This window comes from Castanea sativa, chromosome 5, assembly GCF_040712315.1.
Source record: "Castanea sativa cultivar Marrone di Chiusa Pesio chromosome 5, ASM4071231v1".
Lineage (NCBI taxonomy): Eukaryota > Viridiplantae > Streptophyta > Magnoliopsida > Fagales > Fagaceae > Castanea > Castanea sativa.
In genome coordinates, this window is record NC_134017.1 from 20,981,547 (window position 1) to 21,053,635 (window position 72,089).

Consider the following 72,089-nt stretch of genomic DNA (forward strand, 5'->3'; position numbering starts at 1 on the left):
AATGTTTTCATTTGTAAACAGTAACCAAAAATTATTTTTTTAATTGTTTTCAGTTTTCAGCAAAATAAGCAGTATCCAAACGCACCCTAAATCTAATATTTTGTATTTCAAAAGTTTTCAATTAGATTCTAAATTTTCATATTGTTATATATATTAAAAATGGAATGGTTGCAAATTAAACCTATAATTTGGTTTAGCTTGAAATTGAACTTTAAACTTTTAAAGAAATATTAAGAAGGCACTCATTCTCACACTTAAATTCACACTTTGCTTATATGTCAACTTTTGATTGATTTTTATCATTTTCAAGTACATGCAATGAACAATGTGAAAATGTTGATATCCAATTAGAAGTTGACATATAAGTAGAGTGTGGATTTGGACATGAAAATGTGTGTCCTTAGCATTTCTTAAATTTCTAAATATTTTTTAGGGGGTTAAATTCTTATTTTTTTAAGATCAATCTCCAAGTTAAATTTAAAATTTTCAGAATTTAAATTAGTATAATAATCTAAACGATTTAGGAATTGATTTGAGACTAACAAAACAATCTCAATTAGTAAATAAGTTTTAATCTGAAATCAAATTTAAAAGATAAGATAAGATTTAAATGTGATTTGTTTTTGAATGTGATTTAAAATTTTAAACTGTACTTTATCTAAATAATAAAAAGAGACCTCCAATATATATATATATATATATATAGGAAATTTATTTATTTATTTTTTCCTTTCTTTTTTTTTCTTGTGCTCATGTGATTTCGTACGGGCTTCTGTAATTTGTAGCTCTACGCATGGTTTTCCAACAACAAACGAAACTCATCAACGAGAAAGAAAACAACTCTTTCTCTCTCTCACTCCGAACTCCAGAAAGCTCTATTCTTTGTTCTCTCTCACTCTCTCAACGCATCTCAAACGGTCAGCTTTTTACTTCTTCTTCTTTGTTTAGTCTTAAGGAATTGGATTGTAATTCAAATCTGATTTTCATTACAATCTGTAAGAAAAACTAGGATTTGCTTCAGCAACTGATATTATATTTTTTTCTGGGAAAAAGTTTTCAGATTTATATAGGCTAGTTTCAGATCCGAATCCGTAAGACACATGGGTTTGAATATAGGTGGAAGATTGAGAACGTTATTGGAATTAGATTGATTTGGGTGTTGAATCTTGTTATTGAAGAACTGGGTTTTCTTTGGAAAGTAGTTTGGAGTTCAGAATTATGAGTTTAAAGTGTATGTCTTTGGTTATTTTGGGTTTTTGAGAATTGGGTTTCAAGCAATTGGGTTAAAAGAAGCAAAATTTTGTGACTTTGGAGATTTGGAGGGTGGTTTTGGGTGTCTGAGAAGAGGTTGTTGTAGTCATGTTCTATGGTACAGCACCATGGGACCCTTGGCTTATTGTTGCCCAAATTCTTTGCCTTCAATGCTTATACTATCTCTCTCTAGGAGTATTCTTGACATTTCTAGTCGGGACTCGAGTGTCTCGGATGAGCCTTGTGTATTTCTTTGATTATGCTGCTGTCACTACCTCTACCGTGACCGGTTGGTGTGTCATTACTTCGTTTTTGCTGAGCTCTCTTGCAGGGTGAGAATTCCATTTCACTTTTTTTTTTAATTGTAATTTCATTTCTTAGATTGTTTGTTTTTGATGTATGTGGCTTAAATGTGAATCGAAGTTCATATTTATATTCAGCACTACATTTCTGAATTATGAGAAATTAGAAATATTTGTAGAGTTCTATGATCTATCTCCTGCCTTTTGCTGTCCAACTCAAGTTTGTGTGAATTTTAATTCATGGTATGATATGGATACGATGATGTTGTTACTAAACCTTTGTTAATTGTGGTGAAGTATATGATTCCACTTTGGTTATTCCTCTTAATTAAGCACCAAGTTGTCCTTCTCGTATTTTCCTAATTATTTATTTTTTGTTTTTGTTTTTTTTTTTTTTGGTTTTTTTTTTTTGAGAAGATTTTTTTTTTGGTTTCTGTTTTGTCTTGTATCCAGTAACCTCCCAGTTAAACATCCTCACGTAGGTGTATTTATTTTAGAAACGTATCTTTCAATTACTTTAACAGAGAATATGACTTTAGATAAAATAACTTATCAAAAAAAAGAAAAAAAAAAGACTTCAAATAGAATAGAATCAAAGAAAGAATACATGTGGCTGACCTTAATTAATTTGTTGAGGATACATAGCTGACCCTGAAATTTGGGATTAAGGCTTGTTGTTTTCTTTCAATTACTTTAGCGTGCAAAAGGTTGGTTATAGGGTTGTTTGTTGTTGTCATTTAAAGTCTATTGTTAAGCATTCATCTACTGCACGTATACCAATGACAAATATATGATTTTATACATTGCACTTTTGAAGTCTTTGGGCGATATCCTCTTAATTTTTACAAGATACATATGAGATGCCTAGTGTGGTGACTATGGGTTTTCATGGTCAGCTGTTTTTACCATTCCTCCTTTTTCATATCTCATTTTAACAATTAGTTTCTCTTGCCCTCAAACCTTTGATTTTGACCTTTAACGTTTGTGCTTCCTTCTTTTGAGTTCAACTGTTTAACTATTGATTACATACTTTTTAAGTTGGGCTAGTAATGTTACTTTTGTGTATTATTAATGCAAGATGGCAATGTGATCATTTGTAATCTTGTTTCCAATTTGGGCTTGTCTTGTTTAATACTGGACATCCTCAAACTTGAAGCTAATCTAGGGCTCTCCTTAATGTAGTCACTCTAAGATTTGAGCATGGGTAATTTTTCTTCCTCTTTATATGTGTAGTTCAAGGCATCGTAATGATTTTCCCTTTTGGTTGATGTGACTTGTGCTACCCTTCTCAGAAAAGATGGTGGCTACTTCTGTTCTGGGCTGAAAGATGTTGGCCATTTTTAGTCTATTTGAACAAAGAGTCCTTTCCCCCCCCTTCTTTCATATTAGTGCTAGAAGCACAGGTTTTCACTTTAATCTCATAATGTCTCCAAAATTTGGTGGGCATACTATTAGCTGGTTTCTAGTTGCTTGTTGTTAATAAAAATGGGTTATTCATGAGGATAAATAAAGACTATATTTGTATTGCCAACATAGAGAATGTATGGTCTAGGTCGCTTTCTATCTGTTGACTGTTGCATGCTTTTACAGGTGGTATTTATGCGATTGTTAGACTTGTTTTTCTGCTTTGTGAAGATGCCCCATACTTTTAAACTTTATTTATGCTGGTGTTTCCACAACATGTCTTTTATGCAGTTTATTACTTGAGATCATTTTAATTTGAATTAGATAATGGAACCCTTGTAAAATGTAACCGTTCATATGAATGGTAAGTCTAGAGGCTATTCCTAATAATGTTTCTAGATATGTATTAACTTTTTTTTTTTTTGGGGGGGGGGGGGGGGGGGTTCAAACGAAGTGGCTTCTCTTGTTAATGAGCAAATGTTTCTTGTTTATGCAGAGCTGGCATTATGCTTTATTTGATTGAGAGGGCCAAAAAGTGCTTAGACTTTTCAGCCACAGTGTACATCATCCATCTCTTTATATGCATCATATATGGAGGTTGGCCTTCTTCAATAACATGGTGGGTTCTGAATGGCACTGGAGTTGCAGTGATGGCTTTGCTAGGTGAATATCTGTGCATTAAACGTGAACTGCGAGAGATTCCCATTACACGATTACGTTCAAGTAAGAAATTTTCTTCTGCATGTTCTTATCAAGATAAATTTTCTTCACCGCTATATAATATATTGCTGAAAGAGTTTTATGTTAAATCTGTACCTGTTTATTAGTTCACTATCAAACAGTAGTTATCCCCCAAAAGAAAAGTTCCCTTTCAACTATGAAGCACGGGTGCGTTTCCGGATTTGGGTGCGGGTGCGGGTGCGGGACTTGACAATTTTTGAAAAAGTAGGGTGCGGGTGTGGTGGGATGCAGTGATTATAAAATTATTAAAAATTTTATTATTTATATTTTCTATATATTTTTACTATTAAAATATTTTTAAAAAACACATTAGATTCACAAAACGAAGAAAGAAGGCAAGAAACACAAAACAAAACACAAAAAAAAAAAGAAAACACAATAGAAGCAACAAATTAATATTCAGAATAAAATTGATTCAAGGCCGATTTCCTTCTAATCAAGCCATTGGCTGCCCCAACGAAGGCTCTTTTGAAACAAAAGAATGTAGTTTAAAATTGGCATGAATTTTTCTAGGCCTTCCTCTTCTCATAACCTTTGTCTATGATAGCCTCACAGCTGACAAGTCAAGACCCTACTCTTTCTTAACTCATACTCCTATGTATTAAGTTACATAATAAAATGAAAATCCTTAACTCTTTTTTTATTTATTATTTTTTAGAAAAAGATAAAATCCTAAACATAAAGCAACGCCTTTTTGTTTTTCCAATTATGCCTTTCACATGTGCCTAACTACCTCACTATCTTCCATTCCTTCACTTCACACCAAGTGTCCTACACTCTCACCTAATCATGCCACGTATCGACAATATCAGATCATGCACTGAGAATCTGCCACATGTACCCATCTCAACTATAACATGTCACATCAAGGTAAAATGACCAAAACTGCTACATGACTTTGGGTGCAACTAGGGGGTCTAATAGAATACAAAGCAAGGGGAATTTTGGGGTAATCAAAGTCTTTTTATATTGCAACTCACTTTGTCACAGGCCAACAGCGTAGCAGTTGTGTTGATGAATATGGCTCTTTGAATTCAGTCGTGGATTTCAACTCAATGGTAAGGCTTAGGTTTCAGTTTTTTGCTAGTGCAATGCATGATTCAAGGCCGATTTCGGCCGCTGGCCGATACGATCTGATTTGGCCGATATGACCCGATTCTGGCCAAATTGGCCCGGTTTGGCGCGAATCAAAGCTGAATTGGAGTGAATTGGAGTGAAAGAAGAGATGGTCAATCGATTCACCATTACTCTTGCACATGTAGCACCAATCCAAAATCCACAACTTCCTTTTTTGTAAATTATCAATTGTCACGCATTTTCCTAAGGCAGCAGTCCATACAAAGAAAGCTACTCTAGAGAGAATCTTCTGCTTCCAAATACTTCTCCAAGGAAAACCGAAGATAGTAGGACCAGCTAAAATTCTATATTGATGAAAGCAATATCTTCTGGGGTTTTTTTTTTTTTTTGGTTGGAAAATGATGAAAGCAATGCTTTATATTGATTTTATTTATCATTACATAATCCAATACATTTGTAGTGAGTTCTAGCTCAAATGACACCTCCTCTCCTGAAAAGAGCATGGTGAAGGGTAAAGTTGATTGTTTAAAACCCACTAGGTGTGTGTGTAATTACCAATTAAAGGGAAAAAAAATCCATAATCCAGGAGCACCGGCACTAATGCTTGTTAGACGGAATGGAACATTAAACTTCCACATCTCCCCCCTGCTCTCTTGATGCTCAACCCTTTGGGTCAACCTTCTCTTTTATGGAGATTTTCAATTGTTGACCCCTTGTGGGTTGATCATAGCTTGTATTCATGATCTCAAGCAGCCATCAAATTTTTTATTATTCATTGTTGAGGTGCATTGTTATATTTCTTTCCAGCACTTGTTGAATGTGTAAAGGTTCACTTGCTTTGCATTTTCATTATTGATTTTGATATGGTATAATATGGTTTGATAGTGTGATATTCTTTTAAATCTCTTCACGTGCACTGAAGAAGTTGCTGGTTGATATTTGTTTATTTATCTACTTAATGATGTGAAGAAATTTTGACCTTTTCTATCTGATTGAATCCATGAGTGAGTTGTGGGCAAGTTAATCTTTGGTTATTTATCTCCCATTAGAAATTAGTCCATCCCTGTGTTTTGCACAGGACTTCTTTTAACCCATTGCACCTTGGAAGCTTCTAAAAATGTCTATTTTGTATTCTCAAATACACATTTAAAAAAAAATTGGAAACTCATATATCTTCCTTAAACAGATTAATCAATCATTTTGGGAGTAAGCCCCTGTAATTAACTTGAGACAGACTTTCATTTAACCAAATTAGTTGTAAGTAGCAGTTTTCAATTAGTTCTCATTAAGGAATAAGATTCCTGGAAAATGAAGTTGTTTTGTGGTTTTTAATGGGGATGCTGGTGCTTCACTTTTGAAAGGGGAAAAAAAAATGAATCCACTCATGTTGTTTATGTACCTAATTATTCTAGATGGTCCCTTACACTTAAATAAAAAGATTCATTATTTCAAATCCACTTGCTTTGAAATAAAACAGGTTTGTTGCTTTATAGATAGATTTCATTGTTAATTTGAAAAATTATTTTTTTTGATTCGCTATAAAAATATATTAAAAAGTAGGGTGTCACCTGAGTATACATGAAGTATACATCAAGGACAAAAACAAATTAAGTGCATAAAGTACAAAAGTCCATGAAACCATGAAACCATAGACCGAAGAAAAAGAACGAAAGCCTAACATTGCAATTCAATCCAGAAGAGTCTTAAGGAAGAAGAGTTTGAGATTTGAAACTGATCTCTCTAAATCCTCAAGATGCCGGTTATTCCTTTCCCTCCAAATGCACCACATCAAACAATGGGGCACAACCATCCAAATAGCAGCATTCCGATGCCTCCCAAACTTTCCTTGCCAACAAGCCAATAGCTCCACCACTGTTTTTGGCATAACCCAGTAAATGCCAAACAAAGTAAACACCATAGACCACAAATCAAAAGCGATAAGGCAATGGATAAGGTATTGGTCTACTAATTCCCCGTTTCTTTTACAAATACAACACTAATCCAAAATCAAATTATCCATTTCCTAAGATTATCGATAGTCAAAATATTCCCTAAAGCTGCAGTCCAAACAAAAAAAAAAAAACTCTAGAAGGGACCTAAGACTTTCAAACAGTCTTCCAAGGGAAAGACTGATCGAAACTTTTTGTCAGACTGGTAATAAGAATGAACAACAAAACCTCTTCCCATACACGTCTTATCATCCCCAACTCCTCTCAAAGAAGCTCCATTGGGTAACCAATCAGATTAAGGCTTTTAGGAAATTTGTGGGGACTTCATTGGAGGGTTTTGAGGAGCAAATCATGGGGTTGTTTTTAGCACTAGAGGCCAGAAAGAGAAATAAACATGTGGTGGGTGATTAGAAGAAGCTAGTAAAATTAGGGCAGAAAGGTCAGCGAGAGTTGAAAAACTTAAGGAGTTGTTTGAATGTTGAGTATAGTTCAACTGCACGAAGGATAGTTCAACTACACGAAGGAGCGTAAGTAGTGAGTGGGCTGTTGTGGTTCATAAATGAATTTAAAGATTATTTCTTGGAATGTTAGAGGGTTGAATAAGCAGGATAAAAGGCTCCGGGCTAGAAATTTGATTAGGAATTGGAGCCTGATGTTGTCTGTCTTCAAGAAACTAAAATGGAGTTGATAACCAGAGCTGTGATTCGCAGTTTGTGGGGTGGCCAACATGTTGATTGGTCATATGTAGGCTCTTGTGGAGTTTTTGGAGGGGTGTTGCTGATGTGGGACACGCAGGTTGTAGATAAAGTGGAGGTAGCAGTGGGAAGCTTTTCTGTGTCTTGTAAATTTAACAGTGTGTGTGACCAATTCGTTTGGGCATTTACTGGAGTATATGGTCCTAACTCAGTTAGTGACAAAAGACTTTTATGGGAGGAGTTGTTTGGATTAAGTAGTTGGTGGAATGTTCCTTGGTGTGTGGGAGGTGACTTTAATGTAGTAAGATTTCCTTCCGAACGTGTTGGTTCTAATATTTTTATAGCTACTATGCGTGAGTTCTTTGATTTTATTTCTGCGCAAGGTCTGATCGATATCCCCTCGGAAGGAGGAAATTTTACCTGGTCTAATTCTAGGGAAGTTGAGTCGAAGGCATGGTTGGATAGATTCTTGTTCTTTACAGATTGGGAGGCTAAGTTTCCTGCTGTGTGCCAGAGAAGAATGTCTAGGCTTTTATCAGATCACTTTCTGATTGTTCTAGAGGGTGGTTCCTTCTAGTATAGGGCTAGGAGACCATTTAGATTTGAGAACATGTGGCTTAAGGATGAAGAATTTGTGGAAAGGGTGTGTTCTTGGTGGGACTCTTGTCATGTTCAAGGTGCTCTGAGTTATGTGTTGGCAAATAAATTGAAGTTGTTCAAAAATGATTTAAAAAAATGGAATGTGGAGGTGTTTGGAAATGTAGAAGAACGGGGTAAATAGTTGTGGAAGGACCTTAGTAAGTTTAATACTATTGAGGAGAGTCGTGGTCTAATGGCAGAGGAAAATCTAGATTTGGAAAGAATTCGGGGGGAACTTGAAAAAGCTACTCTGCTAGAAGAAATTAGTTTGAGGCAAAAATCTAGAGTAGTGTGTATTAGAGAAGGAGATAGGAACACTAAATTCTTCCATCGTATAGCCAATTCTCACAAAAGATTTAAGTCCATAGATAGGATTATGGTGGATGGAGAGCTGTCTTCAGATCCGGAGGATATAGCAGAGTGTATTTCTTGCTTCTATAGGCAGCTCTATTTTGAAGATGTGGTTAATAGACTTGTCCTTGATGACGTGGAATTCTCTAGAATTTATGAGGAGGATGCTATTTGTTTAGATAGGCCGTTTGATGAGGATGAGGTGTATAGGGTGATCCATGGCTTTAATGGCGATAAGGCTCCTATGGCCCAGATGGTTTTTCCATGGCTTTCTTCCACTCTTGCTGGAGTGTGTTGAAAGGAGAGAATATGGAAGTTTTTCAGAATTTTCATAATCAAGCTGTTTTTGAGAAGAGTCTTAATATTGTTTTTCTTGCCCTTATTCCTAAAAAGATAGATGCTGTGGAGATTAAGGATTTTAGGCCAATCAATTTAGTCGGTGGGATGTACAAGATTATCTCGAAGGTGTGGCTAAGCAGTTCCAAAGGTTGGTACATAGGCTTATCTCAGATTCTCAGAATGCTTTTGTAAAAGGTAGACAAATCTGAATTTTGTGTTAATTGCTTCTGAATGTATTGATAGTAGATTGAAGACAGGAATTTCAAGGGTGTTGTGTAAGTTGGATGTGGAGAAGGCATATGATCATGTAAATTGGGGTTTTCTAATTTATATGTTGCAATGTTGTGGGTTTTCTTAAAAGTGGAGAAAATGGATTATGCGTTGTATTTCTGTGGTTAAATTTTCTGTTTTGATTAATGGGAGTCCTACGGATTTTTTGGAAGCTCTAGAGGGATTAGGCATGGAGATCCTTTATCTCCGTTGCTCTTTGATGTTGTTATGGAGGCCTTGAGTTGTAAGTTGGATGCAGCAGCAGCTGCTGTACAGTTTTCGGGCTTTTTCGTAGGCTTTACACCTAGTACTTCAATGATGGTGCCTCACCTTTTATTTGCGGATGACACCCTTATTTTTTGTGATGCTGACCCCTATTAGTTGGTTATTTTGAGGGAGATTCTGAATCGATCTGAGGAGGCTTCAAGATTAAGAATTAATTTGGGGAAATTAGAGTTGGTACCAGTTGGTGAAGTTCGTAATTTGGATGTGTTGGTGGAATTGTTGGGTTGTAGGCATTCTTCCCTTCCTTTGACATATTTGGGACTTTCTTTGGGGGCTAGATTCAAGGACATGTCAATCTGGAATCCAATATTAGAAAAGATGGATCAAAGACTAGCAGGGTGGAAGAGGCTTTATTTATCTAAGGGGAGTAAGGTAACTCTTATTAAAAGTACTCTGTCATCCTTACCTACTTATTTCCTTTCCATTCTTTCTTTACCTGAGAAGGTCTGCTATGTATGGAGAAATTACAAAGAGATTTTCTTTGGAGTGGTGTTAGTGGTGATTCTAGGTCACACCTGGTGATATGGGCTAAGGTTAAGCCTATATAGGTTGGAGGGCTAGGAAGAAGACGTCTGAGAACATTTAATTCTACTTTGTTGGGCAAGTGGTTGTGGAGGTATGGGTTAGAAACAGATGCACTATGGAGGAGGGTTATAGAGGCAAAATATGGGAATGCTTGGGGTGGTTGGTGCACGAAAAAGGTGACAAGTGCGTATGGTGTTAGCCTCTGGAGATTTATTAGAAGTGGTTGGCTGAACTTCTCTAAACTCCTACAGTATAATGTAGGTGATGGTAGTAGAGTAAAGTTTTGGTACCATGTGTGGTGTGGGGATTGTACCCTTAAAGAGGTTTTTTAAGATCTTTACTGCCTTAGTAGGGCAAGGGATTCTTCTATGGCGGAGGTTATGTGTTAGATTGGTGGGAGGGTTCATTGGAACTTTCAATTTTGTTGTTCATCACAGTATTGGGAGGAAGACTCTTTTGATCTGTTTATGGCAATTGTTTACTCTTCGAAAGTGCGGGGGGTTGGCCTTGACAAGGTTTGTTGGAAGCTTGCAAAGAGTAGAGGTTTTGAGGTTAGAGGTTTCTATTTTTCTTTCTACACTACTACTATTTCCTTCCCTTGGAGGTTGGTGTGGCAATCAAAGGTCCCTCCAAGGCTGGCTTTCTTTTCATGGTCAGCTGCTCTAGATAAGATTCTTTCTATTGATAACTTGCGCAGTAGTATCATTGTCCTTGATTGGTGCTATATGTGTAAGATGTGTGGGGAGTCGGTAGATCATCTTTTGCTTCATTGCCCAATAGCTTCTAAGCTGTGGTCCTTGGTGTTTTGCTTGTTTGGAATTCATTGGGTTATGCCATTAAAGGTGTTTGAGTTCTTTGAGTGTTGGTAAGGTAAATTCAAGCGACATCGCAATATAGATATTTGGAGACTAGTGCCGCATTGATTGATGTGATGTATTTGGAGGGAAAGGAATGCTAGATGCTTTGAGGGATGTGAGAAGTCTTTGCTAGAGATCGTCTTTTTTCTTGCATACTCTCCTTGTTTGGAGTGTGGATTTGTCGCCATTTTCTTGTTTTTCCCTTCCTGCTTTACTTGATCATTGTAATTTTGGTTCTTGTTTTTTGCGCCCATAGTACATCCCTAATGTACTCAGGTTGGCTACTTTTTTTTTAATTAATAAAATTGTTTTGTTACCTATATATATAAAAAAAAAAAAAAAACTGTAAAAGGATTCCAATTCCCAATCTTCGCTGTATCTTCTAAAATTTAGATCCTATAAAAGAACACCATTTGGGAACTTCCATCAAATCAGCCACATAGGCTTCCTTATTTCGACTTAAAGATAAAAGTCTCGGATAGCACACACACAAAGAAGTGTCCCCACACCAAATGTCCTGCCAAAATCTAACAGTAAAACCGGCCCCAACCTCAAATTGGATGTGATGAACAAAGGATGGCCAACCATGGCTAATAGGTTTCCACAAACTCACTCCATGAGAGCCAGTAATGGGAAGAGAGCACCAACATCCCCCTTCACAACCATACTTTGCCCCTATCACTCTCCTCCATAAGGCCTGTTGCTCATTCCCAAATCTCCATAACCATTTTTCAAATCAGGCTTTATTAAAACTTCTCAAACTTCTAATAGCTAAACCTCCGGAATGAAGAGGAGCGCAAACCGTAGCCCATTTCACTAGGTGAGTTTTTTAAACTTCCCTTTGAAAACTTAACACCTTGGGAAGTCGATTCTGATTGAAAAACTTAACACCTTAGATAAGATTCAATTTGGACGGACATATTTGGGTCTTGTAATGTGAATCTTTCTTTTCTGTTGCTCTTTAGTCTTAAGTGTCAAATCATGAAACCCCCTTTTTTTTTTTGGGTTTTTGTTTTTCCTGTGAATGATGATTGTTGGATTGGCTGTTGAGGTATCATTATTTTTCATTACCATGTTGTTGCAAACTGCAATAGAAGTTACATTTTGACTGCATTATCAGTTTGGTTGGTTTACATTTTATTTTATAATTTTTCTTGGGTTGCAAAACTCACGGCCTGAAATAGAATTCTTCACTGGTTTAAGTTACAGTTTTCTACAAGAATTGGATGAGTGTCCTTTTTCCCCTTGCTGTAGGATCAGCAGAGTTAATTTGAGACTATTTACATGCAGATGTTTGACTAATACGGGAAACTGGACAGGCAAGCACAAATTTTCAGTAATGGCTGTTTCTTCAGTACCTTGGAGGATCTCCTGGATGAAGCTCATGAAGTACCAAATTTAATCTGTGCTGAGAAAAAAAAAAAAAAAAAAAACCTTTACCATTGGATTCTTTCCTTTGCTGATGCCTATGACAGAAGATGACCAATGAAATTTGAGATGACGTTGAAATGATGGGAAGAATGAGAATATGAGACTAGGTATGCATAGCATCACGAAATGTTTAATGTATAATTTTTAGGTAGTTTTGGAAAATGTGATGATTATTGTGTGTCTGATATCATTCCTGGTTTAATGTAATATGCTTAGGTTATTTTGTTCTTATTCTTTAAGATGATCAGTTGGATGAGTTTCCAGATCACAGCTATGAAATTAGTTAAGTTTTTGATAATTGTGCCTAAACTACCTATCAAAAAAAATAATTGTGCCTAAATGTTTTTATAGGGTTAGTTCACTAGATTGCTGGATCTCTTATTTATTTTTGCCAAACGACCATTGGATCTTTATTTCTTATAAGATGCATGTTTCTCACCTACTTCACAAATTACATCTAAAGCTGGACCAATAATTGGTTTTGAACACATCCATCTTATTAGACAACATTGGGCTTGGTCTAGGAGGCTAGTGAACTGTCCTAGGTGTCTTACCTTGAGTAAGTAGCTTGTTTCTTGGTTCTTGCTTAAGCTTAGTAGAGGGTTTATTTAATAAACTTATCATTAGTGCTCTCTCTTTCTCTCTCTCTCTCTCTCACACGCTCGCGCACACACACACACACATGCACCCACACACCCACCACTTGCGCACATACTTTCAAACTCAAGATCTGAATGCATGCAAAAGTAAACACCATATTGCTCTCACCTCATCTTGGAAATCCACTCTACTTTCCTAAGTGAACTCAATTTAGTCCTTATTTAGAATTTTTTGGTTGCATATATAATTCCTTTCCCTTTGTTCAGCTGTCTAATGGATCATCTGCTTGAACTTGTGTCTTCCTCGCTATCTTGATGCATTTTCAACGTGGCTTCCCTCTTGTTTTCCTGATGTCTTTAACCCAAACTAATAAACTTTTCAATGGTGCATACTTTGATATTTGTTGCTTATGAGCAAAGCAGATTAGAAGGCTCCGAATAATTGTGTTAACAGTTGTTGCCATGTTTGTCATCCATGCTTTTGTTTCTTATCATATCTGCTTGGATCTATCTTGTCTCCTTTTAATCTACCGTCAAGCTAAGAAACAGAAGGGTGTGGATAAGATGTTTAAGATGACCGAGCTAAAGAAGAAAATAGAAAGAAAAAAGAAAAACATGGAAAAACTGACCAAGTTTTAGGTTTATTGATGCATCGTTGTTGGTCTTATATATTCTACTTGACATATATTATGATATGTCAAGCAGTGAATATTGTCAATTCAGAGTCATATTTTAAGGTAGGACGTCTTCAAATTAATATCTATGGGCTTTTATCTCTGGGGATACTCTACTCCTAAAAAAATTAGATTACTAAGAATGATACGAAGGGTGAGGTTGTGCATTGCAAACTTCTTGAATCAGTGTTGTTAAAAGTACATTTAGGTGTGTTTAAAGCTCAAAACTCAAAACTCAAAACCATAAAGTTCTAAGTCCTTGGCCAAAGCAAAGCTTGCTTAATGAAGCATGTCTTAAGCACACTTTCTTGTTACTTTTGCAAGAAGCAAAAAGCATGCCTAATGACTGTTTTTGCTAAAAAAAATATGAATCATTAAAATTAAGAGCTTGATCTTGAAGGAAATGATATGAACATTGATTTATTATTTTACAAACACTTTCTTAAGGTGTTGTATATTACATAAATTATACTGTATTTTGTCTACATATAAAAAAAGATATGAACAAAGATAATTTACCATTCATGTGCCTTTTAGTCTCTATCTTTTGGATATAGTTTGATTGAACCATTTGTTGAATTTAATTTTAGCTATCGTGATTATTATTATTTTTATAAAGGACAAGAGTATCCTATAAAATGATATGTTTGAATTTTCAAAGACCAGATTATTATCATATTGTTCACTAATAACTGTTTTCAAATTTACTATATAATTTAAGAAAAATGAAATAACTTGTGTAAAATTTGAATTAATAAATTTTGTGTAATTGGACTGTCCATTTCAGCTAATAGACAAATATATTATTATTTTGAGTTTATTAACTTATTTTTATTATATATTATGTATCTTTAGAGGCTATATATTATATATAATATATGAAGAATATGCTCATTACTTCAATCAGGTCTAATGCCTCATCCTTCATCCATTAGACCACAATATTATTATATATCACTATTTTGAGTAATTTCTTCTGGCTATTGTTAAGAATCATGAATATGCAAAATGCATCATCCATTAGTCCAGAATATATAGCTTGGTGAAGGAACAATCAAAGAAGATAAAACTACAGTGCAATTCAAGTCTATCCTTAAGCACGCTAATATAATGAATTTGTTCATTGAACTTACATTAGTCACTTTTATTTTTTAGGTACGAAAGAATTCGAAATCTATGATGTATATTATATGATGGTTCTTCTTTGCCTTCATGCCAAAACAACATTGGGTTTATTTTTTGTAGACAAGATTTGAATTGAGATTTTTTATTCGAAAATAAATTACTTTATCAGTTGAACTAATTGAAACTTACTAGATCTTAGACTATAGGATACAGTAATAGTTTGGAATGCCAAATAGGATTGATCTTCCAAATTGCAGTCATGTTAATTTTTGTTGGGTCAAGAGCTTTGTAGCTCAATCATTTAGACCTCCCAAAGACATTCAATGGTTCAAATCCCCTCCCCAAGTATCAAATTATCAATATATATATATATATATATATATATATATATATATATATATATATATATATATATATATATAATGTTTAGTACTTAAAAGAATTTTTTTTTTGTCGAGAAGATTGTAATTTGATTAATGAGAAATGTCATTCTCTAAAAATAAACAATAAAATGCATATATGAAAATCAGCGGTTAGGATGAAATTTAACTACCAGGATCCTCAACCTGGTGAGCTGCACTAATTTAAACATCAAAATCTCTTCTTAGAAGAGCATAAATTTCATCTTGTCCACTGAAAAAAGGGAAGAAAAAAAAAAGGAGAAAAATCTCATAGCCTTAAAAACTCTTCTATAAGGAAAAACAAAAGAAATTCCTCTCTTGAGTCCTGACTTTAGAACTCTTCCTAGGCTGCCACGGTCTTCGAGTGTTAAGTCATCTCTTCATGTCTTTCCATTGTTCTGCAGAAGCTCATTTAGTAAATCATGGCTGAGCTCTCCACAAAGATGAAATGTGAGCCACAGCTTCTCCAACAGAGAGATAGATACCATGTGGCCCAAAGGACTCTGTGATTTCTGATTGATCTAGCTTTTCCGTCACACTTCCGACAGGATTTGCCAACACAAGCTACATAACAAGCAGATAATGAACAAGTTAGCAATATGCTTTCCTTAATCACAGATTTTTTAACTTGGTATTATCACTATTTTTACCTTAAGTGATCTTTTCTCCAACATCTTTTTGATTTCACATACTGTGTCAATGCCGCTTGTGTCTATTGCAGTCACAGCTGAGAAAATAATAAAATTGTAAGCCAAAATGTACCAGAACACTTGCAACTTGCAAGTTAAATGATACTTCACAACTTCAAGTTTGTGATCAAGTTGGATAACTGAAGGTACCTGTCATGTCTAAAATTAAACATTTCAGTGCACTCCCATTATTTTCTTTTACCCACTCTTCCTCCTCTCGAACCCATCTTAATATCCTGCGCCAAGAATTTTTACTCAGTAAGAGATCCATAAGTCTAGGAGATGCTTAAAAGTATCATTACAGTTGGCTAGTGCTATATGCTGTAATTTAAATAACATAATGGTACTGACCTTTCTTGCAAGTAAGTTGAGTTTGCAAAGTAGATGGGAGACTCAACAGCAAGAATGAGAAACGAGGGGATCCTTGAAGCTTCTCTATACCGGTTGAGGTTTTGGTATATTTGAGTGCCCCGGATATTTCCTAAGATTAGAGTGTTTGGCCTGGTGACATGCAAGAGAATCTTGAAAACTGAAACTGCAACCTGAAATTTGCAATTAAGGTGTCAGATATATCCACCATGTGATGAAATCATTTATGCATAAAAGAGAACAAGAAAAGCTCTAGTCTTTTCTTTCCTTCATTCTTTTTTGCTCTTGCTTTTTCTAATGCTCTGAAAAATAACGAATAATGAAGAATGAGACTTCAGCTTACCGCAATGGCGAGACCTAGTGGCACTGAAATAAAAAGAACACCGACAAAGGAGCAGAAACAAGCCATGAAATCAAGTTTGTCAACTTTCCACAATTTGAGTGCTGCCTGATAATCTATTAGGCCAATCACTGCTGTTATGATGATGGCTGCTAAGATGACATTGGGAGTGTAATAAAACAGTGGCATGAGAAACAGCAGTGTCACAAGCACAGCTGAAGCCATGACTATATTTGACACTGCTGTTTGTGCTCCAGCGTTGTAGCTTACGGCAGATCGAGAAAATGATCCTGAAAGATTAATTACAAATATTTGTGTTGTTAGAAACTTTCGTGATTATTACATTGCAGCATAAGTTGTAAAGAGGGCCAAATGAGAAGGTATCATATTTACCTGTAGTAACATAGCATGAAGAGCATGTACCAGCAATGTTCATAACACCAATTGCCATCATTTCTTTGTTTCCATCCACTTGGTAATTTTTAAGAGCAGCAAATGTCCTCCCCACAGCAATTCCTTCCTATAACCATACAAAAAGGCCAAAATTTAGAGAGTGGTAACATTTATATAGCATATAAATCTTAATTATAATTAATTAGTTGCAAACCCACGCGATGCGTGGGGAAGCTTGGGCCGAAAGTGTCCACTCAGTACATATGGTTAAGTGGTTCAATGGTGTCCATAATGAGGAGAGTCAGTGGTAACATGGTAGGAAAGCTATTGTCTATTAAGTGCTACTTGAAAAGACCACAGATGGATAATCTACTCAGAAGAAATGTAAGGCTTGTATTGGACAACTTACAGTGAGAGATAAGATTCCAGTTACAATGCCAGTTTTGATAGCTACAGCTAGATGAGGGCCACTGAGGTATAGCATGTTTAGTGAAGGAGGATTAAGGCCCTTTGGTAAGTGACCAATCTGTTCCACATAAAAAACAGAGAGATCAATATAGTAGTAAGTAGTAGGGAAAAAAATCATAAAACCTGTTAATAATTTTTTATGTAAAAGTACCAAAGAGAATTCTAGCACTTACAATTGGAATTCCATGAACCTTGGACTTGAGGAGGAAAACTATGAGGGTTGAGAGGATAACTGATGTTAATGGGGCAGCTGCTGAGACCCAAAAAAGCTTTGGATTCCTATTGCTCTGTGTTGTTTGATAACAAAGTTACAATCAAAAGAACATAATATTTTGATGATTGAGTAATAAGTGAAATATGATTTTCAGCAACAAAGAAACACTTACAATATGCCTTGCAGTCAACAGAAAGAAGAGGAAACCAAAACCCATAACAATGGTTTGCCAAGACCACTGCAAACATCAATTGTAACAAAATTAGTGAAAATATTATTGATGATTGCAATTGTGTGATACCAGTATATTACATCATTTTTTTAGCAGTTTGTCTAATTTCATAAGGTTCCATCTCTTTCAACTTGGAAAAAAGAACTCTTATAATATCTACAAATATTGTAGACAGTAAAAATTTGTCACAAAGAAACAAACATTTTTTTTGTTGTTGTGGAAATTGTTGAATATATTTAAAATAAATCCAATCTAAACCATGAACTTATTTGCAATGTCCACCATAAACTACAAAATTCCCATCTATGCCCTAATTTGAGATTAATTTGCAAAGTATTTCATATTATCCAAAATTATTGTTAAAATTAAAAAATTAGTGGGCTACTTAAGTTTGAAATTGTAAATTAATGAGCACTAATATGTTAATCTGGACATATTAATGTACACTATCATCCTCTTACTAATATTAGGGTGCACATCACAAACTAATATTGATTTGGGGTGTTGATTGCAATGATTTAAAATTTAGGGTGAATAATTGAACATTGAAAATTATCCCCCTATAATTGAATCTCCCCTTCCCCCTTAGAAAAGAAAATGACCATGTAACTTAGGGTGGATAGCTACAATTTGTCTTAAAAAATACATATAATCATTCTCCATGGAGAACATAGGCACCGGCCATTGTGTCTTTCTAATAATTAACTAAGGTTGGGTTTCTTGGATTTATTTAAAGAAAGCATAACTTTCTCCTATAGCTTGGTTGCCTTTACAAAGACATTTCTAAAAGCTACTTTTGTGTAAAAAATACAAAGATATCTTTGCTTAAAAAAAATTCAGAACTAATTCCCAAATGATACCTAGTCTTCTTTTTTTTTTTTTTTGAAGATCAAATTGTACCTACTCAATAGTCAATACCTTACTTTTATTACTATTTTTTTTTTTTTTACATAAAAAAAAGGACATCACTTTTTCTTTGTTAAGAAAAAAAACTTAAATAGTACATGAGTTCACATTCTTCAATTTCCTACCGCTAGTCCTACTTTAGTTTTGATTAAATTGCTTTCTCTTTAGAGATGCCTCATACCTCATCTTTGGTGCTTATAACAGAGGAAACAACAGGAATAATTTGCATTTTGCTGGTGAAGTGAACAATCCCAAGCAATCCTTTAAGCTGTTGCAATGACACAATAACTGCTGCGCCAGCCATAAACCCAACTAGAGTTGCCTTCGAGAGGAAATCAATTATAAAGCCTAATCTGTGAGTCACAAGACAAAATCAATTTCATAAAGTCAGGAATAGAGAGAATTGATTATGTTCTCTTTATTAATATCCGTGCACAAATTCTTTTATTTTTGTAACAGAAAAAAGATATGAAGGTGAAACATTCTTTAAGGTTGTTAATGAATGCCTTAATTATAAGAACTATTTTTTTTAAAAACCTTTTCTCTTTTTAATGTGCCATATTTACCTAATATTGACTGTTCATCTACTATTATAAAATAATATTAAATAAGAAAGTATCATTCATATGTAAACAATTTTGGGAATCAAATTTCTCATAAAAAGAGTCTGACGGATATCAATTATCTTCTAATTCTACAAAAGTAGGAGTTTTGTGCACAACTTTTTTAGTTTTTTATTTTTTAATCCTATGTCAATGGTTAAGAATCCTATGTCAATGGTTAAGATAGGTATGTATAGTATACAAAAAAATTTTCCGTTGTAATCAAACCACAGAGACAGTCTAGGATGGGCACAATTTGATACCTTAGAAGACCTAGAGAAGCCTGAAATAAGCCAGCAAAGAAGGTGGCAGTGAAGGCCAATCTAAGATAGAGAATTTGATCTTCAGTAGGAGAAACTGCCTCACTTAACATGGACCCCATGACCAAAGATGCTATTGATACAGGGCCAACAGCAAGATGTCTAGAACTTCCAAGGATTGAGTATATCAATGGGGGCACAAAGCTCGAGTCTGCATGAAACAGAGTTTAACTTAAATTAACTTATCATTTAAAAAGAACTAATTGATTACCTTATTTATTAACCAATAAGTTAAAATATGACGTAAAAGGAGTGGTATTGATACTAACATAGTCCGACTATTGGTGGCAAATTGGCAAGCTTTGCATAGCTGATTCCCTGCAACATTACAAACTAATTTAGATTAGCAGAAAAACAACAAGAAGATCTTGCTTTAAAAAAAAAAAAAAAAAACTTTTTGGTTGCTTACAGAAGAAGTTCCAAATTATCAGAGTGCAATTAATTAGTTTCAAAGAATATTTCTATTATTGTTTTTTTGACAGAAGAATATTTCTATTATGGTACAAATAAAATGTGCTAGTAACATTGACTCCTTATGATTGTGACCACTTGGGTCTTACACGTGGGGTTTTCAACACAAAATGAGAGGTCTCAAGTGCCGATAAATAAGCACCAAATACCTGAACTGACTCAAGTGGTTAAACTAGCAAGATGTGAGAATTTCTTGAAGCTACTTATTTTAACAAGTATTATAATGTAGTAAACTTCCAAAAACATATATGGAAGGACATTAAAAATATACTCGATGATGATTAAAGACAAAATTCATGTTCAAAGCCATGTTATAATTTTATACAATATTGATTATATCAACAAAAACAAATCCACTTAAAAGAACCCAATTCATGTAGTCCACTCCTCGATTAAATTAAAAACGACCATCATTCCCGACAAAGATGGAGCATGTGCAGAGCACAAGATTTCTTTGGTAAATTTATTAGATACTGCTTCGGGCTCTCACATTAGGAGGGTTGGGCCCCACATATGAAACGCCTCATGTGAGAATACGGAGCATACTACTCTGGAGGTATTTAATAATTTTTTAAGTGTTTTGTCGACTAATCTTTTTTCATGAAATGACAAACACAAAAAAAAAGCAAACTCGCACACAAAAGCTTTTCAATCTTCAATGCATTATTGTAACTAGTCTCACCTGTGGGATAGCCAGGCTAGCAATGGTAAGACCAGCGATGACATCAGACTTCAGAAGAGTAACATTGTACTCAGAGCCCCATTGAAATATAGGAAAGAAAAACTGAAGACAGATGATCAACTTCTTGAACCATGTTTGATTCTTGCATCTATAAAGTGGGTCATCAGGGAAGAAGATCTCAATGAGCCTGTGCTTGAGTTTCTGCAAAGTGGTTAGCTTTGGTGGCAAGCAAACCTTGTGAATTTGCATTGGTGGTGGCATTACTCCTACTTCTGCCGATGAAATTGTCACAGTGGTTTCTAAACATGCAACGTGTTCCACTCTGTTGGAGTTAACACCCATTTCTATGCCAAAAAAAGAAGTACAAGTACCAGTGTGTACCACCAAGATGTTGAAGAAAAGTTTGAGAAAACACTATGAGTATTACACGATGAAACACTGAAAAAGAAATACCCAGAATGTTTTGGTAAAAAAACAGGAAGACGGTATGATGGTTTTATAGCAGAAGCAAGGAGGAGAGAGAGAGAGAGAGAGAGGGAGCAAGTGCCACGAAGGGTGGTAGTTATTCAGCAGTTTGCCATTTGCTTGATCGGGGGTACTTTGGTCATTTAGATGGATTTGAAGTATATAATCAAATCTCTTAATTTTTTTTTTTTTTTTTCTGGTAATAAATTTTTACAACTACAGGTGTCAATCTACGACATAATCTTCAGTGTGTCTTTGTCACCCCTATTAGAAATGATCACTTTTATTACTTTAACTTAGGAGACCTTTTCCTTCCTCAAAAAAAAAAAAATCTAAGAGACCTCCTTCCATTTCAAAAAAGAAGTAAACTCAGGAGACTTTCCTTTCAAAAAGACAGAAAAAAAAAAAAAGGAGACCTGTTGTAATAATAATAATAATAATAATAATAATAATAATAATAATAAAACTTAGGAGAACTTGGTAAAAAAAAAATGTAGGTGACCTTTTACTTAACACCTTTAAAATACTCACACTCCTTACCTTTTAGTAACTTTTTTTTTTTTTTTTGGTGCTCAAAGTTAATTTTTATGCTCTATTTGTTTTGTTATAAAATATTTTTAATGAATACGTTACATTTGAGTGTTTAGTGTATTAAAGTAGAAACCACTACCTTTTCAAAAAAAATAAAGTATAAACCACTAAAACTAGTAACACAACTATTGAAGAGTTGGTGGTTTGGCAATCAGATTGCTAGCACTGACTACAGGCCGTTGGTTCCAATTGTTAGACCACTGGCTTCAGCAATCAGACCAGCGGCTTTGGTGACTTGACCGGTGGCCTAGACCATAAGATTGGTGATCTAGCCACTATAGGGTGGGTGTGGGGGTGGGCGTGGGGGTGAGCTATTGTATGTTTTCGTACAGTATTTTACAAAGTTTTTTAAGCAAAGTGTTTTATAACATTTTTAAAAGGATTTTATGGTCAATGAAAAATATATTCAAATTTGACCAAATCTTACTATGAAACAAATATGGTGAAATGCTGAAAATATAATTATGATACCCATATACCTGTATCTGCTTCAAAGCCTTCATCTCTTGTTATCCCGTTGAAGTTGAAGTTAGGCAAATTTTTGTCATTAGGGAGCTCGATTTTTGGCACCATGAAGCATATAGATAGTCTAGGTACTAACGACAATATAGAATAACATCATATAATAATGATAAGATGGATGTATTAGATATTGGTTCGGACATGAGAAAGAGGATTATAGACATATATTGTACACATGTCACTTTTATTATCATCCTTTTTCACCTAATATATTTCTTTCTTTTTTTTACTTTTGGAAAGAGAGTCTATTTTGATTCTTTTTGAAGGTTTCTATGACTGTTTTCTTTTTATGTGATTTCCTTTTTTATAATAAGTATCACATCTTCCAAGGTTGGAAATATTTGTTCTTAAACTTAAATGTCTTCACTCACGTGTTTCGATAAAAAACCTTATGTAAAAGTAGTTTTTTTTTTTATTTATTTTCTAGTATTTAATAGTATGAGAATAAAAAAAGTCCAAGAAAAATTATTTTTAGTTAATAGAAAAAGCATGATTTATTTTTAGAAATTTTTTTTTATTAAATTTTTTTTTTTGGAAAACAATACTATCTCACATCAAGCTAAATAAAGGAAATTATGTGATTATTTTTCAACTCATTTAAGGTTGTTATCAAATATAGGAAAATAAGATAGTTCTAAAGAAAATACATTTTGAAAAATTACTCATTTTTTAAAAAACATCATCATTGAAACAAACAGAGTGGGACCAAATGAAAAAATAGCTAGTTTTGTTTAGATAAAAAAAATTCCATTGACCTCCCCTGAGTTTTTTAGTTATTACAATTATTACCTCTCTAGTTTGGAATAATACACTAACTTCCTTTAAAATGAAAACTATTTACACTAACCCTCATTGGATGACTGAAAAACATGGCTTTAAAAAATCTTAAGATTTCTATTTCATCCTCCATTTAAACTGTTAACCACACCTTTTCCAATAGGAAATTAGGGATTTTTAAAGTGTATTTAGGAATAAGAAATTTGGGGTTTAATCTCCGCGTATACTAGAAACTGATTGGTGTCTTGGTCTGATGATAAAAAATTATTATCAGAAGCGGACGCCAGAGGTTGAAACTCTCTTTCAAAAAAAAAAAAAAGAGGAGAGAAAAGTGTAAATAATTTGCATTTAAGAGATTTGAGTTTCTTTTTTAAAAATTTTAAATTCAGATTAGTTGAATGCAATTTTCACATTTAGATAAGATATAAATTATAAGGCTGAATAATTTTGTGTACTCAATATTTGAAAAAAAAAGTAATAAACGAGATATATAAAGAGCACGAAAGTAATTTCAACTCATAACCTTTAGTTTTAGAGTTTTAGTTTCATGCTTTGATTTTCATGAACGAACTCCTTATATTTTCACATCTAGAATTTACATATACAACATTTATCACTATCAAGAGTTAATTTCTTATTATTTAGATATTCCAATGGGGGGTGGGGGTAAGAGATTAGAAACTGGAGAAAACAAGAATTGGGTTGCGCCATACATATGAAAGAGTATACAATAATGGTGTATTAAAGCTAGCATTTTCAGTTTGCTGTTTGCTTTGGTCAAGTAACTTTCTTCCTTCGCTTTTGAATGAAACCAGCAGTAAGAGTAATCAAAAATCTTTTTTTTTTTTGGATATAGGAAAATGGTATTCTTGTCTTTGGCCAGGTTATTCCAATAGACCAATAGTGTGATGGATTGAATTTGAGATTTTTAGATTCACATGCCCTAAACCAATGAGCTCAACACCTGAGTATCTTACAAGAGATAAAAATATCTTTCCATTCGTTTCGAACAAACACAAGAATGTGGACTCGGGCAAAATCCTATACACGCATGTCATTGGTATCTCTCTTTTGTTTTTGGTTTTGGTTGTTTTTACCCTTGTGCCAAACAAAAATTGTAACAATTGACTTAATAAAAAAAAAGGGAACAAAGCCTTCTTCTACCCGTTTCCTTCGTGATATATCTCGTCTCATATTTCTTTCAAATCAAACAAAGTGTTAGAAGTTAGAACAATGACACTAGTTTGCTAAAAAAAAAAAAAGAACAATGACACTAGTAGTAATAAATTATTATAAAGTCATGGGACTTTTAACCTATATTATTTTAAAAAGATGCCTTTTAAATGGTTAAGAGAATTTTTCCCCTAATGAGATACTCTATTTCAATTTTTCTACAATACATAAAGAAATCAAAAATTAAAATTTATTAATTAAAATGTAAAATATTAAAATAATTTTAGAATACTCTTTATTTTAAAAATCTTATTTGTATTTTAACAAACAACTTTCTATATTAAAGTAGATGAACTTTTACTTTAAAAAAGCTTTGTATATCCAGAAATCACCAGTTTCTAGACTAGAATTGAGGATAGGTTATGGTTCAATCCATTTGAGGAAGAGGGTATAGATCCTTCATTTGGATCTCATGCCTTGTGGACCCATCTAGTCCTTCAAGAAATCATTTCTTTGGTGGGTAGAGAGTTATCATGGTTATACTCAAGTAAGATTGTTATGACTGATTGTCTCTCATTACCCATTTAATTAAAAAGGAAAATTAACATATCAATTCATTTTCATTATTTTGACAGCAATGAAGCAAAAAAGAAAAAAGAAGAAGCAGGAAATCATTAATTAAATTTTACGTTTCACCTATGACTTGTTCATAAATCAGTTTGGAAACTATTAAAGAGAAGGTAAAGAGAAAAAGTTTCTCTTAAGAGTGTGCAGTTGATTGTCAATAAATAAAACTGATTACCTAGGAGAAACACAAATTTTATCAACAAATTTTCTTATTTCTCTACCCCTAACATAATGAACACCAGAATATTGGAGTAGTTTCAAGACTTAAATTGACAAAATCAAAAACCTAATATGTAAGCTAATTAAAATAGGCATAAATCTAGGCTATTTTTTTTTTAATGTAAAATTTCCCCTATATTTTAAGATAGTCATGAGAAGAAAGATCTGTTGAGAAAATGTCTTTTTTCTTCTTCTTTGTTTTTAACAAGATTATTTATTTATTTATTTTTAAAAAATGGGTTTTACTAAAAAGAAATAAAAGGTAAGAAATAATGGAGTTTACAAGGAGTATCTGGGTGTAAAGGGTCAGCACAAGAGAAGAAAGTGCACAACACTGTGGTAGGTCCAAAATGACAACACTCCTTGTGGATTCTGGTTACTCGAGCGATAGTAGTTGCGTGGGCAATGTTTGCAAGGTGGAACATGGAATATCTGTGGGGCCATCACTTTTTATGGAGGATAATCAATTGTAAAAATCCTACACGTACTTCCTGTTTACACTGTTTTCTTTTGTTTTCTATCCCTGCCCTATTGCGCAATACAGGTTGTTGAGAATTATCAACAAAATACGAAAGAAGAAAAAACCCTTTGTCTCTTCCAATCAGGACCTCTTTCTATACTCCCATTATTACTGGTATGGGATCCAAGTCTCATAGAAGATCTATTTTATATATATATATATATATGTGCAATGAAAGGAATTTTGAAAATAACTCAACTTAAGATCTCATGCACTGTATCCAAAAAGAAGTTGAAAAGATAGAGAAGCTTTTGGTATTTACTATTCCATTTTTACGTACAATGTAAAAACTGATTTCAAGGTTTTGATTGGAATAAAGGGGGGCAAAGGGTGAGTTGTTTCAGATCCGTCTTTGACAGAGAGCCAGCAAAATCTGCTGTGAACCCACGTTTCAAGACTACTTAAGAAGATGCATTTGAGATAGGACAAGATATACATACGCTTCTTTAGATGTTGCTGTACTTTAAATTCTCAAATTAAATTTAATCGTGTGATTGTATTGACTAGTAAGTAATAAATTATATATCTGAATTTACTTGTTGGCATAAGAAGATTATAGTATTTGTGTTGCATTAGTCAATGCAAAGTGATCAGATTTGATTAGAGAACCTAGGAGTACTCTACCTAAATTTTGCTTTCTAAGAAAAAATAATTTGGTTACTTTTTTGAGTGAAAAATTGGTGTAACTTGAGTACCTCCAATCTTAGAAAAGAATCCTCTCTATTTGAAATAGACTCCTAAAAATCAAGAGGGTCATATCCTGATTGAAAATAAAGAAGATCATATTCTGATATTCTTCCCGTCGTAACTTCCTTTTTTTTAAGAATTTCTTACAATACACTTATGTTATCTATTTACTCCATAATTATTAAAATTAAGTTGAAACCACTAAATCATACTTTTTGTGGTTTCACTTTCAAACCAAATGTTTTGGTTGAATTTCTCAATAATTTAGAAAAATGTACAAATGATACGTTACATTTAAAAAAAAAAAAACTTTACAAAGTAGACAAGAACATGACTCGTAAATGTTCCATCCATCCTTGAATTCTAACTCTTCTTGAACGGAACGGAATTCTATTGGTACCGCCAAAATGTTGACACCTTTGCTCCACTGAAAGATTCCAACTTTGTTATTTTTGTTTTTTTGGTTGCCGAATGATCGGTTCTATCTTTTCTTATTTTTTTAATCTGTGAAAAGATTATAATGCAGAGAGTATCATGATGTTTGTAAGACAAGGTCAAAAAGTGAAAAAAAGAAAAGAAAAAAGAAACCGCCCCTTTTGAAACTGACTTACTTACATGTAAAATCCTTTGTTTATTTTGTATTAGAATGTTCACGTATGAATGACCTAGTTAGTTAAGTGCCGAAGTTTTACCTAACATATTTGTACCAATAGTAAGATTATTATAATATACAATTATGTTCAAATTGATAAATTTAATTTTTTAGATAAAGTGGTATATATTCCTGTATTTTATACATTTTAATTTCCACCTTCCCACTAAATCTTACAGAACACTTTTTTATGGGAAAATCTTACATAACTTCATTGGCCAATCAGCATTGAGCTAATTGGCATAGTACCATATATACTATAGTAGTACATTTTCTCCTACAATTAAAGAGGAGGTCTAAAGCTCAACCCACTGTAAAAAGTCGAAAACCTTAGAAGAAGTAAATAAAATCTATTGGTTTTCAAATCTCAAAGTGATCTCATATATTTTTCAGACAACGATGTCTCATGATTTAAGTTGTTAGAGAGTTAAAAAAATTATATAAAATAATTAAGATTGCATTTTTTTTTCTTTCTTATAACGTATGCTTTGAGGCTTAACATAATTTTATTGGTCATTCAGGCCTCACAGTCAAGTAAGGAAGTATTTCAAATATTTTTCAAGGCGTGAAAGGAATATTTCGATAATTATAAAAGAGGCGAAAGTATATTCTTATATGAGTAGAGGTCCACGTATTGCGAAAGGCTCGTTGCATGGAGTCGACACATTATGCTATCTCATAAAAGAAAATATCATCATTTCTTTTCTATATAACAGCCTTTTGTAGAAGGGGTGCAATATATCAATATGCCATCAATAAGTTCTCCAAGTTACGTGGCTGCAATGTAAAGTGCAAATACTGGTTGTAGCACAAAGAGAGGGTGGCACTTCTTCATCTGAAAATTCCAGCAACAGAAGTGTTTTTTAGGGGAAAAAAAAAATATACACTAAACATATCAGCAAGTTTTTTTTTTGTTGGATCTTTTTATGAAAAAAGCACGTGTAAGTGTAAGAATAATAGAATATTATGTAGCAAATTCGGACCCAAGAAAATGTGCCTTTCCAATTTAATGAATTTGAAGAATTAGTGAGTACATTTTAATGATATGTTACATCTATGGTCTATCTTTTTCACTTTGGTAAAAATGGTAGGAAATTTTATATAAAAACGAAAATTGTGAAGCTGTTTTTTTGATACAAAATTGTGAAGCTGTTTGATTGCTGCAAGAGCTTGCTCTTTCCGCCTTACAAAAAAGGATCATTTTCATTTCAAGATTTTTCTATTTCCTGTTTCATATTTTATTTTACAAATAGAAAGGTGTATGGACTATTATTATTAAAAAAAAAAATTTAAATTGTGTGATAATCTGTACGCTTAATTCCCAAAAAAAAAAACTGAACAATAAATAGGACAAAAATGATAGGATTTGAAAGGGAAGGAATCTTGTGCCCCGCATTTTAGGTTGATGTCCCATAAATTATGGGCTTAAATAAAATTTATTTATTTTAATTGCTAAGTAACACAAGGAGGTGAGAGGGAATAATCATACACATAAGCCACGTGTCCAACCAATACTTATCTAAAAAAAAATCAGATATATACATTCTTCATCTCATAGCATGTAGGTTCCATAGTTTTGTGGGGACTCACACTGAGAGATCGAGGATGATGATAAGTAAAGCTGTGGTCATAAAAAAAATTTCACAACACTATCAAATTTGCCTATCACTTTATAAAAAAATAATTTGGTAGGCCCAAGTCAAATGATGAGTAAAGCAAATTAGCAGTTCACACACAAGTCATTAAAGAAAATAATTTTTAATTGTATAGTATGGTAGGCCCAAGTGTGACGTGATAGTAAATTGGGGGATGTTGTGGCAGCTAGACATTGGCTGGAGGAGTAGTTACAATAAATATGGAAATTAAAAGAAAAAGGGTTAGAGCTTGATTAGGAAACCACCCCAATAATCAAAGATTTTTTCAATTTGAAAATGGATTTTCTCCTTGGTTCAAATTAAATATTACAAAAATTTAAAGGTGTAAAAATTGTCATGTTTTTATAATTTTAAATGACTTGACAATTTAGAAACTGTTAGATTTAAAAATTAAAATATTAATCATGAAATGGACTCTGTTTATTTCAAGTGAAATGAAGAAGATTTTGTTTCAAAAAACAAGAAAAAAACCAACAATGAAACATGACGTCTATCCCTCTAGACGGGTGGAAATGTGATACTTGTTTTATGGTAACTTACAACAAATGCCAAGCCACAAGTATGTATAGGGCTTTCACTTGATAGAAAGGGACTTCCAACAAACAACACACTAAGGTGCCAATTGTTTATTCTTATAATCTACATTTTAGTTTATGTTTATCCTTGATTGTACTTTTTCAACACGTTAATTAAAGAAAGTTCTTGTTCAGCACTTTAATTTTATGTTCGATTTAATATTGTGCTTTACTATCTTCAGGATTTGAATCATCTTCATTTAAAAGTGCAATGAAAAGTGTCTATTTAAAAGCAATGATTTGAAGCGAACTCTAAATTATACTAACCTAATTATTTAAAAACTGAACCTATTAGTAAAAAATTAATTATTGTTAAACTAAACTAGAATAATAAGTTTTTGAATAAGTTGACATAATTTTGATCCTAAATTTATTTGACTTTGAATTATATATGACCTTTAAATGAATACAATTCACCTCAAAGTAAAATGGAGAGGAACCAAGTGGTTTGTAATCATTTTTGAAAGACGTGTAACTATGATTACAATAGGACAATTTAGCTCAAGTCCTCCTAGTAAAGACAATATCCAACCCGTCATCCTCGAATGCAACATCAAAAACACATTCTCCGTCAAGCTTGAGTCAAGCCGTAGACTCGAGTAAAAAAATTTCCATCCATCTACAACTAAATTAGACAGGTAGAAAATAACTAATGAACCCTAGAGTAGTGGTTACTTCGTCAGATTGGACTCATCAATAAAGAGTTCCTCACTTTTTGACCCACATTGATTTAAATTTAGACCTACTATCAACTTGGATATCTCAGTCTGTTCAATTGTACGATAAGCTGTACCTATAAAATTAGTTTTTAAAGTAATCCTCGATGTTATTGGCACTGCATGTGTTGGGGTTAGGTTTGTTTAGGAGCATAATGCAGTTGATATTAATTGAGAAGGATATACGATCATGCCGGAAACGTAGACACACCAATAAATAGGCCCCATGTAAACAACTTGGTCCAAAAGGAAATCTAAACATTGATATCACAATCCTGCCAAATAATTCAATCACTCATTTCGATAGCTTAGGTATCCCTTTTATTAAGAACTTGCCAAATTGCATCATTATAATACTCTAATGTCTTTAGAGAAAGTTACTACAAAGTGTATATCGAAGAATTTCATTGGCATAAGACAAGAAAGATAGGCTCACACTGTGTTTTTTCCCCCATTTTGGTAGGCTCAATCTGATATAGTAGCACAATAAGGAACTAAAAAGCGTGTTGTTTTGGTCAATAATCTACAACACAATCTTTCTTAGAGTATTTTCTTTCATTTCCTTAATCACATTATCATAATTATTCTTATTCTTATTTCCTTTTGTTATTATTGTATAGAATGGTAGCTCCTGTTTCAAAAAAACGCGACAAAGTGAACTGAAAAAACCCACTTGCATTATTGAACTACAAGATTTGAATTGGCTGTCCTCTATCACTAATTGAGTCTATTATGGTTTTCTCACATGTGTAGCTCGTTTTTAGTTTTTAATTGCACTACTTGCTCTTTGCTTTATGAGTTTTAGCTTAGCATGACATGTAGCTAATGATGAGTAACAGTTCAAACATTAGCTACCAGGTAAAGGTAATGACTTACACATTAGAAAACAATAACAAAAAAAACTACTATAGCATAGTATTTGGCTAATCCAAACTTGGGATCCTCCTCTAGTGCAAAATCTAATAAGGTCAAAAGTTTCAACCCGTTGAATGTTCTAGGATGCGTCTTCTACAGTAAAAACAATGTCATCAACCACTACAAGTTCCTTCCAATTGAAACATGGCTGTCATTCGCGTTTTTGCTACGTTAACATCAATAGCCACTGAATTTTCATGGGGGAGAAGAGAATAATTTTGACTTCCCATTTGAACTTATGCTTGATTGATGTAGATTCTTATCTTTTTAACCAAAAAAATGAAAAAGGCTAACCTAGGGCTAGGGCAAAACAATACGCGGCGGCCGGTATAAGCATTCGATTTCTGCCCATAATGGTCTGGAAGGGCAACCACCATTTGTAAATAGAAACATATGTGATATGTGGTGCCCATATGCACGATTGATGGACATGTTTGAATCAGAAATTCTCTCTTTTGAACCATCCCTCCTCCCTCTGATTAAAGGAAAATATGCTTGATGTTTGTGTCAACAAGATTTGATAGGTACACATGGAGTGCCATCACTGACTGAGAATTTAACTGGAATTTGAATTATAGAATCCCATTGGGCCCTTTCAACTCATCAACTATCTACGTCTATTTGGTGACAGGGAATTTATTCTTCTTGATGATATGATAGAAAAGAAGAAGAAGAAGAAAAATATATTTTTATATAAAGATATTTTGAGCTCTCTAGTTCGCCTTTTACTTTAATGGGACTTTCGAACTAGCTAGAGAAAAAAGTGTTTGAAATGCAAGGGTATTCCAAAGAGACTTATACTTTGACTGAATTCAAATGGCCAGCAAGTAGCAAAGGGCCAGCAAATCAGTTGGCATTTGGATCCCCTCTTTTGATCTTTTTTCTCGGCTTCTAGCCCCCACATTGGCTGCATTTGTTTCAGGGTAGAATGTTTTAGGACAGACACATTTTCTTTTTTTTAGTGTTTGGTTGTCTTAAAAATATTCTAAAAAATTATTCCATTGTTTGGCACAGTGTAAATAATTTTTTTTTTTCATTCTTTTATGAGAAATGATACGTCCACAACATTTTTACAACAAATCATAGGTAGTTAATTGTTATTGGTTCATATTTAAATCTAACACTAAGATTACTTTTTAGCTCCAACAATAATAACCAGTAACAATCTGTCACTTAAGATCTGTTATAAAAATATTGTGAACATATCATTTCTCTTCTTTTATATATAAAAATACCTCCAACTGACCAAAATAATCTCGAAAGGTCAATAAATATTAATATACCTATTTGAATCACCAATATGATTAAATAGCCTTGAATTGTCAAAAAGATTAAAATAACCTAAAATCTCTAAAATTACCGAAAATACCTCCCAAAACTTCCAAAATTGACCAAACTACCATTGGGCCTCCAAAATGGACAAAAATGATTTCAAGAGTATTTTGATTATTTTGGTGGTTCTAAGGGTATTTTTGTCATTTGGACATTCTAAGGGAATTTTGGTCATTTTTGTGGTTTTTTTTTTTGGGAGGGAGGGGGGCGTATTTTGGTTATTTTTTCATTGACATCTTGGTTAATTTGAATGTTTTATGGGTATTTTTGCCATTTTGATGGTTTGAGGATATTTTGATCATTTTAGAGATTTTAAGGGTATTTTGGTAATTTCAAAGATTTTAGACACACATTGGTCATTTTAGATTTTAGGGGTAATTAGGTCATTTTGGAATCTTTAGTCATATTTTGGGAATTTCGATGTTTTTTCTTTTGGTAGATATTTTGAGGGTATTTTAGTAATTTTAGACATTCGGGAGGATATTCTAATTATTTAAGAAGTTTTAAGAGTATTATGGTTATTGGAATTATTAAATTATATTTTAGTCATTTTGGGATATTAGGGGGGGTATTTTATATATTTCAAAGGTTCTCACTCCCATGCACAAAAAAAAGAAAAAGAAAAAGCAAATAGGGGTGTGGAAACTAAAGTTACTAAACCATAACATGCTCAAATAAAACTTGAGTTGACTAAGTTTCAGTAAGTGCAATTCGTTGCTATACTCAGCCTTGACTCACGTTGCATCGAGACCATGATCTTGCATCTCATGTCCTCCATAGAACTTTGTTCCTAGGCTAAATTTTTCTTCATTCTCAGTAAGTCGGCTGATCTTAAATTTTTCGTTGCACTTTGAACCACGTACAAATTAAAACTTGACTTTGTTGTTTGAACTTATATTTGAAGATCATTGCTTTGAATGATGTGATCGGAGTGATGGTAGAGATTTGGGGGTTTCTAGTGTATGGGTGATTTCAGCTTGATGACTGGTCAATCATCATGAGTGGTAATTGAAATTTGTGGGTCAATGATGTGTTGTTGATTTGAGTTAACTCAAATCAACAATACATCATTGATAGGTTGGCCATTAATAGACACCTCTCTCTTTTGTGTGTATGACGGATTTTGTCTTTTATTTTGTAGAAGAGTGTTGCTAGGGTTTGTGCTGGGTGGAATAGAAGAGATCATGTTTAATTTAGTTTATCATTTATCTTTTTCCTCGTTTAATCATACAGTGTTGTTACTGGCTTTATTTATTATTATTATTTGGTTATATATATACTAGCCTCATTACATTTGCGCATGCATGAGGCTTTTGTTTTTGTTTTAGTGTCATAATTTTCTTTTTATTTTTAAAATTTTGGATAAGTTTATTTTTAAGACATTATTGATTAGGAGAGTATTCTATTTTGTAGGCATTTTAAGTGGAGTTAGTGATATATTTTTACCGAGTTGTCTTCAAGTATATATTTTTTTTTTCTGGTTATATGTAAGGTTTAGGGGTATTTCTAAATCATATAAAAGTCTAGTCCAAAGATGAAAATCCTCTTTTTTACACACACACACACACACACAATGACAAAATTTAGTTACAAAATTGGTTGTAGTCTAAGACTATATTTTTACTTAATAAAATAAATATTACTACATATTTTAAAAATCTAATCGTTAAATTGTATGTTCTTTATGTTTTTAATACATATGTTAAATTTTGTGTCAATTGGATATTATTCACTATATGATTCGTAAGCTTATATTTTATGCATAATTTTAAGCTACAAAACTTGCAATTTAAACAATTTATTAATGACATAGTAATTGATCTTTAATTTTCTAAAAATTTTGCAAGTATGGAGAATATAAAATGAAGATGTAATTGAATGATAGATTTATCAAAATTCACCTCCAATAAAAAGATGTTGAGTAAGGTTAAAGGCTAAAGTTACAACCAATTCTGTAACTAAATTTTGTCCAAATATATATAAATTTGGTTTTATTTGTATTGGAAATCAAAGAAAAAAAACATGTCTTGTAAGTTGTTTTAGTACTTTATTTTCAGCTATCACCATCTGTTTTTTAATCTCAAGTTACTATAATTTTAACAACTTTCAACACCTGGTCGATTGATCAAGCACTGAAGTCGACTGATTGAATGTTGCATATTAGATTAGATTGCAGATTTCAAGCCCAATCCACTATCCAAGCTTCTAGGGTTTCGTGCTACTTGATTCAGATTATAGAAGAGACCTTATAGGACAAAATCAAATAAAGAGAAGTGCTGCATATTTTGTATCTAGGGTTTTTGTACCCAAAACTTTCTTAAAACTTCTACTGGTGATATTCTATGAAGCAACTTCAAATCTAGTACTATAGATGTTACTATTGAATCTGGCAACCGATGTTGTTGGAAATCTAAATCTTCAAGTGGAGTCTTAAAGCCACGGATTTGAGGTTTATGCTGGAACATCTCCATATAAAAGAAGTTGGCGAATATCGGAGCCAAGTTTGGTAATTTAAGTAAGTTTACGAAGAATAAAGTTATTTAATTTGTAAACTTCTATTTGATAGTGGATTTATCCACATTGGTTATGAGAAGGTCAATTTCACCCAGGTTTTTAATGTTAAATTTCTGTACAATATTGATGATCAACAAAGGCTATTCATAATTAATTTAATTAACAACTTAGCCTTAAAACTGGTTAATTGGTATTTTAACATGGGTCTAAAAATAAACAAACACACACACATATTTTTGATAAGTTGCAATTCATTAATCAAAAGACAGAGAAGACAGGGGAAATCTTCCTTACAAGCATCAACTAAACTAGCCATTTGTTTGGTACTTAGAGCATTTACAATGAGTTTAAAAACCTTCATTTTTCTTAAAATTTTCTATCCCAAACCCATTTTTTGCCTTCTAACGAACTCGCCAGCAGGGCATCAATTTTCCCTAAAGCTACAATAACTCATCAATATTGTTGAGTATTGTAGCAACACAATATATATATATATATATATATATATATATATATATATATATATATATATATATATATATATATATATATTAGGGTAAAATACTATTTTGGTTCTTAAATTTTAACAAAAGTTTGTTTTTCATTCCTAAACTTTAAGAAGTTCATTTTTAGTCCCTAAACTATTGAAAAGTTCATATTTGGTCCCTAAACTATTGAAAATGTTTTATTTATGTCATTAAAATTTACTAAAAATTTGTTTTTCATTCCTAAACTACTGAAAAAGTTCTTTTTTCATCCTTAATTTTGTCTCTACAGTCTATACTATTCAAAAAACTCTTTACAAAGTTTAGGGATGAAAAAAGAACTTTTTAAAATTTAGGGACAAAAGACAAACTTTTAGTAAAGTTTAGGGACCAAAATAGTATTTTATCCTATTCTTTTGTAATATTTTATTCTCACTCTCCCTCTCTCTTTCTATCCAATGGTAGCGGTTGTTTCATGGAGGTGTGGCGGATCCATGGTCTACTTGCACATTGGATCATGGCATTGTGCCCCGCCTCTGATAGATTGATGCACTGGACTTACCGCTGCAGCATTGGATTAAGACCTCATGCTCTACCTTATAAAGTTTGACATCGAGTGTTGAAGAAGACTTGATTATTTGTGGTAGATTTGGAAATTAAATTTGTTTGAGGAGCTGTATGGGTTTGGGTGAAACCGTGAAACTAGTGCCAAAGTCCAATGAAGAAGAAATTAATTGGTGTAGGGGTTACGACAATGACGAATAAAGCTTGAATATTTAAATGGAATAGAAAAAAAAAAAAAAAAAGTGGGTGAAAAAAGGCGAGTTTGTCAAAGGGAGTATTTAGAAATGTAGGTAGCTACTAAAAATTTTGAAGTTTAATTGACACCTCCTAGTATTTCTAGTAGAAATATCTAGGGTTCAAATCCCTCTCTTCCAAAACTATCAAAAAATATATAAAAATAAAGGAAAAGAAATGTAGGTGGCTAAAATATTAAATGGGGTTTTTAGCAAAAAAATTTGCTAGAACTTTGTAGAGCTCACTCTTAATGCTCTTAATGGCCATGGTAGTCCCAAATATGGACAAAATAATAATTTTGAAAATAGAATCAAACTTGATGGACCAAAAAAAAAAAAAAATCTCAAATTTAGGAGACTACAATGGAAATAACCTAAAATTTTAAGGCTAAAAATATAAACTATATATATATATATATGTGTGTGTATATATGTATAAATTCTTATTGTCAACCTATTACATTGAGTCAAATTCTCTTTCTTGATGTACAAGAAATATCAAATAACATGTTCTTTTCTAAACTAATAATATTCAATATAAAGAGAGTTTAAGGAAATATGAACGGTGGTAATAAATTCGAATATTTCTTATTTTCTTATATTTGAACTTTTTATAAAAAATATTTATAAAAGCACTATTTGATATCAGGCATATTTGTATAAAATGCCACGTCCTTGTCATTTACAAAATGGTAGGCCCTGGTTGATCAATTATTGAAGTCATCTTGATTTGACCTTCTTATCAGGCACTATTTCCCCGCAGTGATCATCTTCGAGTCTTGACCAGAGCTATTATTTCAAAGTAAGCTAAGGGAAATGAAAATGAGGGTTCCCTTGTAACTGTGCTACAAATATAGTTGGTAGTGACAACATTTCAACAAAAAAAAAGACATCCTAACTGAAATGTAGCGAATCAAACGCGTTGCAAGTTTTCAATAGAGATGACACCCCTGCGCGCTTGCTCCACAAAGTCCACTTTAGGTGACTAAAGTGAAGTGTGTCAAATTCACCTAAATAGTCCAATATGTCTCCTTTCTCCTGAATACCACAAATTCTACTGCTTTCGAGCATGAAGTAACAAGATTAACATGAGTTCAGGAAAAAGTAATGATAGTTTTACCCTTCTTATTATATACTTACCGAATAAATATTATTGTCTTGTAGGGACCGTGTCAAAAATTTGAGTTAGTGGAAGCGACTTTATTGTTGGTTATGTGCAGTGGTTTTAACCTTTGATTTTGTTACTACTTAGCTGCTAAGATTATTTATTTATTTTTGTGTGGTTAAGAACAAAATTATTTTTGTTTAGAATTTTTTAAAAGACATGGTTAATTGGTTAATTGAGTCTAGTTTTTTATTTTGGATAAAATTGGTTAATTGATTCTAATTTTTTTAGTTTTACTATTGGTAATTTTTGTTGAGCTATTTTTTTGGACTTGTATATTTTGTTTTATATTTTAAATCTATAATTTTTTTTATGGTTACTAGAATGAGGAAAATGCTAGAGTTACAAGTTTTTTTATTTATAAATTATTGATATGATAAGTAGTTACTAGTAAGTAAAAAAAAATGATGTAAGTGGTGGACCCATTATGCGAATCAATATAATTTGTACCAAAATAGTTTGCAAAAATGTTGTAAAAAAGTTTGTGAGTATAGCATTTTGCTTAAAAGAATCAATGATATTGCTTAAAAGAATCAATAAAAATTACATTTTGTTGCACAAAATGTAATTTTATATAACAAAATTGCTAAATTTAGTACACATATGTATAATAAATTTAAAAAAAAAAAAAATTGGGAGCCATTGCCCCTAGTCCAAATGATAGTTCCATCCCCGTTGTCACACGATTAAAAGGGGAGTGTGTAATAAAATAAAAATGACGTAATAACATCTTCCGTCTGGAAAATGGTGGGAAATAGTGCCCAATTCACATCCAACCAAAGAAAAGGAAAAGCCCCACCGGCCAAGTTATCCAATGACCAAAGTCAAAACGAGTCTTGCTATTTTGATTGTTGTTACTACAAGATTATTGTTGTTACTACAAGATTGTAGTGCATCATCACTACTCACTAGGGTCCAACCCTATCCCCCAATGGATGAACATGGAGTAACAGGGGAGACGTAAGAATGTTGCTGAGTGGACTGGTTTATCCTAGGAATATACCAGTCCTTTCAGCTTTTTTGCAACACTTCTTTGTGTGGTTTTCTAAGTTCCTTTTTTTTTTGCCGATGGTGGTGGTTTCCTACTTATGATCATACTTGAATTGACTTTTTTTTTTTTTTTTGGGATTCTTTATGTACTTTGGTGCTCCACCGAGGTCAACTTAGGAGATTTTGATTTGTTAAAAAACGATTCTGAGCGTTTTGTACCACAAAAATCATAGTGGCTGGGGCACTAAAAACCATAGAAATTTGATTAAACCTGTGACAGGTTTTCTGCACAAAAACAATGATGTTTTGCGAAATCAAACATTGGCCTGTAGTTTGTCCTGTATGATTTAGCATGCAATTACCTTGAAGGATCAATCTAATTAATGGTAGACAATGGAATTACACTTTAATATATTGTAGACATAATCATAAGACATTCGCATTGGCAATATATGCTGGTGGAATCGAAACATATATGTATCATTAACAACATTTCTTATTTGCATATTTCCTCCAAATCGGGGTGGAGAAATTGATAATCAATGCATATTAAATCATATGATTCATTATATCATTTAAAATGTAACATAATTATTAATAAGTAAGTCATGCAAGTAAATATTCTTTAAATTGTCACATAATAGATCGAAGAAACTTTCCTCTAAATCAATTAGGAGAAAATTTTTGTCTAAAAAAGATATAATGCATTTGGAAATTTTGTAAGAGGATGCTAAAGTAATGAAATTATGAAAACCTTTACGAAGAAGCTTAGAAAATTTGTTTAAAAAATACTTATGAGGAAAGGGCGTTGAGGTATTTTGCCAAATTTTTTCTTCTTTTATGTTTTTTTTGTGGATGGAGCGAGCCGTAAGTGTATTGAAACAGTTACATTGGTTTGAAATGGTGAATTATATAATATAATAAGAGGTAGAAAATGCACCTTTGTTTTCACCTATTAGCTTGCTTAATAGAACACTTTCATTATTTTTTATTTTTTATTTTTTTCCTTTCTCTGATAAAAGAACAATTTAATTATCATTGCTCCTAGTAGTGATTATTATCCTAATTAATGCTCCTTTATCCTTTTTATCTCTCTTTTTCCCCTTTTAAAGAATATTTAATTAATAATTCTTTGTTTAATCATTAATGGAAATATGATGACTTTAAGTTCTTACTCATAATGATTATTTCCCGGATATGCTTCAATGTAGTTTAGTGTACTACACAGAGAGATTAGTTGCACAAAAAGTAATGCAAAAAAAATTAGTAATTTTCATTGGAAAGGTCTCTTTTTCTTTTCCTTTTTTTGCTTAATATTGGAAAGGTTTGTGCGAGCGAAGTTTGTTGTGCTCTATTATTTTCTTTTGATAATTCGATATTTGGGCTCTATTATTAGTACTTTTAAGACTATAAATCTTAACCCCAAGTTTCGAAGTCAGTGAGATAAGTTCCACTCTCTATTTAAAAGACTATTCAAAATTTGATATGCAAGGCATTTATGCTGTTTTTGACCAAAAAAAGGGGGCATCTAAGATGTATAAGATTGAGAATTTTTTAAAATCAAAAAAACAAAAAAAGATTGAGAGTTTTTATATGATCTTCAGACTTTGGGGTCGGTCATTTAGACCCACATCGGCCGCATCTTTTCCAATATGCTAAGAGTACTTAATGGCTATATATGTAGGCATTTAGGTATATTAATACCAAACAATTAGACTTAATTTAGCTAATGCAGTATGCTAGCATGTGCGAATAATGTCTTCTTATGTGAATTAATATTCCTTTCAATACAATTCTAATAGAGTGGGCAAGTTGCTTGCATCTTGGGCCATTGTTTAGAGATCAACAGGTTGCATTTAAAAGAAACCAAAAAAAAAAACCCTCCAACTTTAGTTATTACCTTTGAACTTACGCTATCAGGTTACATAGTAATGGAAAGGTAAGAAACGATATATTTATAAGTATCTAATTAAAGTTTGTTGTTGATGATGTAGAATGTAGGTTTTTTTTTTTTTGAGAAACACACACACACACACATATATATATAGGGGAAAGGGGATGAAATAAGGGAATGTAGAATGTAGAATGTAGGAGGTAGAATCTACACATATATGTAGAATGTAGTTGATTGTACAGTAAAACTGAATTGATGTATACAGTAATGAACCACAATATCATATTGGCATTGGTGCGGTGCAAATTAAAGCCCCTTGGATAATTGGGTCATTATATATTTTATATTGGACAAATTAAGTTTTCATACAAATCAATTTGGAGGATTCTTCCAACCCATTATGTGGTCTATTATAAGATCACCTAAGTGTAATAAATCACATGATATATATATATATATATATATATATATATATATATATATATATGAATCAAAAAACCCCTATGACAGAGCTTAATAGATTCCTAAAATCAAACCAACACTAGGCACATCAAACTTAGGATTGAGGATAATTGAAACAAATAAGGTCAATGTTGATACCAGAATTTTAAAGGGCAGCTAAGCCTAAAGTAAATGATAAGCCCAATAGCCCCTGAATAGGCACAAGAAAACCCATGAGCAGACAAAGAAACTCATGAATAGGTGCAAGAGCCCCCTAATGAGTATTAAAGCCCATGAATAGTGCACAAGCCCACAAATGCAAAAGCTCATTAATGCACAAACACAACTCCATCCATAACTCTTTCGATCTTGAAAATCCAATATCTAGCAAGGCCCAAACCTAATAGCAAAACTTGGCCCTAACAAATTGCAAAAAATAGGCCACTCATTAGTCAACAAGGTAGCTTAAGTCTTATATTCAATTGCTTAAGAGTCTTGTAACTTAATGACATTGATTAGAAATTCTTTAATATAAGAGAATTTGCATTTAAACCACTCATCTTCCACTTTTAACCGATGAGGCTGGGGGAGGAGTCTCATATTATGCTTGTCCCTAACTAACAAGCAGGTGGTCCCACTTGTAACTATCAAGTCAACCCAAGCATTTAAGGAAAGAATAACTGTCAATATCAGAATTCTCGCCAAAGAATGATTGTTATCACAACTTTACCATAAAACTAATAACTAAAAATCAAGAAATGTTCAGTGTTTTAGTATTAAATTGAGTTCCCTGCATCAATTGTGGTAAAAGAGTGATTAATCTCCTATTCCTTGAGTTTTATTCTAAAAGTAAAAGAATAAAGTTCCTCCAACCCCCATTATGTGACAACTCAAAAGATTATTCACACGTATTTTTAGTCACATAATTTTTACTCAATATAAAATTACGTCAATTTGGCTAGAGAGTCTTTAATAGCTCAATTTCAACTGAGACTAATGGAACGAAAGTGAAAATTAGATGATTGTATTGAATTTAAAAAAATGTTAGACATTACGTTTAATTTGTAATTTAGCCTTATTTAAAAAAAAAAAAAAAAATTGCATCTTACATATAGTAGGTGTGGGAGGGATGAATCCGAGGAGCAAAAGTATGAAGCATTTGAACATTCCAAAGAGACATTGTTGGGCTCACTCTTCATCGGATTGGGCTCAGCCCAGACGAGATAGCCAAATGCCAAAAATTGAATAAAATGTTCAGTCTGAGGAGCGAGCTTACCCTAAGGAACTGAAGTCCCAGTCTAAAATTAACATGATGGGTGGTTGAAGAAGAGAGTAGAGATGTGCAAGCAGGAGAAGTAGAAAGCTTCCTAATAAAGCATCCATCATCTCCGCATTAAATGTATTGTACCAACTCAGCCTGCCATATTGAATGGCAGAATGATATCTAAAAAGTGTTTTTACAGCAACTTACTCTACCACTACTAGCAAGGCACTAATGGGATAGGTATCTAAGTAAGGATCCATAACAGCCTAAGTGGAGGGCTGTGATGAGGCCCCAGCTATTATAAAACGGAAAGAGGCTCCCTTAAGACGGGGGAAAAAAATATTTGAAAGGAGAAGATAAAGGGCAATGAGAAGCTTTGTAACCAAGAATTGAATAATATATGAACAAGTGATCCTCGGACTAATCCAAGGAAGAGTTAATACATAATTTTGCCTTTTTTACTAGTAATTTTTCGTATTTCTAATGACCTAAGAATTTGACTTCTCTCTAAATTCCCTAATGAAACCATTGGGACCTAAAAAGACGGACCTTGGCAACCTATATCTACAAATTAATTGTATTGAGTCTCAACATAATAATTACCCACTTAACTTGGATTGAGCTGTGGATATCCGCCCCCTACAGTAGGTTTTCAATAAATATTTATTTTTTAATTATGATTTTATTAATACAAATTTTCTTTAATGTACATATAATCTCTAATTAATGCATATATCACACAAATATTCTATCAAAATTTTGGCTGGCATCTATGTATATATATTAATAGGTAAAGTTTAGAAAAAATTCAATTAGATTTCAAATTGGAATTCGATTTGAGTCTAATTTTACGTCACGTGTCTCATCTAATCTAAATTTTAAAATTTTTATGCCAAGTGAGTTACTTCAGTGTAAAAATTGGATTTCAATTAGAGTTTGAAATTAAATGATTTTATATTTATGAGCCATTTTTTTTTGTATAACTAAAAACAATTCAAATATATTAGTCATTTATATATCATACCATGACTATGTACGATCTATTACTAACTAGGTTATATATATATATATATATATATAGAGAGAGAGAGAGAGAGAGAGAGAGAGAGAGAGAGAGAGAGAGAGAGAGAATTCAATTAGAATTAAATTGAATTTTGCTTTTGTTAGTTTTCCATACAAATTAAATTATTTAGATTTTTTTAGTTATTTTTTCTCCGAACTAATAAGCATATTTTTCTATACTATTTTTATTTATATATTTTGTATGCGAAGATATTGAATGTAACAAACTATAACTGAGTTAAACGATTTCATGCACCTATCCATACTAATTTAGGAGATACTATTTGACTAATTTATTATATTATTTTGTGTTATATTTAGTATAATTTCACAGAAAATAATTGTGAATTGATATTATATATATAGTATCAAATAGTAATTTTCAAAATTATATACGTAATTACAATGTAATAAGAAACTTGGTGTAACCAATATCATAAAAATTGCACGTAAAAACTATTTTAGCACCTCCAAATGTCCTTCAGCAAAAAAAAAAAAAAAAAAAACTCAAAATATCCTAGTTAAACTATATCCGATATGTTTAATAACCCAAACTAACATTAATAATACCATTATAATTTATTATTCCCGTGCGTAAGTATGGGTTATATGCTAGTTGAAATAATATATCAAACAAATAAGAGTAAATAAAGAGGAATACTTATTAAGAAAAGAAATTTAAGATTGATATCCAAAATTGCTTCCTCCAAGCTTATAAAGTTATAATGACAAGACAAGAAGAGAAAATACAATCACCCACAATATTAAAAAGTTTTTTTTTTTTTTTTTTTAGAGAAACGTAAAATCATAAGAGTTGGTTTTGTAGGTCCTAAGTTCTTATAATACCCATGAGATTTTAAGTTCAAAATTTTTCGCCAATTAATTTGGGCCACTTGTATGGAATTACTCATTATAATAACTGAGTTAGTGCATGTGTGTGGAATCTAAAAAGGAAAAAAAAAAAAAGTTCTTTACAATTAATTTCGTCTAAACATGTGTATTATTCAAGTTGTATTAGTATCTTTCACGTTTGTCTGTGCAATAAGTATAATACCAAGTATTCGGTATTCCCAACCCCTTTGTACCATAAGGTCAAACTTAAATACATGATAAGGCAAATAAGGTCAAAGTGAAAAGGGTGTACAAAATCAATCTTTGCCGTCCATCCTAACGCGTAAGAATAATCAACGGGTATGGGTGCATTGGATGACAGCATAGGGAAGACTCTTGTGAAACTCAATCTCTACCGTCCATTCTAACATGTAACAATAATCAACGGTTTGGAATCGTAGGATGACAACATGAGAAAAGTCCTAGAATATGAAAAATTTGGTAAACTGAGACTTTGAACGATGCATGAACTGAAGTGAACATGCAGTTCCTTAGCTGGAAAGCTTCCCCTGGCCCTAATATATATATATATATAGAGATACACTGCTCCATATTCTTACACAAATTCGATCCACCCAATATTTTACGAGCAAATATTTTCTACCATTGCCTTTGCCTTCGTCTTAACTTGAAAAATGGTGAGTTACTTCTTTTTTTGTTGAACATTGTGTTATTTGTGTTTTTTTTTTTAATTATTATTATTATTAATTTTTTTTTTCTATTTCACGATGATTATTATTTATCATAAGATTAAAATACCAATTAATTTTTGATATTGGTAGAGTTTGAATCCAAATTTCTTTTTCAAGAGACAAGGGACGTTATCAATTAAATAAACCGGAATTCACTTATGAACTGTCTTCCAATAAACCTCATTTTTAAATTCACAATGTTCCATTCTTGAAAAGAAAAAATCAATTACTTTGTGAAATATGCATTTCCATTTTTTTAAAAAGGTACAAAGCTAATTTTAAAGGTATTACGATTACCATATTTAGATCGTTGAAGATTCTTTAAATATAGTTACTTAGAATGTCCTTAAATTTCACATTAGTGGGCGACCAATAGGCATATTTGAATCTCTAGGCAAGATGCCTATGGCATATGGAACATAGTTTTAACTTTTTAAGTGTAATTGAGAGTCAAAGTTTAGTGCTGGACTGACAAGGTTCTCCTTTTGGTATACAGGCACACGCACAACAATCTCTCTCGCTCAAAATTGAGGTATTGCAATGTTTTACTTAACTCATTTACTTTTACATTCAGGTAAATTCCTTGTTGTATTAATTTTTTCAAATTGTTTAACTAACCTGCTGATTGAATATTTCTGCGTCAGAAAGAATATGTTCAAAATTCAGAAAGAGTAAAATCTGTGGATCTACATCCAACTGAGCCATGGTAGTTACATATCTTTTCAGTTAAAATTTAATTACATGATTTTCAACTTTAAATAAGTTTGTTTTTCTGTACTTGAAAATACAAGGATAATACAACTAATGTATGTTGCATACTACTTTCTGATGTAGGATTCTAGCAAGTTTGTATTCTGGAACTATAAGTATCTGGAACTACCAATCAGAGGTAAAGCAATATTATGTTACATACCTACACCTTCTATCTTTATCAAATAGTACAATATGTCGATTAATCTAGACTAACTAAAACATTTATGAATATTACGTAAATATGAGAATGCAAGTGGGATTCAGAAATTTAGTTATAAGTTCTTTGAAACATTTTGCATTTGTAATTGATTTTTCTCCAAGCATTTGGTTTTAACTTGGTTATACAATTCCAGACTGTGGAGAAGTCTTTCAAGGATACTGAGTTACCAGGTAAATGACATATATTTGCCTTCCCCAATTGATAATGTCACAAACCATATCTTTCTTGCATTCCAATTTTCTTCAGAGGGGGTCTTACTTATATTCTGCACATCCCTTTATGTGCTTGCAGTCAGGTCAGCAAAGTTCATAGCACGCGAAAACTGGATAGTTGCTGCAGCAGATGACACATTTATTCGTGTCTACAATTATAACACACTAGAAAAGGTTAAAGAGTTTGAGGCACATAAAGACTACATTCGGTGTGTGGCTGTCCATCCTACCCTTCCATATGTGCTGACAGCTTCCGATGACATGGTTATAAAGCTTTGGGATTGGGAGAAGGATTGGATATGTATTCAAATCTTTGAGGGACATTCACATTATGTGATGCAAGTTGCATTTAACCCAAAGGATAACCTTAATTTTGCAAGTGCATCACTTGATGGTACCATAAAGGTATTATAAGGTTCATTGGTCACTACCTTGTTAACTGCATTTTAAGGTTTCAATACTTGTGTGACACCCCATAATTTGGTAATGGTTAATCCTGTAGATATGGAATATTTCCTCCCCTGCTCCAAATTTTACATTGGATGGCCATTTCAAAGGTGTGAACTGCATTGGGTACTTCACAGGCGGCGATGAACCAAAAATCTTAAGTGGCTCTGATGATTTTTCTGCTAAGGTTTGCAACCTATTGCTCTTTAATTTGAGTTACGCAGAGAGTTTAATTTCATATGCTTGTGTCAGTGTGGGTAAAGATTTGAATCCATTCTTTGAAAAATTCTCTACGAACAGGTGTGGGACTCTCAAAGCAAAAGTTGTTTGCAAACATTAGAGGGCCACACACACAATGTTACTTCAGTATGTGTTCATCCCGAGCTTCCCATAATTATTACTGGTTCCGAGGACGGGACTATTCACATATGGCATGCAACAACCTATAGGTAAGATCTGTATGATTGAAAATTTCCACATTCTATGTTCAGTAGGCTGACAGATTTTTCCATCAAATTCTCTTCCTTATATTGCTTTCGAAGAAGACTTATGTTATGTACTTGCCTTTTATCTCTACTAGAGCCCTGGTAGTTGTTGCACATATACCTATAAATTTCTTTGAATTTTTTTTGAAACTTTAGTAAGACTTTGGTTAATTCGTCTAAGTTTTGGTTTCAAAGCTTCTATATAAATCTGATTATTTTGCAGGCTTGAGAACACATTAAACTATGATCTTGGAAGAGTTTGGGCAATTGGACACAAGAAAGGATCAAACCAGTAAGATTCTTGATTTTTCTTCATTTATTTTTTAGGGGTGTGTGTGTGTGTGTGTGTGTGTGTGTTCAGAGTTGCAGGAGATTTTTAGATCACTATTAGATAATGTAAACATGTGAATGAGTCATTGAATTATCAATTTTGTGCCTATAGCATATTGAAATTTATTTATTTTCTAGTGTGGAAGTGTAAGAAAAACTGTTTTCCGCATGCCAGTATTAAAATTAAATACTACTACATTCCGTTTATTCCTTACTGATATTCCTAATCCCTACAGGATTGTATTTGGTTGTGACAATGGTACTATCATGGTCAATATGAAAAGCACTTGAGGCTTTCTGAACCTACAAGTTGAGGAGGAAGAGTTGGAGGAATTGATTCATCTACTACTGCTGCTACAAATAGTATATGGGGTGTTCTGTATGAATAATTCTATCTTCGAGTTGAAGAGGAAGACTAGAAAAGGAAGAATTTGAATAATCACTAGTGTTGTTTTACTACTTACTGTTATGGTTATAGGTTCTGGCTTGGTTATAAGTTATAACTATGTAATGTCACTAGAATAAACTTCAATGGCATGGATCTATCTTTGTCTTCAGAGTGGAATAGTACAGATGTTGAAAATTATTCAGTCACATGTATACTTTCATCTAATTAAATAAGTCCTCTAGCTAACATCTGCAAGTAAAAAAAAAAAAAGAATCACATTAAAAGCTGATGGAAGACTTCTTAGTGGAAACATGGTAGGCACCTTATGAGCATTGCTATTACCAGAATTTTTTCTGGAACAACTGCTCAGATTACATGAATTTGCTCTTCATTTAATCTCATACGCACTATTTTCCACCTACACACACAGACAAATGCCAACAAAAAGAAACGTTGTCAATGTATAACAATTATATAATCAGCGAGCCTGTTCTTAATAAATAAGATGGAAGAATTGATTAATTGATTAATGCTTCAAAGAAATCAAGGCCTCTAAGTATGATAAAATGGGTAAATTTAAAGAAAGTCCTAACCTCCTGCGCTTAAGTGCTTCTTTGGAGAATAAAAGATGGTTAAGATTCTGCAGACTGCAGTGGATATGAATAATTTCCAAGTAGTAAATGGTAATAGTAAACTGTTCACATTTTAACAATAGTTCTCAAAATTGAAATTCAAAAATATTTTGGTATAATATGGCGATCATCATGAAAAATAAAAAATCCTATAGGTCTACTTGAATTTCAAATAATAGTAATATGCCAATTCTCATCCTTCTATCTGCTTGCTTTTAACTATGACAATCAATTGTGTTATCTGCAAACCAAAAATGTTGCTGTTGAAATTAATGGATCAAATTTGTCTCTCTCCTTAACATGCCTTCTAGCAGCAAAAATAACAAACATGTACCTAGTCAATTATAGGTACTACTAATTAGAATTGAGACAATTAATATATCAATTTTTAAAAATGTTACACAGTTAAAGAATAAATGTGGAGAGAGGAAATCGTTGTCAAGTTCCCAACTGGAGAAAGGGTTTTCGAGGATAGTTAATCATGGGGAAGAGACTTGTTCCAAGAATGAAAGAGCTCTTAATTTATTTGCTTATTTTTGTAAACATGTTTTGCAAATATACTTTCAACTAGTATTATTATTTTTAGCACATGTTGTGAGTGATACTAGTAGCTATACTAATTTGCATATGGAAGAATATATATACTTTTGATTACACGTGTTGACTGACTCACCATAGTCTTACATAATTCATTACCAGAAAATGCAAGGAAGTATGGGAAGATAATTAGTGCATGGTCCTACAACAAAATGTCAAAAAAAATAAAAAAATTGTTTTAATTTTTTTTTATTGAATAGAATGATAAATGAAGGGTAAATTACGTATTTGGTCTCTATCCTAATTGGTACTAATTTTTCATTTTGTAATTTTATCAAATAGTTAGAGGATACATAACAAGAACATAACTAGATAAAGATAAAATACAGCAAGAAAAGGATACATAGAAATAGAGTGAAATAGGCCTTTGTAGCATACCTTGAAAGTCATGCTTAGTTGCACTGGTGGTGCTTGGACAACCACCTCAACCAGTCCAACAAAGCAAAGTAATGAGATGGTTTGTATTTTTGAAACTTTAGTTGAAGACGGTCAAAATTAGATGATGCTACTTAGAAGGATTTGTATTGAGAGAAGGTAGAGAAGAGTTACTGGATTTCTGAAAAAAAAAAAAAAAGGTTTAAAAGATGGATGAGGTATTGAGCGGTAAAAATAAAATGAATTTGGGTGTTCAAAGTTCAAACAGTATATAGTTTGGGTTTAACAACAGTTTGGTTTCTGTCTAAAGAGATGATGTTTTATTATTGGTTGGGAATTTTTGGGAGGATCACTTCCACAATCCTTCGGTATGTCCTAATAATTTCTCTCAATTGAAAGCTAAGTTGTAATTAAGGTTCGTTTGGGATCAGTTTATTTTGCTGAAACTGAAAACTTTTTTCTGAAAGTACTATAGATAAAGCTAAAAATTAGCTGAAATAGTACAGTGGAACTCATGAATAGAACCAAAAGTACAATAAGACTCATGAATAGTAGCAAAATAAATTGACAAAAATAATCTTTGTCAAATGGACACTAAATTGGATTTTCTCTTAATTTTGGTGTTAAGAGATTCAAGTGTCATTATTGTTGTCTTCTTGACTTTTGTGTGAGGGGTTAATGCATCATTCATTTTTGGCTCAAAAATTAAAAAATTTAGATGGACATGTAGTGGAAAATTAGCTATCTAATTTAGAATCTAACTAGCAAAGCACTTGTGCAATGCGCAAATAATACTTTGAAATATCATGTGAAAAAATTATATAGAATGTTCAAAATATGTTAAAATAAAAACATAAAGTAATGTCGCAATAACATAAAAATATTTTTATTAAATTAAAATAATACAAATTTAAAGGGATAAATAAAATTTTATTTTATTTTTTAACTTTTTAATCTCAAGAGGACAAAGAATTTGACTATAGCATAATGGTTATAGAAATGAGTTAAAATAACAAATTCATTGTTGAAAAGCAAAAGTTTAAAATGGCACACACATGTCTATTACATTTTTCACTTAAAGTAAAGAGCCATTAAAGTGTAAAAGAACAACGTAAGAATATTGTAGTTTAAATAGTAATAAAAGCATTTTAATCTATTCCATATATTAATGTTTACTATGTGGTGTAATAAGTTATTTGTTCACTTAATCATAGCTTTTTAAATTTTTTTTTTATACAAGATAGAAATTCTACTCTAGCCTAATCTAAGTTTATATGTGTGTAAAATTCTTTCCTAGAGATTTGAACCTTGGCCTATGCCCCCCACACCTCAAAAGCACTTATAGCTTTTTTTCTTTAATACATTAGAGTTAGCAAAAGTTATTTATAATTGGCTTAAGGAAATATTATAAAAATTTTATGACATCATGTTTATGTTAGTAGATTATGATAGTGGTAGGTTAAATGAAATATCATTCTAATACAATTTTAATATGATTTTTATGTATATTTCCAGGAAATATGTATATTTTATTGCCCATGTACATTTTGAAATATAAAAATATTTTTATTAAAAAATATTTAGTTCTCAACTTGGGATCGTATTGTGAAGTATGTTGAACACATCCATTTTCAAAGACAATTTAAAAGAAAATATCAATTTTATAAAAAAGTTTATATATATATATATTCTGTAAAAGTTTTTGGAGAATAGTGTAAAAAATGCAAGATGGAAGGCTAAATATAAAATTAATGTATGAAAGTGCCACATAATAGAACCTCATAGTCCCCACATTAGATTTTTGCTTTCTTATATAAAAAAAATGATCAATAATTTATATGTGCATTTAATCTAGGAAGACATTCAATGAACTAATATCATACATATTTAAATTGACATAAATGTAATTTTTGTTGAGGTGGAAGCCTAAATGAAGAATGCGTCACTTGGCAGAACCTCATGCTTTCTCCCATGAGGTGTCTACTATATATATATATATATATATATACATATATATATATATATTGATTTAAAAGAAAAGATCGATTTTTTTAAAGTTTATATATATATTTTGTAAAATTTTTTGGGGAAAATTGCAAAAAAGCCAGATGAAAGGCTAAATAAAAAATAATGTAGCAAAGTGCCACATGATAGAATCTCATGGTCTCCCACAATAGATTCTTGCTTTGTTATATAAAAAAATGATCAATAATTTATATGTGCATTTAATCCAGGAAGACATTCAATGAGCTAATATTATACATAATTAAATTGACATAAATGTATTTTTGTTGAGGTGGGGGCCTAAATGATGAATGTTCCAATTGGTAGAACCTCATGCTCTCTCTCATGAGCTCTTTTCTTTTATATATACATTGATTGATATATATATATATATATATATATATATATATATATATATATATATATATATATATATATATATTGTAAAATATTTTGGAGAAGAGTGCAAAAAATGCCAAATGGAAGGCTAAATAAAAAATAATAATGTGACAAAGTGCCACCTGATAGAACATCATGGTCTCCCACATTAGATTTTTGCTTTCTTATATATAAAAAATGATCAATAATTAATATGTGCATTTAATCCAGGAACACATTCAATGAACAAATATCATACATAATTAAATTGGCATAAATGTAATTTTTGTTGAGGTAGAAGCCTAATGTGCCATTGGGCAGAACCTTACGCCTCTCCCATGAGGTTTTTACCTTTATTTTTATATATTGATTTGAAAGAAAAGACCAATTTTTTCTTTTATGTTTATATATATGTATTGATTAAATTTTTTTGGAGAATAGTGCAAAAAATGCTAGATGGAAGGATTCAGAAGCTTTGAAGTATAACCTTAACATGAAATTTGGTAGAAAAATGAGAGATTTAGCTTAGCATTATTAGGCACATTGGAAGCCTTTTGGTACATTCTTTCCACAATAATTCAATAGCAAGCTCAATGAGAGGGGAACATTAAGATTGATGCCTAGAACATTGGCCTTGATAGCAGTGCAAAGACAAACAGCTGCCTCAAGATCAACAAGACCACGGATGAGGCTGCAGCAAGGGGACTTTGGTGGGGTTCCCACAACAAGGTGCACCAAGTCATTCAACAAGTTAGCACACACCCCTAGCTTAAGGGTGCCCTTGGGGCAAGTGGATGGGTTATTAGTAGGAAGGTTGGGTTGTGAGTGTTGTGGAGTGTGTTTTGGAGTGTTTAATGGTGGTGGAGAAGCGACATTAGTTGAAGTGACCATTGTGAAAAAGAGAAGGTTGAGAGAGAGTAGAAAAGCCATGGTTGCAATAGCCTTCGGAGCCATTTTTAGACACTTGCCAAGGCTATATGTTTGTAATTAAAGATGGGTTTGGATTAGGGGTGTCAATATTCGACCCAACCCGTGAATACGACACGAACCCGACACGGGTTTTTTCGGGTTAGGGTTGGGTCTTAATGGGTATTGGTCTAAAATGGGTCAACCCGAAAGCGACACGATAAGAAATGTATCATAAGCGGGTCAACCAGCGTAACCCCGCAATAGACACGTTTAACACGTCAAATTATTTGTGTCAACCCGAAATGACCAACTTAACACAATCCGTTTAACTCGTATAACAAATAAACATTTATTTTATTTTAGATTTGTCAAATACCTTTTATATCCAACATATATTTTAAATTTTAAAAAGAGAAGTGCCTAATTACAAAAATTTACAAGAGATATAATTGGAAATTGAAACTTCACCGACCCTAGAACTACTAATACTTCTTTTTTTTGGCATAGAACTTGCACAAACGAAATTGGATGAGCTTGTGGAAGATGTTATGAATTTGGACATCAACAAAGAATCTATGGATAATAATCGTGGTCATAGTCAGGATTAGTCTACTATTTGCTCAAATTCTTTCAATATTGATACTTAGCATTTAGCGAGTTCCAACGATATTATATTTTTGTTGAATTATGTTATTTTATTTTTGTTAAACTTTGTTATTTTGAATTTGGGTTGAAATGTATACACTTATTTTGGAGTGTAAAGAACTTATTTCCAAATGAATGTTATATTTTTGTTGAATTATATTATTTTGAATGTGGGTTGAAGACTTGAAGTATATGCACTGCTTTTTGGGATGAAAAAAAATTATTTCTAGATGGATGTTATATTTAATATTATGCAGGTTGAAATGGGTTGTGTTACATTCGTGTCAACCCAACACGACTCGTTTATTAAGCTTGTCAAATGGGTTGGGTCAAGTCAACCCGCCTTATTAACAGTTCGGGTTAGGATTGAAGGATCATGACACCATTATTAAATGGGTCGGGTTAGGGTTGAGCCATTTAGTCGAATACCCCTACCTCGACACGACATGAACCCGACACGCTAACCCGAATTGACACCTCTAGTTTGGATTGGTGGAGGTATGGTAAATGGGTTAGGGTTTATATAGATGGAGATTGTGGTTTCTTTAAAGTCTAAAGAATAAAATGATTGATGAGACCCTCGTGGGCACATAGGCTTCATTCAAAAAAATAATGTAACAAAGTGTCACATGATAGAATCTCATGGTCACCCACATTAGATTTTTTGCTTTTTTATAAAAATAAAATGATCAATAATTAATATGTGCATTTAATCCAAGAACACATTCAATGAACTAATATTATACACAATTAAATTGACATATATGTAATTTTGTTGAGGTGAAAGCCTAAATGAAGAATGTTCCACTTGGCAGAACCTCATGCTCTCTTCCAATAGGCCTCTGCTTTTATATATAATATTGATTGATTGATATATATATATATATATTTGAAAAATGTTTTGGAGAAGAGTGCAAAAAATGCCAGATGGAAGGCTAAATAAAAAAATAATGTAACAAAGTGTCATATGATAGAACCTCATGGTCTCCCACATTAGATTTTTGCTTTCCTATATATAAAAATGATCAATAATTAATATGTGCATTTAATCCAGGAACACATTCAATGAACTAATATTATGCATAATTAAATTGACATAAATGTAATTTTATTGAGTTCGAGGCCAAAATGAAGAATGTTCCACTTAGCAGAACCTCATGCCCTCTCTCATTATGTCTCTGCTTTTATATATAAATTGAATATTGATGGTTGAATGATTTATATATATATATATATATATATATATATATATATATATATGTATGTATGTATATGTTAAGTTGGAAGCCTAAATGAATAATGTGCAACTTAGCAGAACCTCATACTCTCTCTCATGAGGTCTCTGCTTTTATATATATATTGATATTGATTGATTGTATATATTTTATAAAATGTTTTAGAGAAGAGTGTAAAGAATAACAGATGAAAGGCTAAATAAAAATAATAATATTGTACGTTTTTAGACCCCTTAACACAAGTTGTTTAACCTAGTTATTTAGCCAAGTGATTAATAAGATAAATTATTCAGTTCTAGGTTAACACATATAAATCATATCATGTAAAAAATGCGGAAATATAAAAACAATACGATATGATAACCCAGGAAAACCAAACCGGTGAAAAATTTGGAGAAGATTTAACCTAGCTATCCTCAAGGTAAAACAGATCCACTATAAAAGATTTGAAGTTTGTACAATAGAAGTTAGACCACTAACATCCTATTGCTACCTCAAATAGAAAACTTACTATCACGACTACGTGACAGCTTCGAGTCCACGGACTATTTTTTTCCTTAATCTACTGCAACCACAAATTCTTCTACTTGTGACTTTGAGACTCCACTCAAAGATTTTAGATCTTCTTTAAGTTCTTTATATAGCAACTGAAGCAATCACCAAGTTCTTTACATGAATCTTGATCTTGATAACCCTAAGTGTGTATGAAGGTAAACATCTCTAGATCTCATGAGAGATTTAACACACAGCACATCAAAGACCTCTAAAACGTAGCTAGGGTTTTTCTTTTTATATGTGAAGTAAAACATAAAACTCTACACGTCAAATGGGCTTGGGCTGAATTGGAAATTTTGCAGAAATTTAAATCTACACGATTCTCAATCAATCGAATCTAATTTTCGATCGATTGAGCCTTGTAGATTTTGTCCAATAATTTCTGTAATTACTCAATTCCAATTTTACAATTAAACATACTATGAGCAAGCCTAAACCTAGACTCTATATTTTGATCATGGTTTGCCAACACATTACATATTGAAGTTCTAATACATTAGTCCCTAAGGTCTTAGAACCTAACAATCTTCCCCTTTGGCAATCCGTGACAAAACACATCACAAAAATGAAATGCTCAAAGTTAAAAATAGCTCAATCAGATTTAAAAAGCCCTAATTACAATTCAGCTTAACTACTATCTATTAGTTGCCAATGTAGACAACAGCCACGAGTGAATTAACCTGTATATTCCTAAAACACTCAACAAACACATAAACGCATGTGTGAAAAATACAAGTAAACCAAAATAAATTCTTGATTTCACAAAACATAAAATAAAAGATATATACCATGAATTACCTCATAATATAAATCAATAACCAATTTACCATATGTGAAACAAGAAACAATAAAAGAAACAAAGCATAAAGCATAGTTTCTCCCCCTAACATATACACCTCATAAAAAGAAATACATCATCACCAAAAAGAATACATCATGAGCCAAAATAAAATGAAATACATCAAGAAGCTCCTAGATACAATCTATATACTCCAAAACAAAAACTCCCCTATCTCCATGCACATATGCACTCCCCCTTTTTGTGACGAATTGCCAAAGGGAAATCAAGACTCATTAGCGAAAGATGGAGGTGGTGGAGAAGAATGTCTAGCACCTGCCAAATCAGCTTGTAAAGCCTGAAGCTCCGTGAGCACATCCAACAAAATCTGTCCATGCATCGCCTGAACGGCCATGACAATATCCAGTATACTCCGAATAGAAGAATCTATTGATGAAGAAGGTGGAGGGTCAACAGCAGCGGTAGGATCCACATACTCCTAAGCAGTAGGACCGCTTAAAGGAGGAGGCCTAGATGCATCACCTGTAGAAGACTCGACTCTAGGGCGTTTAGAGCTAGCTTTCATCTAAGTCGCTTTTTGCTAAAGGAAGGTAGCACCTATAGGAACTATAATATAAACAAGCTCAGATGCAAAAAAATCCTCTAAATGCAAATCTAACAACATTTTATGAATGAAAAATGGAAAGAATAAACCATGAGATTTACCACTACTCCTATGAACCTCAACTAAAGAACGGATAAAAAGAGAAGGAAAACAAATAAGAGCATCAGTGACGAGAGCGTACAAAAACGCACATCCCTCAAGAGGAATAGTATGAAGGTGAGAGATAGGCCATATACTATGACAAAAAATCTGGAAAAACAAGTAATTGAGCTCGGTAAGCTCATGAGAAGTGATCCGAGGATCAGTACCCCATCTAATGGAAGCACCAGTGAGTAATGACATAATGTCATAAAGGGGAGGAGACTCAATGTAAGGATACACGGGCTATTGTACCAAAGGTACACCAAGAGCAAAGGCTACTACCTGAGGTGTAATGGCATACTCTTCACCCCTTATCCAACTCTTCACAAATTGAATGTTGGAATTATCGGAATGGACAGAGAGGTTCGAATAGAGCTCTCTAATCAAAGTAACAAGAGGAGAATGCTTTACATCTAAAAGTGGTAACCAACTCCTACTCTTAAAATTCCTCCTAATCTCCCCCATCATACTCATCTAGAATGATCTTACGCTCATCCCATACCGACCTAAAATGCTATGCTTGTCATAGGTTTCTTGGTTTTTCTCGGTTCTAAACCTATCACTCTCGAACACAAGGGTAGAGGGGGTGGTGTTTTTCTTGGCTCTAGTCTTCCTAATCATGATGCTAAGGGTTGGAAAGGAATGACAAAAACAAAAACAAAGACAAAAACCAAGGGTTAGAACACAAAAATCTCAATAAATAACAATCTATATGATGCATGTAATGAATGCACATATGATGCATGCTCTAATGCATTGAAATTTGTTCAATTTTACTTCATAAACCATCAATTGACTTGAACACAGAGTTTTAGACCAAAAAACCCCAAATTTTGAAAAACCCTATTTCAGAAATTAAACTAAATTGAGAAATTAATCATCATATTAGTTAGGAAACATCATATAATGAGTTAATCTATCAATTACACAAGTCAATTTTACCAAATTAAGCCCAATTAAACAAAATCATTAGAGGTTTGACATGCTTTTTTATTTATTTATCAATATTATTCATTTTAGTGGGTTCATTCCTCTTGAAATTCCTAGGTTTAACATTGTTTTTACCTCTTGCCCTTCTGTTGTTGTTCCTAAGAAAGTTTCTAAAGTTTTGGCAAGATAAGTAATCTCTGTAGAAGAGAGTTCATCATCAAATCCATTCCCATCAACATCACCAATTGACTTAAGAGCCATTGATTTGAATTTGTTTGTCTTGGGTAGGTCTAGCTAATAAGGCTGGAGAGATCCTACAAGCTCATCAATAAGGATGGAGTCCACATCTTTGCTTTCAGTAATGGCAGTCATTTTGGGTCTAAAGTCCTCAGTCAAGGATCTAAGTATCTTCCTAAAAATCTTAGGTTAATCATAAATTTCACCCAAATTATAAGCAGAGTTAACAGTATCATTTAGTTTAGTATAGAATTCATCAAAACATTCATCATCAGACATTCTAATGCTTTCAAATCTAGTAGTTAACTACTGCAGTTTATTAATCTTAACTACCTTTGGGCCTTCATGCACAATTTGGAGAATATTCCATGCAATATGAGCAACCTCAACATTAGAGATTCTCTTGAACTCCTCCATAGAAATAACATTAAAAATAACATTCATGGCTTCGCTATTAAAAACGGCTGCTTCTTTTTAAGAAGTTGACCACTCACTTACAGGAGTAGTCGGTTTCTCCCATCCATATTCAACGGAATTCCAAACTCTCTCATCAATAGATTTCAAGAATGCTTTTATCCTTACTTTCTAGTAGGCATAGTTGTTCCATCAAAGTGAGGTGAGATCACAAGAGAGTGACCGTGTTCCATGACAGTAGGGGTTAAGGATCAACTCTTAGACCAAAAAATCTAAACACTAGAGCTAACCTGCTCTGATACCACTTGTACGTTTTTAGATCCCCTTAACACAAGTTGTTTAACTTAATTATATAGCCAAGTGATTACTTAGATAAATTATTCAGTTCTAGGTTAACACATATAAATCATATCATGTAAATAATGTGGAAATATAAAGAACACAACGATATGATAGCCTAGGAAAACAAAACCGGTGAAAAACCTAGGGAGGATTTAACCTCGCTATCCTCAAGGTAAAACAGATCCACTATGAAAGAATTGAAGTTTGTACAATTGAACTTAGACCATTAACATCCTATTGCTACATCGAGTAGAAAACTTACTACCACGACCACGTGACAGCTCCGAGTTCATGGACTACTTCTTTCCCTGATCTACTGCAACCACAAGTTCTCCTACTTGTGACTTTGAGACTCCATTCAAAAATTTTAGATTTTCTTTAAGTTCGTATTGCAGCAACTAAAGCGATCACCAAGTTTTTGACATGAATCTTGATTTTGATAACCCTAAGTGTGTATGAAGGTAAACACATCTAGATCTCACATGATATTTAACACACAGCACATTAAAGACCTCTAAAATGTAGTTAGAGTTTTTCTTTTTATATGTGAAGTAAAACATAAAACCCTACGAGTCAAATGGGCTTGGGTTGAATTGAAAGTTCTACAGAAAATTAGATTTGCATGATTCTCGATCGATCGAATCCAATTTTTGATCGATCGAGCCTTGCAAATTTTGTCCAATAATTTCTATAATCACCCGATTCCAATTTTACAATTAAATAAACTTTGAGCAAGCCTAAACATAGACTCTATGTTTTAGTCATGGTTTGCCAACACATTACATATTGAAGTTCTAATACATTAATCCCAAAGGTCTTAGAACCTAACAAATATAACAAAGTGTTACATGGTAGTACCTCATGGTCTCCCACATTAGATTTTTGCTTTCTTATATAAAAAAATGATAAATAATTAATATGTGCATTTAATCCAAGAACACATTCAATGAACTAATATTACACATAATTAAATTGACATGAATGTAATTTTGTTGAGGTGGAGGCCAAAATGAAGAATGTTCCACTTGGCAGAACCTCATGCTCTCTCCCATTATGTCTATACTCTTATATATAATGTTGAATATTGATGATTGATTGACATATACATACATACACACACACACACACACATATATATATATATATATATATATATATATATATATATATATTAAAAAGAAAAGATCAACTTTTTTTTAAGTTTATATATATATATATATATATATATATATATTATATATATATATATTTTGTAAAACTTTTTGGCGAAGAGTGTAAAAAATAACAGATGGAAGGCTAAATAAAAAAATAAAACAAAGTGTTACATGGTAGTACCTCATGGTCTCCCACATTAGATTTTTGCTTTCTTATATAAAAAAAAATGATAAATAATTAATATGTGCATTTAATCCAAGAACACATTCAATGAACTAATATTATACATAATTAAATTGACAAAAATGTAATTTTGTTGAGGTGGAAGCTTAAATGAATAATGTTCCACTTGGCAAAACCTCATACTCTCTCCCATGAGGTCTTTGCTTTTATATATATATTGATTGATTGAATGATATATATATATATATATATATATATATATATATATATATATATATATATATATATATATATATATATTAATTTGAAAGAAATGATCAATTTTTTTAAAGTTTAAATATATATATATATATTTTTTTTGTAAGATTTTTTGAAGAATAATGCAAAAAATGCCAGATGAAAGGGTAAATAAAAAAACAATGTAATAGTGTCACTTGATAAAACCTTATGCTCTCCCACATTAGATATTTGCTTTCTTATATAAAAAAATGATCAATAATTATTATGTTCATTTAATCCAAGAACACATTCAATGAACTAATATTATACATAATTAAATTGACATAAGTGTAATTCTGTTTAAGTGCAAGCCTAAATGAAGAATGTTCCACTTGGCAAAACCTCATGCTCTCTCTCATGAGGTCTCTGCTATATATATATATATATATATATATATATATATATATATATATATATATATATCTTGTAAATTTTTTAGGAGAAGAGTGCAAAAAATGTGACAGGGAAAGCTAAACAAAAAATTAGTGTATCAAAGTGCTACATTGTAGAACCTCATGGTCTCTCACATTTGATTTTCGCTTTCTTATATAAAAAAAATGATCAATAATTTGTGTGTGCATTTAAACTAGGAACACATTCAATGAACTAATATCATACAAATTTAAATTGACAAAAATGTAATTTTTTTTTGAGGTGGAAGCCTAAATGAAGAATGTGCCACTAGGCAGAACCTCATGCTCTCTCCCATGAGGTGTATACTTTTATATATATATATATATATATATATATATATATATATATATATATATATATATATATATATTGATTAGAAAGAGAAGATCAATTTTTTTTTAAGTTTATATATGTTTTGTAAAATATTTTGGAGAATAGTGCAAAAAATGCTAGATGAAAGGCTAAATAAAAAAATAATGTAACAAAACACCACATGATAGAACCTCATGGTCTCCCATATTAGATTTTTGCTTTCTTATATAAAAAAATGATCAGTAAATATGTGCATTTAATCCAGGAACACATTCTATGAACTAATATTATACATAATTAAATTGACATAAATGTAATTTTGTTGAGGTGAAGGCCTAAATGAAGCATGTTCCACTTGGTATAACCTTATGCTCTTCCCAGTGAGGTCTGTGTTTTTATATATAATATTGAATACTGATGATTGATTGATTGATATATATTGTAAAAGTTTTTTGAAAAGAGTGCAAAAAATAACAAATGGAAGGCTAAATAAAAATAATAATATAACAAAGTGTCACATGGTATTACCTCATGGTCTCCCACATTAGATTTTTTCTTTCTTATATAAAAAATGATAAATAATTAATATGTGAATTTAATCCTGGAACACATTCAATGAACTAATATTATGCATAATTAAATTGACATAAATGTAATTTTGTTGAGGAGGAAACCTAAATGAAGAATGTTCCACTTGGCAGAATCTCGTGCTCTCTCCCATGAGCTCTCTGCTTTTATATATATATATATATATATATATATATATATATATATATATATATATATATATATATATTGTAAAATATTTTGGAGAAGAGTGAAAAAAAATGCCAGATAGAAGGTTAAATAAAAAAAATAATGTAACAAAGTGTCACGTGATAGAACCTCATGGTCTCCTATAAGGGCACGTTTAGCTTGGAAAGTCCAAAAGTGAAAAGGACCAAGGCCCAAAGAGCCCAAAACAATGAATTTGTAGAGAGTGGGCTAGAAATTGAACTTCAAAGTGTTGGACAGTAATCACAGTATGCTAAATTATATTTGAAAGTATGAATAAACAATTTAATGCAAAGAAAATCCTTCTCGGCAAAGTCTAAGGATTGTAGTTCTTATATATTTCTCTTTGACTTAAACACAATTATAGTTCTTTAGTAAAGAATGTTTTCTCTACAGATTCTTCGATCCCCCTCTGTAATGGGGTTTTTCTTCTTTATATTCCCCTCTTTTACTTCATCTCAGCCCTCCACATATAGATCAAATTGTTGGTGTTGATCCATATCCCATCAGCACCTTCCTGAAGTCTTCGTGGGTAGTTGTAAGGCTGCATGTCTCTGCTCAGGTATTACCTCCACGTTAATGTGGTCAGAGAGTTAGCTGTAGAGCATTCAATGTGGTGATAGTAGCTTTCTCCTAGATATTTCCCAGCTTTCCTTTGTTTTATTCCCTTTTAATGCTTATCCTTACCAGTATGATCATTTGGTGTGTTGTGCTTGATGAAAGGTCAGACCTTTGACTCCTACTTTGCTTAACTGAGGAGGTATTTCTCCTCAGACTACACTATCAATCCTTTACGACCAGACTTCTTCCATAGCTTACTAATTTGTACGTTCGCGTTAATGTCTACTTATCCTCGGACGACTTAATGTCCTCGGACATGGCCTACAACCCAATATCCTTTTCTGGGCCTTTTATCCCTACAATATCTCCTCGAAATTCCACTCTTTTTCTCCTCGGGAAAAAATAGGGATTTCGATATTCTAGTAATTATTCTGCTCTGCTCTTATGTCATCTTATTCTGTGTAGGTGTCTTTTCAACTGCCCAAAAGCACGCTTCTGACGCTTCAGCATTTCGAACTCATTTGCATTTATTTCCTACGGTGCCATGTACCCCACGATCTACGGTACGATGGAGATCTGATGGTGGAAAATTTTACAGGGACTTGGGTGGGAATTGTCCCGCTTACTTTTTCCCTTCCTATATATGTTGCTTGAAACTTTCGGTTGCTTTACTTTTTGCATCTTCAACTCTTAAGAACCAGTCTGAGGAGCTCTTCTTCTCTTCCGTAAGTTACCCTTAGCCTTTCTTTCTTTAAATTTAGAACATTTTCCTCCTCGGCCTTTCTAACTCTACCCCGTCTTCCCAATACCTTTAACTATCTTTCAAATGGATAGATTTGCTCATCTAGTAGACACCCTTGAGGGTATAGAGAGCTTTAAAGCTCGCTATCGTATTCCTCTTGGGGTTTCCATTAGGTACTGCCGCAAGGGGGAATGGCACACATTGAGGCAAGAGGGAGAAGTGGTAAACCCTTTGATTGCCTTCATAGAGAGAGGGATGAGAATCCCCATGGGTAGAGTGACTAGGGACTACCTCATTGCCCATAGACTTTCCCCTACCTAGTGCGCCCCTAACATGTTTAGGATTCTAGGTAGTGTATATGCCCTTAATGAAAGGATGAATGTGAACATTACCCACCACGATGTTAACTGGATTTACAATTGTCACAAACTAACAAGTCAAAGGTACGACCTAAATACTAGAGTCCCCGCGGTCAAACTTATATTGTATCTTCCTGAGTCCAATAAGGGTATGGACAAAGATTTCTTAATCATCTCAGGAGAATGGCATGATGGACTTCATTGCCCAACAAGAGAAGAGATCTAGGGTTATTAACTTAATAATACCCCCTCTCTTACTGACCTTTTCTGCGCTCACTTCCTTTGTTTTTACTTGTAAATTTATTCTTATTTTACTTGTACTGTTTTCTAATTGTGTTTTTACTTTTGGCAAATTTGCAGATAAGTACTTTGCAATTCCGAACCTTAACCTTGTCAACGAGCCTAATTTGACAAATGTATTCCAATCCGAGATCTTTGTCCACACTAACGGATAGCTAAGAGCGGCCCACGTCATCCTCGGCTACGACCCCATCTCATCTAGCTTCTAGGCGCCCAAGTACGTGATAAAGGCGAAAGACCCCCGCTTACATCGAATTAACATTGCGGTACCGGGCTTCCTTGTTGGCCCTACTCTAGAAGGTGTACTACAAGTGGAGTTTCCCTTTTAACGTACTGCCGAGGAAGAAGTAACCCCCTCCCAACCAGCTCTCGAGGAAGCAATAAAAGTAGTTGAAGTCCCAGACTCCGAGGACGACTTGAGGTCTTTAATTAGCCTCAATCTCCAGAAGCCCCAATTGGTGACTTTAGCCACCTTCCTCCAGCCCAAGTAAGCAGCATTCAGGAAGCCTCAAGTGTACCTGGCACAATGGTAATTCACCACAAAACCAAGATGAGCCTTTTTCAACTCTTGGAGTCTACCACCAGGGGCACTGTGCACAAAGTGGCTGCTCAAACCAAGCCTCCTAATCCTCCTCCTACCCACACCTCCCACCTTGATCCTGAAGAAAAGAAGAGAAAACGGGATCAAAAGGGCAAGGATTTAGTGGAGGAAGGAAAGGGCATTCCTCCTAAAGAAACCGAGCCCTAGAAAGGGGCCAAACTGGCTAAGACTATTCAGATGAGGTCGTTAAGTGAAGGGTCTATCACAAAGAGGGGGCATGATCATCGCACCAAGATTCCAGCTTGGAACCCACCTCTGGTGCTCAATGGATCTCCTCTCCCAATAGATTCTTCTATCAGGGATTTTCAACAAGGAAAAGCTGGGTACATAGCAGATGCCCTGGAGTAGCCCCTGCTACTGCCCGATGACATGGCCGACCTAAGGACCATGAAGAAACACGAAGTGTTTCTTACTTTGAAGAGAGATCTTGTGATGGTAAGTGTTTCCCCCTCTTCTTTCTCTTCTTTTTACTTAGTATTCCTATTGCTTTCTCTCGTCATCTCATCGTTGTTTTTTTTTTTAAAGGTTGTTCAAGCTGAGCATATGGCCGAGGAGCTGGTGAACAACTCCCACTGGCAAATGAAAGAGGAGTAGGGTCGGCGCATAGTTGCCGTGAAGTCCTTCACACTAGTGTTGACACCTCATTTTGCAACCCGTATTTAACTTCACCTGGAGGGTAAAAGGGTAATTTTGCCTTGAAAATATGCATCTTGATTATAGTCATTAGATCCTTAATCTCATTTCACCAAAATGATCTTGATATTGTAACAATCAAATCGATTGGTCATAAGCCTTAATTGGACCACCAAATTGAAAGTTATCATTAAATCAAGTTTTAATGACTAAGATGCATTATCACAAATTGAGTCTGACCATATGTGATTATGAACAATCGATTTCAATTGGTTATATGTATAATCAATTTGAGATCAATGGTGTGTCATAATTTGATTGGTTAGAACTACATTTTATGGTAGGGTTACACACACCTAATCAATTAGATAGTTAAACATTAAATCATTCAATAAGTAATTTGTGCAATTATTTTTTAATTAAGGTAAATTTGGAACTAATTAGATCTGAAATGGGAGTGATTGGAGCCTATTAATGTTAATTGGAAACTAATTAGGGACCTATTAATGTTAATTGTGCTGAAACCATTTTCTAACAAATAACCTCTGCTCACTATTTCATCGATATCTCTCAGAATATTTTGAATCTGTGAATGAGGTTAATTTTCCCAGAAATTAGACATCCGGGGCTTCAATTTGAGCATAAGAACGAGACAATTTCGATCAGAATTGAGTCAGATATGATTTTTCGAAATTGGCTTTACAAGCTGTTACAGCAGCTACGGGAAAACTGAATTTCGGCTTGCTCCTCACTCCCACCAATCTCTACATTTATTGCTCCAGATTTCCCCTAAGGCTAAAATGAGGTCTAGGTTCATGATTCTTTGCCAACCTTCATTAATGGCCTTCCATTCATATTTCCTCCACCACTATTATATAAACCTCCCCTCTCCTTCATTCTAGAACACACAAAAACCCCCTTTCTTCTCCTCTCTTGAGTTTTAGGAAGTTGAGTAATCTTGTCATATCTTGGTCTTCTTGAGACTCAAGGTATTGAGTGAGACTCACTCTTCCTCTCCTAACTCTTCTTTTCCTCCACCCTTAGGACCTCCCTCAAGAGTCTCTTTATCCACCGTATGAATCTTGCATGAAGGTATAATCCATTTCCCTAATTGTTTTTTGTGTTGCCATGATGAGAGTTTAAGATTAAAGCATGATAGTAATCATTTAAATTCCCTTGAATATGTTTGAATGTTTTTAATTGTTTTTATATGTTCTTCACATGTTATTGTTTGTTCATCACATGTTCATGCATAACTCTAGTTTTAATCTTAAATCCACATCAAAAATATGAAAAACATGTTTGTTTAATAATTCTTTCAAATCCTTGAATCTAGGATGTCACCATCCACACACATTCACTAGAATTTATTTTTCAATCAAAATGAAGTGCTTAATAAATTTAATTAGGGTTTATCGCATGCACACATATTAAATTCACCATGTAGATTGATTGACATATTGGATGATATGATATGAATGTTGGCCACCATAGTCTAGAAGACCGGTTTCATCGGACGAGATGGGTGCCTAACACTTTCCTACCTTGTAACATAGCCTCCGAACTTAGATCAAGGGTTGATAGACCAATGTTTATCCTTGTAATTTTCAATTTTTAGATTATAACTAGGAAACAAAGCCATGTACTTTATCTTAGATTGTATCTAAGACCAAAGCCACGTAATTTTCCTATGATCAATGTAAATTCAATTGAAAATTAATAAAATGAGGAATTATTCAATTTTGGTTTTCTTATTTTTTCAATAATTAAATAAGTGGCGGCTCAATTGTAAAACCCTTAATCTAAAGGGGAAAATATAATTAGTCGAACCTCCATTTTGAGAGGCAATAACATGACTCCACCCATTCACGTGGGTTTGGCCCTAACACACCATATATAAAACGGGCTGGGGGCGCGGTCTCTTACAATGGCAACTCCACTTGGGATATTGAGGGCTAAGCTTCAATTAGGATATGGTGGCCAACATGTCATTGTTTGTTTATTTCTTTTTGTATATAATATGTCTAATATGTCATTATAGTGTATGTCATGCATCATTTGCTTGAATGAAATTTATTTTATTTGTGTGCTAGCCCGGAAACCTGGTAGTATTAGCCGTGGATTGTGGTCTTCCTGAGACTCACATACCCAGCGGTGAACCTACCACCCACCGCGACAAGGATCATCATGGTTACGCCATGGTGGTTCATAGGGACAAATTGTACCGTTCGGACCAACGCGGCGCTCCTGGGTTCATAAGTTGGGAGGTACGACGTCCTAGCTTGTGGGGACCTTTAACCTACCTTCTACCCATGTTGTAATGAACCATAGAACCTACCTTTAGGTCGAGCCATGTAAATTGCATTGCATTATGCATATGTTTGGCCCTTGTTTGAACCATGATGAGCCCAAGTCCAATGCTTAAGCCCATTATAATTGTTTGAACCTTGTATGCTATGAATGAACCTAAGCCCAAATGCTTGTGATTGGAGCCTACTCGCCATGGAGGTCCAATTTATTTTTTTAGAGATAATATAACATGTGTGCATGAAGTTTTCCAACTGAAAACCCAATCAAGTGAAGGTGCAGGCCTTTAAAGTTCCAGATCAAGTCAACCAAGCTCATCTCCAAATTCGTTTGCCAACCCAAACTCATTTCTTGTAGCCATGGTTGAAGAGAATACATCAAATGAGCCCATGACCAACTTCCATGAATTGTTCAATACTTTGGTGGCGAGCCAAGCCAAACTTCATGAAGAGTTCAACACTTTAAGTCAAAAGCTCAAAGGAAAAGATACTACCACTTTCCAAAATGATGAAGTTCAAGGCCCACAGTTGACTGAAAGTGAGAAAAAGTTGAAGGAGCGCTTGGATCAAATGGAACAATAATTTCAAAAGTTTCAATGGAAGGAAGATGCCATGAACTTCCATTCTCTATCTCTCTTCCCACAAGTAAGCGCTCCACCCAAATTCAAGATGCCAAGCTTGGACAAGTTTGATGGAACAGGCTGCCCCAAAGCTCATTTGAAGATGTACACAAGGGCCCTCCAAGCCTTGGGAGCTACTGAAGAACTTTTGGCCCAAATGTTCCAAAACACACTTTCTGGGGCTGCTCTTCGTTGGTTTTTGAATCTTGAAGACTCTAGAATCACTACTTGGAAGGACATTGCCAATGAGTTCTACAAGCAATACAAATACAATATAGAAGTGGACATTACTAGACGTGATTTGGAGACAACCAAGCAAAAGCCCAAGGAAACTTTCTCAGTCTTTATCACAAGGTGGAGGGTAAAAGCAGCCCAAATGACCAATAGGCCCAACGAAGAAGAGCAAATCCAAATGGTGGTGAAAAATTTGTTGCCCATATACCACAAACATCTCTTTGCCCAATACTTTCCCAACTTTAAAGCCTTGATCAGAGCTGGTACTCAAGTGGAAGATGCTGTCAATCAAGGAAGCTACACTTCTAAGAAAGCGGCAACCCACACCACCATTGAGGAAGCAGTCAATGTTGTAAATTCTCAAGCATCATCGATTACCAATCCTAGGCCTCAATGGAAGTTCAGTGAACTCTACATACCCATGAGCCAATTGTTTGAAAGGCTCAAAATTGAGGGATATCTCAACCCACTTGACCCTCGCCCTCATCCAAGCCTGCTGCCAAAAGGGTACAAGCCATATGAGTTCTGCAAATATCATCAAGAACCTAGCCATCAAACAGACAAGTGCATCAACCTGAGACATGCCATTCAAAATCTAATTGATGAAAAAGTCATCACTCCACCTTCATCCGCTGGTCGATCAGACTTTGCCTAAGTTCAATTCCACAAGTTGTTGAGCAAAAACTTTATTTATTTATTTTTTTGTGCTTATTTAGAGTTTGTTGTTGATTGGTGCATTTTTATGCTTGTTTTTTTTTCATTTTGTTTATTACCAAAATAAAACAAACAAAAGAAAAAGATAATCATGATTTCCAAAAAACAAAAATTTGGACTAGGGGCATTGAACTTCCTAGTGACTTTTTCAAAAAGGCCCAATTTTTTTCTTTAAAGGATTTCAAGATTAAAAAAAAAAGAAAAAGAAGAAGTGTCCTTTTTCAAAATGGTATATGAGGATCCCTTGGACAAAACATTTTCCAAATCTTGATGTTTAAAGGCTTGAGCAATCAACTTGTAACAAGGAATGATTAATTTCATTTGATCCATGTAAAGACTTTTGCTACTCGACTTAATTTCATTTGATGTTTAAAGACTTTTGTTTAAAGACTTTTCCATCTTGAATCACACCTTCCTACCTTGTAACATAGCCTCCGAACTTAGATCAAGGGTTGATAGACCAATGTTTATCCTTGTAATTTTCAATTTTTAGATTGTAAGTAGGAAACAAAGCCATGTACTTTATTTTAGATTGTATCTAGGACCAAAGCCATGTAGTTTTCCTATGATCAATGTAAATTCAATTGAAAATTAATAAAATGAGAAATTATTCAATTTTGGTTTTCTTATTTTTCCAATAATTAAATAAGTGGCGGCTCCATTGTAAAACCCTTAATCTAAAGGGGAAAATATAATCAGTCGAACCTCCATTTTGAGAGGTAATAACACGAGCCAGGGGCACGGTCTCTCACAACTGGCTGAGAAGAGGATCCAAGAGTTAAACACCAAGCCGACCAAGGTTGATAGGGTGAGGAAAAGTGTCGAGGCTGTTCTGCAAAGGGCTGAGATGCAGGTGGAGAATCAACGCAAAAAACTTTGTCAGACCGAGGATAAGCTTGCTGCAGCTAAGGAGCATATATGGGTTTTAAAGAAAAAAAATTGCAAGAAGCCGAGAATGCTGTGGAAAAGGCTGAGCAGGAGGGTTATGACGTCGGGTTGGCAGAAACTAAGGAGATCCTTAGGGCTGAGGTTTCTGGGGTTTGTAGAATATACTGCCTCCAAGTATGGAATGAGGCCCTGAACCAAGCTGGAATGGAGGCCTCTTCTGCCCTAAAAAGAGTAGAGAATGTCTATTAGCCTCCAACCATCTGAGCGTCAAGCCCCTCAGGCTCCAAAACTGATACTACCCTCAAAGATCCAAACCTCAGCTAGGAGATACCTGCCAAGGCCCTTCTCTCTCCCAACAGTCCTCTTAAAGCGGTAGAGCAAGCTGGTGCAGTTGAAAAAGAGAAAGAAATAGCTATAGAAGTAGCCCTTGAAACCACAAAGCCTCCACCTGCACCCAAGGATTCCTTTAAGAAGAAATTGGTTTCCCAAAGTCGAGAAATTGTTCTAGCAACTCTTCCCATTTGTGCCAAGGAGAATTCTAAGGGTAAAGGTCCATCCTCTTCAACAGTAGCACCAGCCAAATCTACTAAGGCTACATCGAAAGACAACCCCCATCTCAATATTAAGTAGCTCTTAAATTGGATTTGATAGTTTTTTTTTTTAAAGTGTACTTTTCTTCATATCTAGTTTGTTATTTATATTCCTGAAGATGTACTTGCGTTGCCTTTTTCAAGGCTTAACTTAATGAAAAATATTAATTAGTTCTTTTTTTGTGTCCTCAACTTTAATGTCATCTTAGAACTGAGCATAGTGTAATTATTTTAACTGCAGCTTATAACCCATTTTGGCTAAAATACAACTTTGCCCTTAACTGTGATAGATGCTAATTCAGCTATTACAGTTGATGCAATTGATAATGTTATAGGTCGAATTTCTAAAAAAATGACACTTGGTAGCTTGTAATTTAATTTAAAATTTTACCTTAGGTACTTGAGGTGTATGGCTCAAAAGACTACCCGTGACCTAAGATTTAATTCTTAGCTCCAAGTAAACAACAAATTTTGGCCAATCCAAAGCACATAGTTTGAGGGGTATAGATTAGTGGATCTTAGTGATGCTCAAAGGCATCTCATCAATTAGATTACTATGACACGAGTCCTTGTTATCCAAGGCAGATAGGTCAAGCACTAACTTACCTGAGGTATATAGTCTGAGGAACCAGTTATGACTGAGGTCTTGTTTAAAACTTAGATAAATGTTGAGTAGTGTTAATTTATCCAAGACATGTGGTCCGAGGAACCAAGCAAGACCGATGTTCTGTTGGACACTTAGATAGATGTTGAGCAGTGTTAATTTACCCAAGGCATGTGGTCCAAGGAACCAAGCAAGATCGAGGTTCTGTTTAACACTTAGATAGAAAAGTATTAATTTACCCAAGGTATGTGGTCCGAGAAACTAGGCATGACCAAGGTTTTGTTTAACACTTAGATAGATAGAAAAGTATTAATTACCCAAGGTATGTGATCCGGGGAATCAGACATAATCAAGGTTCTGTTTAACCCTTAGATAAATAGAAAAGTATTAATTTACCCAAGGTATATGGTCCGAGGAACCAGACATGACCAAGGTTCTATTTAACACTTAGATAGATAGAAAAGTATTAATTTACCCAAGGTATATGATTCGAAGAACTAAACATGACCAATGTTCTGTTTAATACTTAGACAGATGATATATACAACAGATAATGTTATAAACAAAAATATGGCAAAGTTGCCTTTCATTAATAATAATACCTTCGTAGGTTATTTACATTCCAATGGTGTGGTACAACATTTTCATCTAGATCTTCTAGGAAGTAAGTACTTATACCAGCTACCGAGGTGATACGGTATGGCCCCTCCCAATTGGGCCCCAGTTTTCCCCATGCTGGGTTTTTTGTAGTACCCACTACTTTCCTAAGTACCAAGTCTCCAAGTGCTAATGGCCTTAGCCTCACACTTGTGTCATACCCCTGTTTGAGCTTTTGTTGATAATATGCCAACTGAACCATGACAGTTTCTATTCGCTCCTCAATCAAATTCAGGCTCTTTTCTAACAGGTTATCATTGTTGTTTGGAGTGAACAAGCTTGTCCTCAACATCGAAAATCTAGTCTCTAGAGGGATCACCGCCTTGAACCCATAAGTCATTGAAAATGGTGTTTTCTTTGTTGACCGACGAAGGGTAGTCTGATATGTTCAAAGAACATATGGTAACTCTTCCATCCATTTACCCTTTGCATCATCCAACCTCTTCTTAAGCCCATTCACTATAACTTTACTAACAGCCTCAACTTGTCAATTCTCCTGTGGATAGGCTGGAGTTGAATATTTATTCCTAATACCTAAATCACAGCAGTACCTTCTGAAAGCTTTACTATCAAAATGAAGCCCATTGTTCGAGATGAGGGCTTGAGGAATCTCAAATCAAGTAACAATATTTTTTCACACAAACCTCTTTGCATCCACATCCCTAATGTTAGCTAACGGCTTAGATTCAACCCACTTGGTAAAGTAACCAGTGCCAACCAGAAGCCATTCATGTTCCCTACTGCCTTAGGGAATGGCCCTACAATATCCAAGCCCTACCGAGCAAAAGGCCATGGGCAAGACAAAGGATTAAGGACACCCTCTAGCTGATGAATATTTAGAGCAAATTTCTAACATTGGTCACATTTCTTCACATATTCTTGTGCCTCTCCTTGCATACTTGGCCACCAATACCCTTGAGTGAGGGCCCTATAGGACAATGACCTACCCCCTGTATGACTTCCATAAATTCCTTTATGTAACTCCTCAAACTGCTTCAGGATGGACACATAACAAGTATGACCTAGAAAAAGAAAGTGTGTACAACTTTTGATCCTCGGACAATAAAAAACGAGGAGCTTTCCATCGCACTTTGTCTGCCTCTCCCTTCTCTCTGGGCAAAGTACCTTCCTTGAGGAACAAAACTATGGAATCCATCCAAAAGGCCTTGCCCTAATTTGGTGAGTCTGGATCTTCTCCTTCCTCCAAGATAACCCAGGATAAACCTTGTTCCAAGGAAGTTGCTAAAGTGGTAAGAGAGTCAGCATGTGTATTTCTACTCCTTGGGATTTGCTGCAAAGTGAAAGATTC

At 33.4% G+C, this 72,089-nt stretch overlaps 4 protein-coding genes across 8 annotated transcripts; 2 read left to right on the forward strand and 2 right to left on the reverse strand.

Annotated features, from left to right (window-relative positions):
• Positions 1-717: 717 nt before the first annotated feature.
• Positions 718-12,414, forward strand: LOC142633951 (uncharacterized). 4 transcript variants are annotated; one of them, XM_075808210.1, is made up of 4 exons: positions 728-917; positions 1,054-1,583; positions 3,454-3,680; positions 4,689-8,142. In XM_075808210.1, exons 2-4 carry the CDS (start codon positions 1,360-1,362, stop codon positions 4,847-4,849), a joined length of 612 nt encoding a protein of 203 aa, XP_075664325.1. In that variant the 5' UTR covers positions 728-917; positions 1,054-1,359; the 3' UTR covers positions 4,850-8,142. The 4 variants fall into 4 exon arrangements, with proteins under 4 accessions (XP_075664327.1, XP_075664324.1, XP_075664325.1 ...); XM_075808211.1 differs by having other exon boundaries at positions 1,061-1,583; XM_075808212.1 differs by lacking the exon at positions 4,689-8,142 and adding an exon at positions 11,976-12,414 and having other exon boundaries at positions 718-1,583.
• A 2,582-nt stretch (positions 12,415-14,996) lies between these two features.
• LOC142633949 (putative sulfate transporter 3.4) lies at positions 14,997-21,050 on the reverse strand. The gene is made up of 13 exons (XM_075808207.1): positions 20,602-21,050; positions 19,718-19,766; positions 19,392-19,599; positions 18,708-18,879; positions 17,561-17,626; positions 17,348-17,461; positions 17,116-17,232; positions 16,707-16,833; positions 16,317-16,603; positions 15,956-16,146; positions 15,755-15,840; positions 15,566-15,642; positions 14,997-15,479 (listed from the first exon to the last, which is right to left on the reverse strand). Exons 1-13 carry the CDS (start codon positions 20,941-20,943, stop codon positions 15,336-15,338), a joined length of 1,980 nt encoding a protein of 659 aa, XP_075664322.1. The 5' UTR covers positions 20,944-21,050; the 3' UTR covers positions 14,997-15,335.
• A 23,008-nt stretch (positions 21,051-44,058) lies between these two features.
• On the forward strand, positions 44,059-47,226 carry LOC142636588 (coatomer subunit beta'-1-like). Its single transcript, XM_075810853.1, has 10 exons — positions 44,059-44,168; positions 44,719-44,754; positions 44,867-44,928; positions 45,057-45,111; positions 45,329-45,365; positions 45,487-45,812; positions 45,910-46,041; positions 46,155-46,303; positions 46,563-46,631; positions 46,906-47,226. The coding sequence occupies exons 1-10, from the start codon at positions 44,166-44,168 to the stop codon at positions 46,958-46,960; spliced, it is 924 nt and encodes a 307-aa protein (XP_075666968.1). The 5' UTR covers positions 44,059-44,165; the 3' UTR covers positions 46,961-47,226.
• Positions 47,227-51,577: 4,351 nt separating this feature from the next.
• Positions 51,578-51,997, reverse strand: LOC142637477 (putative lipid-binding protein AIR1). Of its 2 annotated transcripts, none has more exons than XM_075811755.1 (2): positions 51,919-51,997; positions 51,578-51,840 (listed from the first exon to the last, which is right to left on the reverse strand). In XM_075811755.1, exons 1-2 carry the CDS (start codon positions 51,995-51,997, stop codon positions 51,578-51,580), a joined length of 342 nt encoding a protein of 113 aa, XP_075667870.1. The 2 variants fall into 2 exon arrangements, with proteins under 2 accessions (XP_075667870.1, XP_075667871.1); XM_075811756.1 differs by having other exon boundaries at positions 51,578-51,823; positions 51,917-51,997.
• Between the last annotated feature and the right edge of the window lie 20,092 nt (positions 51,998-72,089).

What these genes read in the sequence shown, in the direction of transcription:
- LOC142633951 (XM_075808209.1), top strand. Translation starts at nt 1,360, where the DNA reads ATGTTCTATGGTACAGCACCATGGGACCCTTGGCTTATTGTTGCCCAA. An exon ending in TTGCTGAGCTCTCTTGCAGG is followed by an intron (nt 1,584 to 3,453) that starts GTGAGAATTCCA and finishes TTGTTTATGCAG; the next exon opens with AGCTGGCATTATGCTTTATT. An exon ending in CATTACACGATTACGTTCAA is followed by an intron (nt 3,681 to 4,688) that starts GTAAGAAATTTT and finishes ACTTTGTCACAG; the next exon opens with GCCAACAGCGTAGCAGTTGT.
- LOC142633949 (XM_075808207.1), bottom strand. Translation starts at nt 20,943, where the DNA reads ATGGGTGTTAACTCCAACAGAGTGGAACACGTTGCATGTTTAGAAACC. An exon ending in TGTTGACTGCAAGGCATATT is followed by an intron (nt 17,462 to 17,560) that starts GTAAGTGTTTCT and finishes CAAACAACACAG; the next exon opens with AGCAATAGGAATCCAAAGCT. An exon ending in TCAACTTACTTGCAAGAAAG is followed by an intron (nt 15,841 to 15,955) that starts GTCAGTACCATT and finishes TTCTTGGCGCAG; the next exon opens with GATATTAAGATGGGTTCGAG.
- LOC142636588 (XM_075810853.1), top strand. An exon ending in TCTGGAACTACCAATCAGAG is followed by an intron (nt 45,112 to 45,328) that starts GTAAAGCAATAT and finishes ATACAATTCCAG; the next exon opens with ACTGTGGAGAAGTCTTTCAA. An exon ending in CACTTGATGGTACCATAAAG is followed by an intron (nt 45,813 to 45,909) that starts GTATTATAAGGT and finishes TTAATCCTGTAG; the next exon opens with ATATGGAATATTTCCTCCCC.
- LOC142637477 (XM_075811755.1), bottom strand. Translation starts at nt 51,997, where the DNA reads ATGGCTCCGAAGGCTATTGCAACCATGGCTTTTCTACTCTCTCTCAAC. An exon ending in CACAATGGTCACTTCAACTA is followed by an intron (nt 51,841 to 51,918) that starts ATGTCGCTTCTC and finishes CTACTAATAACC; the next exon opens with CATCCACTTGCCCCAAGGGC.